This window comes from Panthera onca, chromosome A3 (assembly GCF_046562875.1).
Source record: "Panthera onca isolate mPanOnc1 chromosome A3, mPanOnc1 haplotype 2, whole genome shotgun sequence".
Classification (NCBI taxonomy): Eukaryota; Metazoa; Chordata; class Mammalia; order Carnivora; family Felidae; genus Panthera; species Panthera onca.
The window spans coordinates 111,130,301-111,200,949 of record NC_138341.1 but is presented as its reverse complement, the minus strand read 5'-3'; the positions used below and the strand labels follow the sequence as shown (position 1 = coordinate 111,200,949).

Below are 70,649 nucleotides of genomic sequence, written 5' to 3'. Positions count from 1 at the left end.
CAAGTTGCTTGTCATTTATACTCTGCCAGGAGCACAACCTGCCCGTCCCGGGCCTTAAGTCTCTCAGATCCAGGTTCTATAACCTCAAGAAAGAAAAAGTGCTCAGTACATGTACAGAGATTAAAAGGGTGAGGCCTGGGGTGCCTGGGTGGTTCAGTTGCTTAAGCGTCCGACTCTTGATTTTGGCTCAGGTCATGATCACACGATTCGTGAGAATGAACCCTGCGTTGGGCGCTACACTGACAATGCAGAGTCTGCTTGGGATTCTCTCTCCCCCTCTCTCTGCCCCTCCCCCCTGCTCACATACACACTCTCTCTCTCAGAATAAATAAATAAATAAGCATAAAGAAAGAGAGTGAGACCCATGCACCTGGGTGGCTCAATCAGTTAAGTGTCCGACTTCAGCTCAAGTCATGATCTCACAGTTCATGGGTCTGAGCCCTGCGTCGGGCTCCGTGCTGACAGCTCAGAGCCTGGAGCCTGCTTCGGATTCTGTGTCTCCCTCTCTGTCTCTGTCTCTGTCCCTCCCCCACTAGTGCTCTTTGTCTCTCTCTCTCTCTTAAAAATAAATAAACATTTTTTAAAAATTAAAAATAAAACAGGGTGAGACCATAGAGCAGGGGCCTTGAGAGGCAGTCAGGTGTCAGCCACACTTTGGCCTTTGACATGAAGTCCCCTCCCGTGGCACAATCACAGAACTATAGAGCTGAAAGAAACGTCCTCTCCTCCTTCTAGTACATGAGGAAGCAGGTCCGCAGAAGGGAAGTGACACCCACCCGAGGGCACACAGCGTTGTGGAAGCAGAGGCTGAGAAGGACCCAGGACCCACCTCCTAGAAGCTGGAGCAGCCAGTCTTATTTTTTCTAGGACCTTCCATGAAGGCTCCCTTGTGAGAGGGTGCTTAACGTGTGTGGTTCCCTTCCTTCACCCATTTGACACAGATGGGACTTGGGCTCACCAACACTACATTTTGAGTTCCCACCTCACCCTGAATGGAAAGCATGGGCTGACAAAGAATGTGGGGCGCCATGTTGGATCTCAATGGCCATGAGACCTCAGCTTCCGGGTTTCGCTTTGCGCATTTGTAGCGTGGTGGAGAGTAACCAGACACCAAGATCTCTCCCAGCTCTGATTTTCTGGGGTTGTTCTGAGGCCAGGCACCCCAGGGACTTGTTTAGCTTCCGTTGCAGAGTTAGTGGAATTCATAAGGAGTCTATATCTCTGCCAATTGCTTTTTGTTTTCTTTTTTATTTATTATTTTTTTTTTTGCCAATCGCTGCTTTTAAAGTCAACAAAGAAGGAAGAGCTTTGAGGAGGTGACAGGAGGTGAAGTCCTGAAATGGCCCTTCTATCCATAATGTGTGGGTGTGGCCATGAAGAAGGGGGCGGTCAGGGGCAGATGCTCCAGATTCTCATGTAGGATGCTGGTACCCAACAGGAGCAGAGTTCTTGGACTTGCTCAGTCTTCAAGGAAACCTCCCAGACCCCCAAGCTTGGTTCCAGGGCAGGGCCATCCACAGCACTGTCTCCGCACTGCTGTGGGCTGCCTCTCCACGGTGTCTTGTTTACCCCAGTGCCTGGCACGTGGTGGGTATTTACCTCGTCCCTAACGACTGATGAAATAGGCAGAGCATCTCTCTATGGAGACGAGAAGGCAGGACAGGAGTGAGGTTGTGGGATGCTTGCTTTGGCTTGTCATATTACTTGGGCAAGTCTCCTGCCTCCTTTTTTTACACTTACAGGGGTCTGATTTGATGACTCATTTCCAAACCGGTCTGTAACATCCTGGTTTCTTGGGTATTTTTTAGGAAAACAAACAGTCTCCTTGGGTAATTTGCGGCACGCTGTAGCTACCTCTTGGAGATTCGTGTGCTCAGAATAGAAGACTCCCACAGTCCTACAGTAAAGACATTTATTTAATTTTATTTAAATAAGCTTTCTCCACAGTACATCTGGCCTCCTCCTTCTCTCTGAGGAGCTGGAATTGTGAAACCAGCAGCCTTGGGAATCGTAAACTAAATGATTTTCCATCCCTTGTAAACTATAGCTCATCTAGAGAAGATGTCGCCCGGTATGGTGAAAAGACTGTGGGCTTTCGAGGCCGATAGCCCTGGGTTCGAATCTTGGCTCTGCCTTTTAGTGGCAGTGTGGCCTTCAACAAGTGACTTAATTTTCCAGACATAGATTTCCTCATTTGTAAAATGAGCCCGATAATAGCTTGTAGGCTGTTGAAAGTATCAAATGAGATAACAGATATCAAGTACCTAGTTTAGTGTTTGATAAACGATAAGCCTACAAGAAATACTAGTCCCTTTGCCCCGTTACTCCTGACACTCTTCTTTCACCTTCTTACCCCATGCCCCCCAAACCCAGAGCCAGCCACTAGTGGGGCAGAGAACGTAGCAGATGGGCACGCCGAGTCCAGGTCTTCGTCCTGTGACCCTGACCGTGTTCTCTCAGTTTCACGGAAGTACCGCACCCCAGCAGGGCTAAGACCAAGGGGCCGAGGGGGAGGTGGCAGAGAATCTTGCCCTTCTTCGCCAAACCAGTTGTCTGTGCTGGCCGACCAGATGCTGTCGGTAAAAAGAAAAAATGAAAGAAGGCTTTCAAACTGTTCCAGGATGAACACCCATGGTCATAAATGTGCTACTGGAAATAGCAAACTCTGCCCAAGCCCCAACTTGAAGGCAGAGCCTTGGCTCGTTTGCCTGGGCAAGAAACTGAAACCACAGTGGTGACCTGAGTAATGGCATGTGCAAAGGGCAGGGCTCGGGATGGCTTCTAGGAGGCTTGGCACTGGGACAGCGATTGCAGGACCTGCCCTTGGCACAAAGCCACCTCTTGACAGACACACGTCAAGCACCAGATTTGTACCAGACACGAGGCTTGAGTGTGGAGGAGGAAACCAGGAGTCTGCCAGGGAGGCAAGAATGGGCGACGGGGCTTGGCTCTGTGGAGACTGATTAAGCTGGTTGTAGCAAACGCATTGGAATCTCTTTGGACGGGTCTTGTTTTTGTGCCACTCTTTCTTCCTCCTTTCCTGCTGTTGGGCAGTGGAACCCGGGCCTTAGAGACATAAGTGGCTTCAAGTCTTAATTTCGTCTTTGCTAGTTTCATGACATTGGGCATGTTGCTGGACCCTTCTGGACATGAGTTTCCTCATGTGTAGGATAAGCAATCACCCCCACTTCCTAGGATAGTTGGGAAGACCAAATGAGCTCATCTAGATGCATCCTGAAGTGTGGCACATGTAACCCTGACATGGGGACAAACATTTTTCAATTCTAATAGTTCAGTGTTGATTTAAATATACATTAGAGGGGCGCCTGGGTGGCTCAGTCGGTTGGGCGTCCGACTTCGGCTCAGGTCACAATCTCGCGGTCCATGAGTTCGAGCCCCGTGTCGGGCTCTGGGCTGATGGCTCGGAGCCTGGAGCCTGCTTCCGATTCTGTGTCTCCCTCTCTCTCTGCCCCTCCCCCGTTCATGCTCTGTCTCTCTCTGTCTCAAAAATAAATTAAAAAACGTTAAAAAAAATGTTTAATAAAAAAAAATAAATATACATTAGAAAAGTAACAAACCAAGCCCTTTTATAGACGTTATTGATAGGCACAAGGCTAAAGTAAACATGTAAGTCAAAGAAAAAAAAGAAAAGAGAGTTGACCTAAAGAAAAATATTAAGTAAATAATGGTAGAGCTGGTGTGTGGATAAGGCAAGACCCATGAACATGCTATGTGAGTGGCTGAAGTATGGGAAACTCGGAGGAGTTAATACAGGAGCACTGAGGGTCATTTCCTCCTTTTTTGGGGGGGGGGGGACTGGAAGGGAAAGAGACTAGGAAAGGAAGGGAGGAATGAGGGGGGAGCAAACCTACTTACTCATCTACGTACTTAACTTATAATTCTACTTCAGCCCTACTCTCCTGGTTCCAAGTTTGCCTTTATGTACAGTTGTTTCCCTTACCTGTGTTTCCTCCCCGATCTGGCTCTTAGCTCTCCCACCTGGACATTTTTTTTTGCCTTAAGCCCTCAGATATCTTCAGGTATCCAAAGCTCTAACCACCTCTACTTAGTACTCATGTCTAACACACTCCAAAATGGCTCCCAGAGCTTTTCGAGAGATAAACTTTGTAACAGACATGAGAGAAACAGAGATAGAGAGACAGAGAGAGAGAGAGAGAAGAGTTACTTATGGAGGAGAGAACAACCGGGGAGGGGAAGGTTGTGGGGACAGTAGAGTCCAGTCAGGACTTTTGAGTCTTTGGGATGGTACTGAGTTGTCTTCCAGTTTCCTAAATGGGCATTTTTCTTTTCCTCTCTCTCAAGGAAGTGGAAATCCAGAAAGAGGAAGTGACTTGCCCAAGAAAACAGGTAAGATCCTTACACTAAAAGATTCCTGGTCCTGTTTCCTTGCTTTCTGCCAAACTGGGACATCTGGGCTTTACAGTCCTGGAAGAATCAAAATGCATCTTTAAAAGTAGGCTCTGCTATTAAAGACAAAACAAAAACAAAAGCCCCGAGACTAAATACTTCTCAAATCCATACTCTTGAAGGTCAAGGACCCAGTAGTTCCATGATGCAAATGAATGGGCACTGGTGGAAGAATCAGCCGCCTGGAGGAGATCTCTCATCACATGAAGCCAGTGGGGAGAAGAGGGCTCAAACGTCACAGACTCTACTGTTCCTACTGAAATTCAGTAGATTTTTGTAAATAAATGTTTTTCAATTTTCCATACGGCTTTAGAATGATTTCCAGGGACTTTAAATGGTCTATAATTTTCCACAGTGCAATGGTTGTCTCATGGTAGGAGTCGATTGAGTTTCCCATTCTGCCATTTACACACTCACTCCTCACAGTGTGACTTTTTCTCCTTGGTATTTACCTAAAGTAACCGAAAACTTACGTCCACCAAAACCTGCCCAGGGATGTTTATAGCAACTCTATGCATAGTTACCAAAACTTGGAAGCAACAAAGACGTCCTTCAACAAGTGAATGGATAAATAAATGGCGGTACTTCCAGACAAGGGAATATTATTCCACGCTAAAAAGAAATGAGCTGTCAAGCCATGAAAAGATATGGGAGAATTTTAAACACATATTAGCAAGTGAAAGAAGTCAGTCTAAAAAGTCTGCATACTGTACGATTCCAATTACATGGCATTCTGGAAGAGACAAAACAACGGAGACAGAAAAACGATCAGTGGTTGCCAGGGCTTGGGGAGAGGCAGTTGAGTAGATGGAGCACAGAGGACTTTCAGGGATGTGAAAAGACTGTATGATACCGTAATGGTGGATACGTGTTATTCTACATTTTTCCAAATGCATAGACTCTACAACACCAAGAGTGAGCCCTATGGGCTTTGGGTGATTATGACATGTTAGTATGGGTGCATCCATTGCAACAAATGTCCCCTTTGGTGGGGGATGTTGATAATGGGAGAGGCTGTGTGTTGCTGAGATGAACTTCCAGAAAAGCTCTCGAAAGGGGCCGTAATCCGCAGGCAGTGCTCTTTGCCCTTCCACCTCGTGGCCTCAAAGACAGGGGTCCTGCCTGGAGGTATAGAAGCAATTCGTGAGCCTGGGGCCAGATGCTGGCCACAATCTCAGGAGGGTGGGACAGATTGTTGCAAGAGTCTGAATCTTTAACTACGTTATACCAGCTCCAGACACCTGGCCCCAGACTTTTCATTTAGTAGGAAAAATAAAACCACGTGTTTGCTTAAGTCACCATTCCTCCTTTACCCACAGTCAATTGAATATGTATTCATTGAATACATAGTTATTGAATATGTATGTACATATTCCTAACTGAATATGTATCCAGGAAAAAAAAACAAACAAGCGATGAGTATACAGTAAAAAGTCAGCCTCTTCATTTCTTTAACTACCAGGTTCTTAGGTCCTTTCCCCAAAGAAAAACCACTGTTAGTATCTTCTTCTAGATCCTTCCAGATACTGTCTGCGGACATGCGCGAAAATGCAGATGTGATTGTGTACGTGTCTATTTTTTTCAGGGCTCTTCTGATGATAATTTAAGTCTAGATTCCTAAAAGCTAAGGGTGGGGGGGGGGGTGCCTGAAACATACAAAGATGATTTTGTTCAGAGATTCTCAGTGGTGGTCAGAGAATGAGTGGAGTTAGCCACGCTGGTTGACAATCGCTGTGTCTAATAAGAGGCGTTTTGATGAGTGTGTGGGCAGAAGAAGAGGTTGAGCACTTCTGATTTCGACCAAACTCCTCATTTTCCGTGGGCTCCAAGTGAGATAAGTGACAGAGCCAGGACTAGAACCTATATTTCCAGGCATCTAATTCCAGGCTTCTTTTTCACCCAAATGCAAGCATTGAGGACAGAGACTCCGAGCCTGAGGAAGTCCTCCTGGCTGCTTTGCTGCAGGGCAGAAGGTGAAGAGGGGCCAAGTATTTGGGTCCTGTTGGGACTGCCTCGACTGAATAATTCCATTTCCTGTCCCTCCGCACGCGTCGTATGAATATTGCCACATCTCTAACAGCAAGACTTATTTGGACTTTCCAGACCTTTACGTTCCAGAGAGGTGAACAAAGCCATTCTCAGAACTCCACTCCCACCTCCCCCTCCCCCACCCCCCAGCCTTCCGGTTATCCCAACTCTTCCGGGACCCGGAGATTTCTAGCATCATTTGCAAGCCATTCTGCCAGGGCAAAGTTATTAACCTCCTTGCTATGAAGGCCCATGTTATGCCAGGACAAGTCTTACAGCTTTCTTTACGGGTGCATGAAACTAAGATCTCAATCTACTGCACGGGATATCCCTCCTCGCCCTTGAGAATGAAAGAAGTTGAATAAATTTCATAAAGATCCCAACTGCCAATCAAATGCAACCAAGAGCCGAGACTCAAACTGAAATAATTCGCTCGTAAGCCATCTAGGGCTGAATCGATTTTTACTTAGCTATTCAATATGTACCAAGATCAAATCAGAATGGAAAGGGGACCCTCCACACTCATTCATGGCTGCCTCGTCTGAAAAGACGCACGCTCACTTGGTGACGAAGCCTGATGTTCGCGGGGGCTTGGCAGGCAGCTTATAAGGAAGAGTTGATCCAGTGAGGCCTTTCCGCAGCTGAGGATGCCTTTCCTCCAGTTTTTGTTTGTTCATGTGGACCTTGGAAGCCACGGCCCAAATGTTCTCTCTTCCATACATCCTTTCTTATCCCATTTTGGTTATTCGCCTGTGACAGAAGGCAAACCTACAGAACCTTGGTGCCTACTTCAGTCAAGTATATCCTGCTCTCACCTCCTCTGTTGAATTGTAGCTCTTTAAAGGCAGGGACTCTAGTTTATTTTAGTTTTACTTTTTAAAAAATGTTTATATATTTTCGAGAGAGAGAAAAAGAGAGCGTGAGTGGGGGAGGGGCCGAGAGAGAGGGAGACACAGAATCGGAAGCAGGCTCCGGGCTCGGAGCCGTCAGCACAGAGCCTGACGCGGGGCTCGAACTCATGGACCGCGAGATCGTGATCTGAGCCGAAGTCAGACGCTCAACCGACTGAGCCACCCAGGCGCCCCAGTATTTTATTAGTACTTTCTTAGAAAAATAAAAACTTCCTTTTCTTTTTTGTTACATTTTATATATATGTATCTATAAAAATATACATATATAAATAAATAATATATATTTTATATATGTGTATTATATACATAATATATGTATATATGTATATGTAATATGTATATATGTATGTATATGTATATATATGCATATGTAATATACATATATACACATATATATGCATATGTAATATACATATATACACATATATATGCATATGTAATATACATATATACACATATATATGCATATGTAATATACATATATACACATATATATGCATATGTAATATACATATATACACATATATATGTATATGTAATATACATATATACACATATATATGTATATGTAATATACATATATACACACATATATATGTGTGTATATATGTATATTATTACATATATATATTACATATATATGTATATATTACATATATATGTGTAATATACATATATATATACACATATATATATATGGACACCAGACAATACAGCAAAACAAAATCAGGAATACAAACACTTTGCATTGTATTGTACAGCATTCTAGGCTTTTAAAATTCCTACACTGGCGCGTGCTTGGGTGGCTCAGTCGGTTAAGTGTCCGACTTCGGCTCAGCTCATGATCTTGTGGTTTGCGGGTTCAAGCCAAGTGTGCTGACAGCTCAGAGCCTGGAAACTGCTTCGGTTGCTGTGTCTCCCTCTCTCTCTCTTTGCCCTTCCTCCACTTGTGTTCCCCCCCAATAAATAAATAAACATTAAAAAATAGTAATAAAATAAAATTCCTACATTTGTTATTAAGATGCACCAAGGGGCATTCTGTCTCTCTCTCTCTCTCTCAAAAATAAACATTAAAAAGCAATTTAAAAAAAAGATGCACCAAAATGGAATCATCCTATACATAGTTTTGAATCTACTTTTATATTTCTTTTTTTTCATTTATTTTTACTTTTTATTTTAGAGAGAGAGAGAGAGAGAGAGAGTGCACGAGTGGGGGAAAGAGGCAAAGGAAGAGAGAGACAGAATCTCAAGCAGGCTCCACGTCTAGCACAGAGCCCAGCGCAGGTCTCGATCCCACAACCCAGGTATCGTGACCTGAGCTGAAATAAAGGGTCAGAAGCTCAACTGACTGAGTCACCCAGGTGCCCCATCTACTTTTATATCTCAATAAATCGTTAACATCCGTGATTATCTGGTCACCTTTTTTTTTTTTTTTTTAATATTTTTTAATGTCTATTTATTTTTGAGAGAGACAGAGACAGAATGTGAGTGGGTTGGGGCAGAGAGAGAGGGAGAAGCAGGCTCCAGGCTCTGAGCTGTCAGCACAGAGCCCGTCACGGGACTCGAACTCACAGACTGCGAGATCATGACCTGAGCTGAAGTCGGATGTTTAACCGACTGAGCCACCCAGGCGCCCCAATCTGGTCACTTGTTTTAAATGATAATTTGAAATTTGGTTTTTTTATTGTAAAGATGTGTGATATGGTTTATAATATGATTTGTAAATATTGAGAGAATATGGAGTCGCATAAAGCGTCAAGATTTTCTTTCAATCACGACACAGAGACCACTGTTTACATTGTAGTATAGTGTTCAATATACTGAATGTACTAGATTTTTTCCTGTGACAGCAAGTATATGTATATGTATCACATTCTTTCTTTCTTATTTATTTATTTATTTATTTATTTATTTCTTCAGTTTCACGCCCAGCATGGAGCCCAACATGGACCTTGACCTCACGACCCCGAGCTGAAGACCTGACCCGAGATCAAGAGTCAGATGCTTAACTGACTGAGCCACCCAAGCGCCCCCGCATACGTTTCTTTAAATATGTTCATTCTTACACCCAGTTTTGGTTTTTACTGAACGTATCAATGGACATCTTTCGATGCCAAATACATAAACATCGACATCTTTCTAATATCGGCCTGTGTAGATCTGCCACGATTTAATAAACTTCCTACTATCGAGCACATTTTTCCCTAAACTACTTCCTCTTATTAACAGATGTTATCAATGATTTAAAAAAATTTTTTTTAATGTTTTATTATTTATTTTTGAGAGAGAGCGAGACAGAGTGCAAGCAAAGCAGGGGCAGAGAGAGAGGGAGACACAGAATCCGAAGCAGGCTCCAGGCTCTGAGCCATCAGCACAGAGCCCGATGCGGGGCTCGAACTCACGGACCGCGAGATCACGACCTGAGCCGGAGTCGGACGCTCAACCGACGGAGCCACCCAGGCGCCCCTCAATGATTGTTTCATAGGCGTTTGTCCTTGTACACTTTTACAGGTCTTGGTACGCATTACCCTCCCATAAAACGTGTTTGTTTTTCGATTTCCCAGAGTGTCAGAAGAGAGCCCCGTGTGCAACGGACATCATAAATGTTGGGCGGATAAATGAATGGATTCCAAAGGCGTTTGCCCCTCCCTCAAATCTTTTTTCTTTTCTTTTGAGACCTCAGAGAAAGATCAACGGAGGCCCCAGTCCCCTTGGGAAGGACCCAGAGTAGAGGAAGGGCGTGCATAACCACCTCAAGTCTCTTGGACACTGAGAGGGTGTGCCTTGTTCTGAGTTCGCCTGTAGGTGAGCCTCAGGGCTGGAGCCAGGGCCCGCTCCCTGTAGCTAGCCAACTCAGCCCAACCTGTGCCTCCCTCCCTACCACACTCCCCTGGACCACCCTGCACCCCTGCCCAAGGCTTTAGGCCTCTTCATAAGTCACATTTACATTCCACAGGCTCATGCTATGTCCTATGGCAAAAATTAAAGCAAAGCACAGCGTGTACAAGTTACTATAAAGCATTCAGCACAGGTGTGATACTGAACATATTTTTTTTTTCTTAATAAAACTTACTTATTTTGATGGAGGGAGAGAGAGAGAGAGAGAATGAGAACATGAACAAGGCAGGAGCACAGACAGAAGCAGAGAGAGAATCCCAAGCAGGCTCCCAACCATCAGCGTCGAGCCCGATGCGGGGCTCAAACTCATGAACCGGGAGATCATGACCTGAGCCGAACGTGATTTTTTTCTTTTTAAGTCTATTTATTTATTTTGAGAGAGGGGGAGAGAGACAGAGAACGCAAGTGGGGGAGAGTCAGAGAGAATCGCACCGTCCGCACGGAGCCCCGTGCAGGGCTCGAACTCACGGACGGTGAGATCACGACCCGAGTCGAAGTCAAAAGTAGGACGCTTGACCGACTGAGCCCCCCGGGCGCCCCTGAACCCCATTCATTATTAGCACCTAACACGAAGTGGAGAAGGAGTACTGAATTTGGAATCCCGGGTCTCAGATTTGAGTCTGGCTTCTCCCGAGACACAGCGCTCCTTCTGCGCATTCACTCGCTCGCCTGCAACATGGCGGCTGTACTGAGATGGGCCTCCTGGGAGCTGGGTTAGGATCAGATGAGGGGGTGAATACAAGAGCAAAAGGGGTGACCGTCGTACAAGTGTTTAAAGATGTTATTAACGTTTGCCCCTCCACTTGCTACGTTTCCCTCCTCTTGGCCTTCCTAAGATGGGTTTCTCCGCTGAAAGAAAGGAACAGACTGACATGGTGTGGAGGAAAGCGGGTCCAGGGGGCTAGAAAGGCCCCATTCTAGTCCCGGGGGATTTGAGCTTCAGTGTCGGGTAAGAGGAGGAAGTGAACAACACGACCCCTAAACACCCGTCTGGCTATGAGATGAGAGTCAGTCAGCTATTCTGTGACTTCAGGCCGGTGTTTTCTCAGAAGGCCTCCGTTTCCTCTTCTCGAAAATGACGGGGTCAGGCTGGGTGACCTCTCTGATCGTTTCCTTCTGGGATTTTACACAACCCCAGTGACCTGCCCTCTGACACCCTGTCCTCTGGTGTCCGGGCTCTTGTGCCACCCACCACTGGGCCTTCCGGGTGGTGGCCTCGGGGAGCCCACAGGTCATGGGCTGTGGCTTCTTCTCTCCTCGCTCTTTGGCTTTCACGCTGCTGCTCTCTCACTGACAGCCGAGTGACAGCTTGGCAGGGTAAACCACCCCTTCCATCAGGAAGTGTCAGTCCCAGGGCGAGCCAGGGCTGCCCACAGCTCTGCCTTCCCCATGCGTCAGGATTCAGCACCCTGATTCTGTTTCAGGGTGGAGCTCGGCCTCTCCAGCCCATTCCCACTGTCCTTGGGCCCTGAGTGCTCTAGATCAACTCCTTCTAGATCATCTCCTTCTAGATCATCTCCTTCTAGATAACTCCTTCTAGATCATCTCCTTCTAGATCAACTCCTTCTAGATCACCTCCTTCTAGATCAGCTCCTTCTAGGTCATCTCCTAGATCAACTCCTTCTAGGTCATCTCCTTCTAGATCAACTCCTTCTAGGTCATCTCCTTCTAGATCAACTCCTTCTAGATCATCTCCTTCTAGATGAACTCCTTCTAGATCATCTCCTTCTAGGTCATCTCCTTCTAGATCAACTCCTTCTAGGTCATCTCCTTCTAGATGAACTCCTAGGTCATCTCCTTCTAGATGAACTCCTTCTAGATCATCTCCTTCTAGATGAACTCCTTCTAGATCATCTCCTTCTAGATCAACTCCTTCTAGGTCATCTCCTTCTAGATCAGCTCCTTCTAGGTCATCTCCTAGATCAACTCCTTCTAGGTCATCTCCTTCTAGATCAACTCCTTCTAGGTCATCTTCTAGATCATCTCCTTCTAGGTCATCTCCTTCTAGATCAACTCCTTCTAGGTCATCTCCTTCTAGATCATCTCCTAGATCAACTCCTTCTAAGTCATCTCCTTCTAGGTCATCTCCTTCTAGATCAACTCCTTCTAGGTCATCTCCTTCTAGATGAACTCCTTCTAGGTCATCTCCTTCTAGATGAACTCCTTCTAGATCACCTCCTTCTAGATCAACTCCTTCTAGATCATCTCCTTCTAGATCAACTCCTTCTAGATTACCTCCTTCTAGATCAACTCCTTCTAGATCAACTCCTTCTAGGTCATCTCCTTCTAGATCAACTCCTTCTAGGTCATCTCCTTCTAGATCAACTCCTTCTACGTCATCTCCTTCTAGATGAACTCCTTCTAGATCATCTCCTTCTAGATGAGCTCCTTCTAGATCATCTCCTTCTAGATCAACTCCACAGACTTCCCGGGCAGGGTCCCATGCTGTCCCCCACTGAATTCCCTCCTGCCTGGAATGTCTCCCTATGATCTCCTTCAGGGCATGCCTGAAAGGCGTCCTCCTCAATAAATAACTCTTATCTCCGCCATCTTATAAATCATTGCTTCTGAACTCTTTCCATGAGCACTACACAACTTTTAGCTCTTATTGGGTTCCGTCTTTTTAAAAAAAAAAAATGCAGGGCGCCTGGGTGGCTCGGTCAGTTGGGTGTCCGACTTCGGCTCAGGTCATGATCTCGTGGTCCGTGGGTTCAAGCCCTGTGTCGGGCTCTGTACCGACAGCTCGATCCTGGAGCCTGCTTCGGATTCTGTGTCTCCCTCCCTGTCTGCGCCTTCCCCACTCGCTCTCTCTCTCTCTCTCTCTCTCAAAAAAATAAATAAATAAATAAACATTAAAAAAAAATGCTGTTCCTCCCAGTCTAACTCCTCCTGGGCTGGGGGTCTCTTAGCACCGATGACCCACTTCACGCGAGCAGGCATTGGACGAGAAGAGCACACCATGAGTTATAAGGACATTTACGCGTCCACTCTTCCTTCAAGATTTTAGTTTGTTTGGGCGGGAGGTGGCAAACTTGGGCAGAAACTTATGAAGGTCAAGGCTCTGAGATTCCTCTTGGGAATGGCCTCGCCCTCCTGTTCAGCCCGAGTTCCTGAGACCGTCATCCCTGGTACCAGAAACAGTCTCCTGATGACGGACGCAGGCTTCACTGAACCGGCTTCACTGACAGCCTCTGCTGTCGGACAAGCCTGGATTCGGATCCCGGTGCTACTGCTGGTGAGCCGTGTGACCCTGATACGTTACGTAGCTTTTCCCAGCCTCTGGTTTCTTATCTGTGCAGTGGAATAGGACTGTCTCCCCCACAGGCTTGTCACGAGGCTTGGAAGTTAACTTCTGTGGAACCCCTTAGCTCGGGGCTCAGGACACGGCGGCTGGTCACGGGGACTGGTATACTCCCCTCCTAAAGAGGCATCACCGAGGCATCTAGATTGTGTTTTGTTAGTGCCCACTGAACGGCACAGGCCAGGTTCGAGAGGCTCGGAGGTGGGGAAGTCGAGGCATCTTGTCATTTGCAGAGGGCTTTTAGTACGTCCTGTCACCATTCCTCCGACTGCTCTAAAGGGTGAGGGGGTGCAGGCCTCGTTACATTTTTCAAAGGAGAAACTTCAGGCTCCGGGAATTTAAGCCGTTCGCCCAAGGTCGGTGTGATTATAAAAATACACGCTCGTGATGAGGGAAAACGGGTCTCAGACTTTGACGTAGATTTGCTTGTTTCATTGCAAACCCTCTTTCCACAACACGCTGGCTGGGTCAGGAGGAGGGGAGGGGCTCGCTACGGGCCTTGGTAATGATGAGACCTGGAGACAGAAGGAACGGGGAAGGTGTTCCAAGCAAGGGTGTTTTAGTATCGAGGCAGGGACAGTCAGGTTGGATTCGAGGAAACATGATGAGATGTGCTTTCTTGAATAGGAGGAAACAATGGAATTAAGGTTGAACATACACTGGAGGGCCTTGAATGCCAGACTAAGGAAAGTGGGCTGTGTTCCCTGGAAAGCCATTGAAGCTTTCAGAGGAGGGGACCCACGTGATCTCACCAAGATGGGGAGGGGTCTCTCAATCATGACTCATGAGAAATGGTCGAAGGAATTGATGTCTAACCTGGAAAAGAGAAAACTCATGGCGTGGCAGCGGGGGCGGCGGGAGGGGAGGGGCGTAAAAATCCGTTTACCAGATTTGGAGGAGAACAGGGTCATTGCTGGGTGAAGGGAGAACAGACAGTTCACGTGGGCTCAATGAGGGATTGGAGGGGGACCGAAGCAGCAGGGTAGATGCTTTAGGGAGACCAATTCTCAGCTCAAAGGAGGGAGAACTTTCTGGTCCTTTCCCCCAGGTCCTTTCTGGTCTTGAACCCCAGTTTACTGACAGTTCATGGCACGCCCGTGGCCCCGGGGTGCGCTGGGGATGGGGCAGTGATGGATACGGACAGCTCCTGCCCTGTCCTGCCCTGCCTTCATGGAGCCCCTGTGAAGATACACCTTGAACAGAAGCGCCCCAGAAATGGATGTTACAGCCGGAGCTGTCTTGCGCGAGTTTAGGCTGCTTTGACAGGTGCAAGCCCCCCACCACCCCCGTCACGGGCATTTTCAAGAGAAATTTGTCAGGAAAGGGGATGCTTGTGCTCAGAGAAAGCCTGGGCCGCTGAACTCCCCATAAGACTCTGTGCCTCTCCGCAGGTTGCAAAATCTCCGGCAACCCTAAATCCCATAATTGGAGGGAGAGAGAGAGAGACAAAAAAAAAAAAGGGGGTAAATGATGAATTAACGTTGCCTTTTTTTACAAAGCCCAGACTTGCACGTTCATCTTAACCGAGGCCACGGTGCGGAGTGTGGCCGAGCAGGAATTTCATCCTGCGTGTCGCTGGGTGACTCCACCTACGAGCTGAAAGTCATTTAGCTAGAATTGTGACATAAACATGCAAATTATGGCCTGCCTGCAGGTCGGGGCTGTGTCTAGAACCGTGGTGCAATCCTCCAACACCTGACATTAAGCCGACTCCGGGCAGACTCTGGTAGCACCGGCAGGGCCCTGCCCCTGGTTAGCAGGCTGCAGGGGAGCGGGCTGGGGCGGCAGGGAGGGGAGGAAGGAAGCCAGCCTGATGTCTGCGCCACCCCACCCTGTCTACGGAGGAGCGTCGTATGTCATATCCACGATTGCATCGCGTTGAGCCTGGCTACAACCCTGGGAAGTGTGTAGGTAGGCCAACGAGGAAACTGAGGCTCAGAGAAGTCAAAGGATCCTACCAAGGTCACACGGTGGGCCAGCCACAGAGCCCGGCTTTCCGTCAGGGTCTTCTGGGTCTGACCTGGGCGTCTTTCTACCACACCCGGGTTAAGACTGATCAGCCACAGACCCTTCCAAGGGAAGACCAAGCGGCCAGGCACGGCTGTCCGTGCTTGGTGGGTCCCAGTGAAGAATCTGCACCACTCGGGACTGGGGGTTCTGTAAGGATAATCAGAATACTAATAACGTCGATACTAACGGATGGCATTGGGCTATGCCAGACAGACATGGGCTAAGTGCTTCATTTTCTGTTTGCTTTGATCTTGCTCTATTTCAACCTGTCAACTTCACTAACGAGGAGACCGAGGCTCGGAGAAGTGAGGTGACGTGGCAGAAACAGAATTTGGTTCCCTGTGTCTGTTACCTCTGGGTTCCTCTCCAAAGGCAGCACCGCCTCCCGGTCACCTCTGCAGGTGGCCTTGCTAGGTCACTGAAAGGGTTGGGGAAGAAAAATTTCCTCTGCCCCTCAACGCTCATTCTGGCTGGTCTATGAATGAAACCGATAGGAGACAGATTAGCAGGAGGAGATCGAATTTAATTACATACATGCGGGGAATCCACATAGACGTGAGCGATTCCCGAGACCGTCAGGCAAGGTGAGGTATGTGTGCCCTCTTGGACTAAGGGGAATGGGGTAGGGGTCTGGGGCCTCCGAGCGAAGGAAGGCAGTGCACCCCTGGAAGAACGGGAAGGGCCAAGGTTTGTTGGGTCACCGAGGAACAATGGGACAAAGGGAGGATTTGGATCAGACAGGCCTTGCTGGGCTCCTCCCTATCCACCAAGCCAAGTTCATGTCACACTGCCATTATCTACGGTGATGGCACCCTTCCTGGAGCAGGAGGGTGCCATTTACCATTTTACTAAAATGGTAAAAAACCATTTTAGGCCACTGGGGAGGCGGGAGGCCAACATTTCTCCCTGACCTTGATTGTTTTCAGCTTGAAAAAAATGCACGTGCCCAGAGTAGTGCATCTTAGGGCGACTCACGCTGAACCCCTACGGTTCCGGCCTCTGAAACTTCCCCGGAAGTTTCCCATATTAAAAGATGAGCCCGGGACTGTGGAGTGAGAAAAACGGGCTGGTAGCCGAGTGGCGAGGGAGCTGCAAAGGGAGGGAAGACACAGATTCTAAGGAGGACAAGCCGGGAAGAACAAGGGGAAACACGTGTGCCCGCAGCCCCTTAAAGCGGCTCCCAGTCCCAGGAGTGGGGCCGTCCATAGTGGGGCCAGGTGTGGCGACCTGGCCCAGGGGATGGGCGGTCTGCGCTCCACCTGTTGAAAAAGAGAAGCTGATAGAGGACACAGACTGAAAACGCGCCCATGGAGGAAACTGGGAGACAGGAAGTAGACCCGTAGAGACACGTGCTCTCCAGCCGGCTCTCCAGCTGGCTCTCCGATTCATAAATGCGGGAAAGTATGAACAAGGAGAGTTTGGTTTTGTCGTTGCTGTCGGCTCGCGGCGTGAATGTAGGGTGCTTTTTGTTTGCTTGCCGGCTGGTTTAGAGGGGGGATAAGCTGTCTGCTTCGTGATGCTGCTGGCTTCTGGCGCCTGGGAATTGGCCCTGGAAATCCTCACTTTAAGGTCAGCTGTAGGGCTTGTCGCCAATGGTCTTGAGAGCAATGAGCTGGTCTGCTTTGGTGTGGTTTGCATGAATCCAGGAGGGTTTGTTCTTTTATTTTGATCACGGTGTAGGTGGTTAGCTTTACCTCGTAAGGTCTTCCCCAGCGAGGTGACAGCTCATGTTTTCTTCTAAAGACCTTCTTCTAAAGGCCAGGAGACTGGGATGGTAGGGCTTGTCCAATATTCTGGACCTTTATAAGAGGCAAGGGCACTGCTTCTGGACATCGAAGCCCCGTTTCTTGACAGAGTTTTCCTACACTCCTTTTTCTGTCTAGACTGCTACTGTCCCCTTGCCCTGATGATCGAGGGTGATGCAGGGTATGGAATTTTAATGAGTACCCCCGAGTTTTTGCAAGTCAGTGGTTCATCTCTGCCGTAAAATGAGTTTCCCGGTCCGATTCAATCCATAAAGGGATGCCAAAATGAGAAAAAAAATCTCAGTTATTAATGTCCTTGCCACTGCTGTGGCATGGGCTCATCTAGTTGGATAGCATCAATCCATCCACCAAACATGCAGACAATAACCAGTGAGAACAGCCCGAGGCCAAGGGCAAATGTACAAAATCCATCTGAAGTACAGGAAAGGGCAGGGTGGGCCCAGGAGGACTTCCTGGGGGGGAGGGGAGGGCATCACTTCCTTCCAGAAATTTGGTGAGATTCACAAGGAGTACACAGGGAAACCATTTGCTCAGAAATGTTGTGGATACCAGGGCAATACCAATTGACTCTTAGTTCCTTCACGATCCCCTGTCTGCACATATGTCTCATTTGGTGCAAGAAAAGTACAAGCCAAAGGATTAAAAAAAAAAAAAAAAGGTAGGGGGCTCTAGGAGGTCCGTTTGGCCTGATAAATATATAATTCATCTGGTAATTGTTTGGCACTCTTTGTACACGACTGTCTTTTTCAGATGGTGGGGCCTCTGCCTGAGAGTTAATAACATCGGTCAAGGATAAAGGCAGGTTTAAAAGTTGGGTGGAGAGAGGTGTCTGAGAGATCCTCTTGTGGCCTTGAGACCATTTTGATACTCGTAAGGCAATCAAGGGGAAGAGAGTGGGCTCTCCGTGATCGGGGGATAGTAAGGTAGCTGGATTTCAAGTGTTAACAACCACGTAAGATGATGGAAGCGTTGGTCAAGAGCTTGTTCACAAGTGGTCTGTCGCTGTGTAGAGGGGTGCTGGGTCTTATGAACTTGGAAGAGAGCAGACACCGCATGGGGAACACGGAGGGGAATGTGGGAGCCTAACGTAAGAGCGTTGGCTTTGTCGATCCGAACGCTGCCGCTGCATGTAGACATGGGGCCGCACCTGATGCCACAAGGTCTAACTGGCATGAGCAACATACTACGAAATGTATCTGAGAGGCAAAAGATCGTCCTAAAATGCCTGCAGCAATTCCGTGATTTTTATGGCAGTATAGATAAAAAGGTTGGTTAAATTCGGTAAGCCAAGAGCTGGGGGTGCTGACAATGTTAATTTCAAGGCTTCAAAGGAGGTTAATGTCTCTGAGAGCCAGGGAACATGCTCTGAGGGAACATGTCTGGGAAAAGGGGACACAAGGTTAGCAAGGGTTGCAAAATTAGGGATGCATGGGTAGCCTTAGCCAGCTGCCTCTAAAACATTACTCTTTCGTTTGGGGAAGAATTTTGGACAAAATTGACTCAAGGCATTTTAGGGTGAGCTTTTAAATGCCCTGGGATCATCTCATGTCCTAAGCAGATAATAGTTGTTTGCCCCCATTGAAGTCGGAGCTGGACGCCCTCTGGCCTCATTCAGCTAGTGCCTTTAGGAGAATGAGGGTCTGTAAGAGCTTAGTTTGATTACAAAGCAAAAGATCCGTCAACATATTGAACCAGTGGTGGAGCCTCTGGTAAAGGTCACAGAAGCTAAGGCTGCTTTAAGTACGCGGAAGACGTTGAGGGAGACTCCCAGTGTTCCTGAAGTTCACGAGTCAGTACTAAATTGTCTCCCTCTGATTGTGAGTGCGGAAAGAAATTGTGAGTCGGGGTGCAATGAGATCGAAAGGAAAGCTGAGCAGCGATCAGTCACTATAAACCAGGCGGCCTCAGCATCAGCAGGAATCGAGGTAAGAATAATAGCCAGACTGGGGACTGAAGGGTGCAGAAGAAGTACAAAGGCTTACGGCCCTTCGATCTTGCACCAAAAGACAGATCTGATTCCAGTCTGCATCAGATGTACCTTCATTCTTTACGGGCAAGCCTGGAGTGTTACAGGGTCAAGGAGTAAAGAAAAGCACACCCTCCTGCAAGAGAAAGTCTAGCAGAGATTCAACTCCTCACTTGGCGTGGTCGGAGAGAGCATTCAGGCGTCCCCCGCTTTTCCAAAAATTCGCATCACACTACTTGGCTTTTACAAAAGACCCACACTGGTCCCTGTTTTCGCTAACTGCAAGAAATCCCAAGAGGATTTTTGTTTTTTTACGGGAAAAGGCAAAAAGCGTTTGTCTCGTAGTGAGCCCTTATAGAGAGAGGCTGCACACACCCCGAGCACGGTGAGGGGCCCCCCCACCGCCAAGCTCCTTCCCCGGGAACTACCCTCAGCATCTCAGCGTCAAAACACCAAGAGCTTCCAAGTATCTGTGAGCATCTGTGCTTTGTCTTGATGTATTTTGTGCATCGGTTAGCAAGATGTGTCTTGAGGTACCAGCAGAGCCTAAGAGAGGTTAATTTTGAATCTTGGCTGACGTGAGATTTCATAGCGGTGCTCTGCCTATGTATAGGGAGGGAAACCCGTACTGAGCTACTGCTAGAACCCGTTTATTCCTTCCCCAAATTAATGCCGTGCACACAGGCTCAGCACTCAATCCAACCCCATGTGCATGTGTAGCCCAGGAACGAACTGGGACATCTTAAAAAAAATTTTTTTTTTAATGTTTACTTATTTTTGAGAGAGAAAGAGACAGAATGTGAGCAGGGGAGGGGCAGAGAGAAAGGGAGACAGAATCGGGAGTAGGCTCCAGGCTCCGAGCTGTCAGCAGAGAGCCCCACGTGGGGCTCGAACTCACAAACCGTGAGATCATGACCTGAGCCGAAGTCGGATGCTTAACCGACTGAGGCACTCAGGTGCCCCTAACTGGAACATCTTTTAAAGACATCTTCTTCAAAGGTGCCTGGGTGGCTCAGTCACTTAAGTGTCTGACTCTTAATCTTGGCTCAGGTCTTAATCTCAGGGTGGTGAGTTCGAGCCCTGCATTGGGCTGCATGCCGGGTGTGGAACCTACTTTAAAAAAAAAAAATTAAATAAATAAAGACTTCCTCTTCAGAGGAATTAAAACCAAAATGAGTTTCTAGCAAGGGAAGTAAGAGATTTGGGGCTAGGCCTGAAGGAAGGGAGATAAAAATGCCCTTTTCATTGCATTTTATAGTGGCATTAAATCTATATAACATACTTCTACCTAAAAGACTTGCTAGTGAGCAGTTTGAAACTAGAAAGGTGTTGGGCACCTGGGTGGCTCAGTTAGTTAAGCATCTGACTTTGGATCAGGTCATGACCTCATGGTTCACGAGTTTGAGCCCTGCTTCGGGTGAGCCCTGCTTTTCTCTCTCTCTCTCTCTCTCTCTCTCTCTCTCTGTGCATTGTGGGATTTTCTTCCCCTCTCTCTCTCTCTCTCTCTCTCCCTGCCCCTTGCTCACTTGCGCCCTCTCTCTCTCAAAAAAGAAAAGAAAACTAAAGAAAAGACAAGAGAAGAGAAGGAAAAAAAAGAAAAAGATATTGGGGAGGGCTGGGACGTGTGCAGTGAAAGGCTGCCCAGACTCTCCGACAGCCTGAATGGGATCCGAGGGGACAGGTGGGGAAAATTCTTTGAGCCGATAGTGGAGAAAATCACACAGTGTCATTTAAGAAATGTTCCCCATCCTCTATTTTCGGCTTAATAGTGGGTTCTGGGGTGTGGCTAGGTTCAGCTGACCCGTCATTTGAGGGGGAACTGTCCCTCAAGAGGAGATAAATGAACTTTCTGATGGTGATGGGGTTTAGCGAAATTGCTTCTTAAACTTTTCTTTTTCTTTTTTCTTTTTTAAATGTTTATTTAGTTACTTTGAAAGCGAGAGCCGGGGGAGGGGCAGAGAGAGAGGGAGGGAGAGAGAATCCCAAGCAGGCTCTGTGCTGTCGGCCCAGACACGTGTCGAGCCTGACACGGGGCTCGATCTCACGAACCATGAGATCATGACCTGAGCCAAAATCACGAATCAGATGCTTCACCGACTGAGCCACCCAGGTGCCCCAAGCTTTCCTTTTTCTGAACCGCGGCACCATTTTTCTTTTAATGTTCTAGATTCTTACAATATCTGTAATTGCCTGGAGGCAAATAGGGAATGGGTTTTGCATTCTGTCAGAGTCACCCTCTTGCCTTTCCAAAGATTCAGATTCAAAGATTCTTGCAAAAGCAAGAATCGTTGCTTTAAAGTCTTTTTTTTTTCCTTGCCCCCTGGAAGCCGGCTCGGTTGGGCAAAAAGGAGGTCTTGGAACCCCAGTCTCTTCCACTTCTGGTTAGCGCACCTCCAGATGGCAGGGACCAGAGAGAGTACCCTCCCTGGGCTTAAAGTTAAGCTCTCAGTTGAGAACACAGAACAAGATGAAAGCAAAACCTAACCCAGTTTTTTATATATGCACATTCACAGCTTTAGCTAAGCCCTGGTTCTCTCTGAGCCACACTGATACCTCAGAGGGGTGGGGGACAGTGTGTTGTCCAGCGTGCCTGGTTGGACAGAAGTTTCCTTGAAGTCAGCAGGGGATCTAGTGTCCATCTGACCTATTCTGTGGCCAACTTATTCTAACCCGGGAGTCTCTGGGCAAGGGGGCTAGTGCTCTAACAGCTCTCAAGTGCCCCACCCATGCCCACCAATTTTGTGACTTTCGCTTCCAAGATGTCCCTTGGCAACAGCTTTTTTTTTTTAATTTAAATTTAAATTTTATTTTATATTTTATTTTATTTTATTTTATTTTAATTTTATTTTATTTTTGAAAGAGAGAGAGAGACAGAGACAGAGTGTGAGCAGGGGAAGGCCAGAGAGAGAGGGAGAGAGAGGGAGACACAGAATCCGAAGCAGGCTCCAGGCTCCGAGTTGTCAGCACAGAGCCCGACGCGGGGCTCGAACCCACGAACTGTGAGATCACAACCTGAGCTGAAGTCGGGCGCTTAACCGACTGAGCCACCCAGGCGCCCCTTAGCAACAGCTTTTACCTCGTGGGCATAGTGGCCCACAGCAAGCTTGTCTAAACAGACACTGGTCTGGGAAAACCGTGAACTCAGCGGTCTGTGAGGCCGGCTCCATCAGTAGGCTTATAGGACCTACGCTTGTGTTCGTACCCTTCTTATGACAAATGACACAGAAGACACAGAAAAACGGTGACTATCTCTGAGAGGAAATGGGTCAGTAAAACCCAAGAGCGCTCTATCAAATTTACCAGAGCCATTAAAACCGAGGAACGACTTCCCCATATGTTTTTTCCCTGCTCATCTCAATTTAGAGACAGAGAGAAAGGACTCCCCACTTTTGCTCCACCAGATGCCGCAGACAGAGATTCCGGGCTGCTGCCGTGGTAAGAATTCTTACCTCTGCCGGCTGTTTGTCCTAGGATCTCTCCTCTGTAGCATCTCCAGCCAGGACAGTCTACCCAGCTAGCCGCGCCAACTATTGAGAAGGAAAAGTCTTCCTCTACTCCTCAAGGTTCTTCTGGCTTGTCTAAGAATTAACTTGATATGTGGGGCGCCTGGGTGGCTCTGTCGGTTAAGCATCTGGCTTCGGCTCAGGTCATGATCTCACTGTCTGTGAGTTCGAGCCCCACGTTGGGCTCTCTGCTGACAGCTCGGAGCCTGGAACCTGCTTCGGATTCTGTGTCTCCCTCTCTCTCTGCCCCTCCCCCGTTCATGCTCTGTCTCTCTCTGTCTCAAAAATAAATAAACGTTAAAAAAAAAAGTTAAAGAAGAAAAAGAATTAACTTGATACGAGACAGATTAGCAGGAGGAGATCGAATTTAATTACATACATGCGGGGAATCCACATAAACGTGAGCGATTCCCGAGACCGTCAGGCAAGATGAGGTATGTGTGCCCTCTTGGACTAAGGGGAATGGGGTAGGGGTCTGGGGCCTCCGAGCAAAGGAAAGCAGTGCACCCCTGGAAGAATGGGAAGGGTCAAGGTTTGGTGAGCAGGTCGCTGCTGGGCCACCCAGGAACAACGGGACAAAGGGAGGATTTGGATCAGACAGGCCTTGCTGGGCTCCTCCCTATTCACCAAGCCAAGTTCATGTCATGCTGCCATTATCTGTGGTGATGGCTCCCTTCCTGGAGGAGGTCCTCTATAAAAAACCATTTTAGGCAACTGGGGAGGCGGGAGGTCAACGTTTCTTCCTGCGTGTTTTGGGCCTTGACTGCTGTCAGCTTGAAAAAAATCCACGTGCCCAAAGTAGCATCTTAGGGCATCAGACCCATTCAGCCGAAATGATGCACGAAGTTCTTAGGGTCTCGAGTCACAGCCAGTGGGGGCCAAGACCCCCACTCAAACCCCCTCGTCAGGGTCCAGCACTCTTTGTCATCCACCCCTCTGCTCTCTTCTTGGTCATTTGCCAGAGCCAAGGTGGGGGGGGTGTCACATTCTGCCTGTCATGGGTGTGATGGCACCTCGCTTGGCCAGCGGACCTCAAACAGGGTCTGGAGTTGTTCACATATGGGTGTGAATCTCCCGGTTTGCAGAGACTCAAGTTAACCCCGTTTCTCCCGGTTGTGAGATAGAAATCCTATGTCATAGGATTGCTATCAAGATGAGAAAAGGTAACAGATATGAGATGTTTGATCTGCCCACGGCGAGCACTAATTTGACGGCGGTTAATATTTCCATGTTTGGGGCCCCTGGGTGGCTCAGCCGGTTACGATCTGACTCCCGATTTCGACTCAGGTCGCGATCTCAAAGTTCGTGAGCTCGAGCCCTGAGTCGGGCTCTGCGCTGACAGCACGGATCCTGCTCGGGATTCTGTCTCCCTCTCTCTCTGCCCCTACCCGCCCCCCCCCCCCCCCCCCCGCCAAATAAACAAATAAACTTTCAACACTTCCGCGTTTATGGTGATTGATTGATTCACTTATCCAAAAATACGTGTGCCAAGCCCGACGCTAGGCTCTGAGAAGATGCGAGTAACACACAGCCCGTGTTTCCCAGAGCTCAGTCTAGGGATGGAGGCAGACGTAAACAGGTGATCTGGTGTGGTGACATGCATCGGTAAACGAGGTCCCAAAGTGCACACAGCGCAAAATGCCCGTGGGAGCTGAGAGGCTGGACAGAGGACGCTGATTTCTCCTTTCCAACCCACCTGTCTATTCCGTCTCAGCTTTCTCAAGGCCCAGCCTGCCCACCTTGTCCCTAGAGACTGAATCCTGTCTTTGTGGTGCTAGGTCTCCATTCCCCCTCCACCTCTGGGGGAGGCCTTGAATCGTCTCTGCTCTGTCATGAATCTTTGAAGCATTATGCTACATTTCTTTTTTTTTTTTTAGCGTTTATTTGGTTGTTTATTTATTCAGTTCGTTGTTTTTGAGAGAGAGAGAGCAAGCCGGAGGAGGGCAGACAGAGAGAGGGAGAGAGAGAATCGCAAGCAGGCTCCTCGCTCTCGGCGCAGGGCCCAAAGCCGAGCTCAAACCCACGAACTGTGAGGTCGTGACCTGAGCCCAACATCACGAGTTGGATGCTTCACGGACTGAGCCACCCCAGCGCTCCGGCATTATGATGTTTTTAAACTCCTTTGTCGATCACAGGAAACCTTGGTGCTTGTAAATACCCACAAGAGGGGTTTGGGGGAAAATACGTAAATGACAAACAAGCACACACAAGAGGTAGACTGTCTGAGTCCCCCCCACCCCCATGCCCCCCTCCACCTTTTTTAAACCGGTGTGGAGCCTGGGCCCCGAGACAGACCATGCAGGACCTACCCTCCCTCTTACAGAGAGCACGAGGCAGAAGTGGCATGACACCGTGTCACGACTACGCGTTCTGTGGCTGTCCCTGCTGCTTCTTTAGAAAGAGTTGACCTCCCGGAGGACTTCTTAGCACCAACTCTGGACAGGGTACCTGGAGAAAAGCATGACATCATTTCCTAAACCCTACAATCCAGGAAGTTTGTCTTCGGGAAAAAAAAAAAATCATAAAAGTGAACGCCTGGTGTTTCTTATCTCCCTTCTTCTCCCTAAGCTGGTCTTGCACAAGCAGGATGACCTTCCATTGGGTGACAAGTATGTCGTAAGTGAAACGTTTACATGCATGACAGGAATGACCTGGTGCCTCGCCCACCTCATTAGAATTCTAATTGGATGTGTAGGAGAGGCTGCTATAAATGGTAAGGAGATCCCCAGCTGTCTCCCCACACCTTCTGTCCGTCTGTCCGCGCCATTCCCAGAGAAGAGGCAGAGGAAGGCGAACATGACGGGTGAGTGCATGGCGTCTACTCTACAGGTCCTTGCTGGAAGCTTCTCCTGGACCAGCCTGAGAGGCCAGTGTTCAGCTCGGGACAGCTGCCCCAGGGGCTCTGAAGGCTAGATCTTAGTATTTAAGGAGGGCATTCAAAGGCGCCTCTTTCTCAGTGGCTGCCTAGTCCCTCCAGCTTGGTTCCAGGGGTAGAACATGCTTGGAATGTAGTCCAGAGTAATGGGCCGTGTATTCAACCCAGCTGGACCTCACATCCCTCGGACAGATGGACGAGTCTCGCCCCTTTCAAGCTGGCTGAGACCTGCTTCCCGTATTTCTCAGTGCGGTTTTCCCAGCTGTCAGTCATGTCGGCAAAGAAAAGCACATCTCAGAGCTCCAAGGGAGAGAGAGAGAGTGATGGCGTGTACGTTGATTTAAAAAAAAAAAAAAAAATCATTAGCGCGGCTGGAATGTTCCTAAGTAAACCACACATCCGGAAGCACCGCAGGCTCTTTTTTGAAAGGGACTTGATGAGCTGAAACTTCCCCCGGGCGGAAGGAGCAGGTGTACCACAGGCCATCCCTGCAAGCAGCACCGGGGAAGGAGGTGAAAAGGAGCTACAGGAAGTACAGGTTTTTTAGTTCTGCGGTCGCCGGTCGCCGGTGGAGGCTCTGGGCTCTTGTGAGCACCCCTGCCAGGCAGCGTGCTAATTATTGCCTGTCATGGGTGCTCAGCCTAGTGGGTTGCCAGAGACGCCAAACCCAAACAAGGCATGAGTCAAACCTGTAAAATATCGCGAGTGGGGGTTAGGACCTGGGGAAGCTTTGCCAAAGAAATCGCTCAGCACGATGCAAACGGCGAAGGCCGGTTACTTCGGAATCCCAAAGAGCAGGACGGGGGCGGGGGGGGGCTGCAAACACGAACCCCCCCCCCCGGCCCCCACGGTCCCCCGTTTCCTCCTGTGCACCTGCAGCATTGCTGGGTTGCCGAGAAGAGCTCTGGATCCCGCAGACGTTAGCACGAGGGGATGTCAGGGTCCCCTGGGCCGACTCCCTCCCTCTAGGCAGACTGTCGGGGCCGCACAGAAAGTTGGTAGCAGAAGCCAGACTGCCCTTTCCATTCTGTCCTATTACCAGAGCTGAGCTCCTAGATGAGCCGTGTGTGACCTCTGTGACGTGGAAAAGCGGTACCGAACTTGAACTCTCCTCCCCAGCTGCTTTTGTGTTCCTTAATGTCACCGAGCCTCAGGTTTCCATTTGCAAGAGGAAAGGCCTGGAGTAAATAGACTCCAGGCTCCTTCTAGTAGGAAATGCTGTGCCATGAGAGGAAAACCAGGGGCGGGGAGCATGGGCCCCAGGGCCTAGTGTACCCCCCCAATAGCTCTGCAGGCCCTGCAAGCCCCGTCCCCCCAAACCTGCCCGCCGTGAGGCTGCTCCACACGTGTGGGCCCAGCGTGTCAGTGCCTGTGACTCGTGGAGACGCTGAGCTCTAAGAGCTCAGCATCTAAATCGACCAGAGATGTCCTAAGGTCACAACAGAAGGTAGACAATAGCCGGTTGGGGGAAAAAAAAAATCAATTTTTTAAAAAGGCAGGGGAGAGACAGGTGAATTATCTTCACTCCCTTCGACGTGTCACATTGTCACACAGGCAGTTCCTAGCTCAGCGTTTAGCCCCCCAGCCAGGCGGTGCTCAGAAAATGTTTTCCGAATGAATGAATTTTACCTGTTGGACACCTCGGGAAAGGAGCCAAGGGGAGGTGCAGATGGGGACAAAGACAAATGAACTGTGGTCTCTGCCTTCCGTGAGCTCTCAGCCTGACAGCGCTTGGAAACACCAGTTGGTAGGCAAGTGACCCGCAAGGTGGACTGTCACGAGGCTGCATTGCGAATCGGACCCCCGTGCTGTGGGGGCCGAGGGGGGGAGGAGATTAACTCAACCAGGGATGGCGCCGGGGGAGCGAAGCAGACGGCATTTGGTCACAAGGAGTCGGGCACGGCGAGGAGTTTTGCGGGGTGAGGAGTGTTCTGGGCACAGGGAACAGGAAAAGAAATGTGGGTGGGCCGGCAGGCGTGACCCAGGGGACAAGCAGGGTCCCACGTGTGCAGGTTTGAGAGGACTCTGTGTCCCGTTCCTAACTTAAGGTTCTAGCTGGAATCTGCTGGGGCTCAGAGAGAGCAGTCTGGGCTGCGGTGGGGACCACGGTGGCAGAGGAAGGCGTGGCTGGCAGCGGTGGGGGGGGGGGGGTGTCTTGGGCCTGCTGCCCACTGGGGACATTGGGCTCACCTGCAGGGGAAGCCCTGTTCCCTCTCCCCCAGAGCCACTTGGGGGCCTGGGGTCATAGGCAGAGTACTCAGGGTACAAACCTGTGGGAGACCAGGACCGACCTTCTGGGGACGAAACCCTCCGTCCCCCTGGGGCCGTCAGCTTTCTTGCCAATTGCTTTACTGGGCAGACCACTACCTTCCAGGCCTCGTTCCCGATGTGCAAAGGACCCGTGCCATTCTGGGCTGTGGGTCTGCCACAAAGCATTTTTCCCCGGAGCTGGGACACCGGCGGCTCTTTCTGCTGTAGAAGCAGTCGGGCATTCCTGCTGGGGTCCTGCCTCCGTCTGTAGACCCGGAAGCGTCCAGGACTCTCCTCGCAGGGGCCCTCGCTTTGCGTTTCAGCCCCTGGGACCAGAGCAACATCTAGGCTCTCTCTGCAGGCCGAGCCGCCCTGTAAGGCTCCGGGGCTCAGGGTTGCAGCCCTCAGGCTCAGCTTGTGGAGGAGGACAGCTGCCCCCTGCCTGCCTCAGGCCCAGCGGCTTCCTCTCACCTGGGGTCGCCGCTGCTGTCCCCCTGCCCTCATCGGACCCAGACCTGCCAGCGGCTGTATCCCCTTCCAACGCAGGCTGCCCGTTTCCACTTTTGCTACCCAAGATTGTATGGGGAGGTCGAATCGCCAAAGGGTGACAGGCTCACATCCAGAGAGGGGCCCTGGGTTGCGTCTCAGCTCTGTCTCTGCTAGCTGAGTGACCTTAGGCAGCTGACTTAACCATGTGTCTCAGCTCTCTCCTCTCTGAAATGGGGCTCTTTTAGGGGCGCCTGGGTGGCTCAGTTGGTTAAACGTCTAACTCCAGCTCAGGTCATGATCTCGTGGTTCGTGGGTTCGAGCCCGCGTTGGGCTCTGTGCTGACAGCTCAGAGCCTGGAGCCCGCTTCAGATTCTGTGTCTCCCTCTCTCTCTGCCCCTCTCCCACTCGTGCTCAATCTCTCTCTCTCTCTCTCTCTCTCAAAAATAAACATTAAAAAAATTTTTTTTAATGGGGCTCTTTTAATATCCCCTTTCTAGATGCTCAGGCCGCATGGCTCATTATTACTTGGGAACTTCTTTTCCTGAGCCTAGTTCCTCCTTGCCTTGGGGTCTGAAGACAGACGCTATGAGATGAAGTCCCTTTTTTTAATGGAGGAGTTTTTCCAAGGAACCTCTCCCACTAAGACCCCCATCCCCGACCCCCTCACCAGCCCCTTCTCAAGTCCCCAGTTCTCGTCTTTGTGTCGTTTTTATTCACCTCATATAACTTCTCAGTCTGTCTCCACCCTGCTGGGCTGTGCTCCACGGATGGGGCAATCCCTCTCCCCAGGGCCCACATGCCGGCCTGGGGTGTGAGCTGAAGGCAGGAAATTCTTTTCCCTATCACCTCGGAGCGGAGGGAACAAGGCCCCAGGGTTTTTGGTAGGGGCTGAGGGATGGGTTCAGAAGGTGTCTGGCCTTCCCTGCTCTTAGCCTTAGCTTCCTCCCCCTGTAAAAAGGAGGCAGCGATTTCCCCCTCCTGCTTCCCAGAGCTGCCGTGTGGCTCCGGTGAGGCACTTGGTCGTGAGAGTCCTCTGATGGATGTCCAATGACGCACAGGCCTACGGGAGTGATTCTCAGTCCTGCTGGCGTGTTAGAATCACCAGCAGGGTTTAAAACAGCAAAAAACAACCAACAAAACCCACCAATGCTGACCCTAACCGTGAGATCCTAATTTAGTTGGTCTAGGAAGGGGCTCAGGCCAGTAAGACTCTCTAGGCTATTCTTATGTGCAGCCAGGCTGGAGACCCACGGGGCCAAGAGGTTCTCACCTGTCTTTGGAAGTGAAGGGGCCAAGGAATCCTTCTTCCTCCCCGTGCCCCTGACCATGTAATGTCAAGGCAGGGAGTAGGCCATGGGGGCCCCTCTCTCTGGCAGCTTCCTGGCACCGTGTCAAAGTTGGTGGCAGCTAGGAGTCACGTGTGGTCAGGCAGAACTTGGCTTCCAGTCTGGGCTTGGGTCCAGGAGCTGCCTGAGCATGTGCTACTTGGCAGATGACGTCAGCCAACTGGATTTTCAAATCTCTCATCCGTGAGATGGGCATAACGACATCGTAGGGGTTTTGTAACTATCGAAGGACGTAACGCAGGTAAAAAATGCACAGTGCCTGGTGCATCCGAGGCCCTCGATGGCAGCCCATGAGAAAGCTCAAGCCCTCTTCTATCCTGTGTTGCTATTGCCATTACGTGTGGGAAGGAGCCCAAGGGATTTGTCCCTCTGCCCTGCCCCCTGGGGCCCAGGCGTTAGTGAAGGGCACACGTTGGATCCCAATAATAACCCTACAAGGGAGGATGTTCAGGTGTCACTGTCCCTTCTACAGATGGAGATGTGGGGAGCTTGCCCAAGGCCCTCCAGACTGCCAGTGCAGGGCTCATGCCCCAGCACCCCAGGGAGCTTCACCAGCCCCTTGTTCAGCTGCCCGCAGAACCCCGTCTTCCCCACCAGCTGGGTGCCAAGGGACAGTACCCACCCCCCCACCCCATGCTGCACAGGGATTGAACTTGTCCGAACGTGGTGGGGGTGGGGGGGGACGAAGGGAAATGGGCCAGGCTCAAGAGACCTGAGATCTGAGAGGAAAGCCCTGTGTGCCCAGGGCCAGTGGGAGACTGGCCAGGAACTAGGGGGTGTTCCAGGTGCCTAGAGGGGAGTGACAGGGAGAAGAGGGAGAACTGGGAGTGGTTCACAGCCCCTCAGTGACCAGGATTTCAGACCTGGTTTCTGAGCCAAGCTCTGCTTCTAAACTACCCTATAAACCTCTGGGGGCCTCAGTGTTCTTCCTGTAAGACGGGAATATGGGATTACATCACTGTTTTTCAAGCTGCCTGTTGTCACTCATTAGAAGACTGTAAAATCAGTTTAGTGGATTATGACCAGCCATCCAAAAAAAAAAAAGGAAGAAGTAGAAGAGAAAATATCGGTACATTGTACATAGTAAAGGTTAGTATTGTTTTATGAAACTTAGTTGGAGACCCATGTATCTAAACACTCTAAAATTTCCTTTCTTTCTCTCTCTCTTTCTTTCTTTGTTTCTTTCTTCCTTCCTTCCTTCCTTTCTTCTCTTTCTTTCGTTTCTTTCTTCCTTCCTTTCTTTTCTTTCTTCTTTTCTTTCTTCCTTTCTTTTCTTTCTTTTCTTTCTTATTTCCTTCCTTCTTTTCTTTTCTTTCTTTCTTTCTTCCTTCCTTCCTTCCTTCCTTTCTTCTTTTCTTTTCTTCCTTCCTTTCTTTTCTTCCTCCCTTCCTTCCTTTTCTTTCTTTTCTTTCTTTCTTCCTTCCTTCCTTTCTTTCTTTTCTTTCTTCCTTCCTTTCTTTTCTTTCTTTCTTTTCTTCCTTCCTTCCTTCCTTTCTTTTCTTTTCTTTCTTTCTTCCTTCCTTTCTTTTCTTTCTTTCTTTTCTTTCTTTTCTCCCTTCCTTCTTTCCTTTTCTTTCTTTCTTTTCTTTCTTCCTTCCTTCATTCTTTCCTTTCTTCTCTTTTCTTTTCTTCCTTCCTTCCTTCCTTCCTTCCTTTCTTTCTTTATTCTTTCCTTTCTTTTCTTTCTTTCTTTTCTTCCTTCCTTTCTTTTCTTTCTTTCTTTCTTCCTTCCTTCCTTCTTTCTTTTCTTTCTTTCTTTCTTCCTTCCTTTTCCTTCATTCCTTCCTTCCTACCTTCCTTCCTTCCTTTGAGAGAGAGAGAGAGAGAGAGCGAGCATGAGTGAGTGGGGTAGGAGCAGAGAGAGAGAGAATCCCAACCAGGCTCCACTCAGCTCAGAGCCCGACTCAGGGCTCAAACTCATGAACTGTGAGATCATGACCTGCGCCAAAATCAAGAGGTGAACACTTAACCAACTGAGCCACCCAGGCACCCCATACTCTGGAAAATGTATTTCTTAATGTGGTCTCTAACGAAATGCTTGAAGACACTCAGCTAGACGGTTTTTAGTTTATCTATCAACCTAATTAGGTCTAGAAATCTGTAAGATAAAAATCTGTCTTGTCTAGAGACAGGACCTGGGCAGGTGGGGAAGACCTAACCACTTGAGTATCAATTATGTCATGTTGGATCACCTACCAGCAATTGCATGGTGTGCCCCCCCCCCAGGAATAGGAAGCAAGAACCCCAGCCACACAGCTGGCAACCTCTGTCTACTGCTGTCCTGTCTGCGGTGGGTGATTCAATTACAGAGACAGGCTGATAAAGATGGAGACAGCTGACTAGTAGCACAGTCTGGAATCTGTTCTGTGCTTCTCATGCTATCCCTGCCAAAGGTAGACCACAGAATAAGTGGGTGGGAGTTACATTTCGGGTGTATGCGATTAGGTTTGGTAATGAATAACACCGAGTTCCCAAGGAGCAATGGCTTAGAGACACAAGACAGGAGTTTACTTCTTCCTTCAACAATTGATCTTGATGTAGGCAGTTCTGGGTGCAGAAGGCAGGCGCACGGATCCCCGGGGGCCCGGGCTCTGGAGGTAAGCAGATTAAGGGCATTTGTCAACTATTTTTATTTGTTTTCATTTTTTTAGTTGATTTCTTTATTTTGAGAGAGAGAGAGCGAGCGAGCATGCAAGTGAGGAAGGGGCAGAGAGAGAGAGAGAGAAGGAGGGAGAGAGAGAGAGGATCCCAAGCAGGCTCCACACCACCAGTGCAGAGCCCAACGCTGGGCTCCAACTCACGAACTGTGAGATCCTGACCTGAGCCAGAATCAGACGTTTCACCGACTGAGCCACCCGGGGTTGCCCCTGCCAACTGCTTTTAAAAAGAGGTTTCCTCAAAGGAACTGAAAACAGGTATTCAAACAAATGCTTGCATATGAACGTTCATAGCAGCACTATCCAGAAGAGCCAAAAGGCAGAAAGAACCCAAATGTCCCTCAACTGATGAGCGGCTGAACGAAATATGGTATAGCCATATGCAGCCAGAGGCAGGAATGAACTCCCCCAAAATGCCATCACATGGCTGAACCTTGAAAACGTAATGCTAAGCGAAAGAAACCAACCCTAAAGACCACCTATCTGTGCGGTTCCTTTTATACGAAATGTCCAGAAGAGGCCAGTCCATGGGGAGCAGAAAGCAGGTTAGTGGTCGCCAAGGGGGAATGGGGATTGATGAGTGGTTCTGAAACCGGATAGTGGTGATGGTTTCACAACATGGTGAACGTACTAAGCGCCTCCGAAGCGTCCACTTTAAAACGGCTAAAGTGGTCAATTTCATGTTCTGTGAAGTTTAGCTCAATGAAAAAAAAAAAAAAAAAAAAAAGAGGTGTCCTGGCAGTTAACGTATAGAACTTCTGCCTATGGGTCATTGGCCAGAATTCATTCACGTGACTACTCTTCCCCATCCCCGCCCCCGTCTCTGGCTGCAGGGGGGCCCAGGAAATGTAGTGCCCAGTTATATGGGGGATTTAATTACCAAGAAAGAAGGGGCAAGGAAATATTGGGAGGGACACTTAGCAGTCTCTGCTCCATTGGGACTGCTGGTGTCAATGCTATTCTCAGGAGAAGGAACTGGAGTCGTGGCCCCAGGCCTGACACGAGAGGCGAGCAGAACTCAGGGAGGTGGCATGGGACCAGGAGAACACGGGAATGAGAATCCAGAGTGTCCCATTGTGGGCAAGCCACCTTCCGGGCCTCCCTGTGCTCGCATCCGGAATAAGGACGTGAGCACATGATCCGTCTCCAAGGTTCCTTTCCCTCTGATGTTTTTTTAAGAGTGTGTGTTAATGAGTCCACTGTCAGAGTCACATCACACAACTCTCCCTTCCTCCCTTTTGTTCTGTCCAGACTGGTGCAGAAAACTGCCCTGAGGCTCGTAAACCTGAGAAGAACCTTACATGGTTGTGTCCCTCCCCCGCTCCCTGCCCTTCCCCTCCCTTCCACTCTGGCAGAGGGGGCTGTGATTAGGGGGACATGAAGGGGTGGAGGGGGGAGGGAAATGAGGAAATCCACAGATAGGGTGACCAGATCCTCGATTTGGGGGCTGGCAGAGCCAGTCCTAGGGTTCAGAGGCAGGACAGTGACTGCAGGTGACGGCCAGTGGAAGGAGAAAGTTTCCAGAAACCACACCGGACACCGGAGGCTTCACGAGCAGGCACTCGAGCTGCCCTGTCCACTCCGGGCGGCAGGGACAGGCTGCTCCCGTTTTATGCAAACCCCCCCCCCCCCCCGCCCCCCGTGCAGAGCGAATGCTATTTGGGAACACATTTCCCTTCCCTGCCCTGCTCACTCTCTCTTCTTTGTCGGAATGAACATGCCCATGGGGAGGAAAATGCATGGTGAGGTCCACTCACCCCCTGGGTAACTTGGGAACTGAAGGTCCTGCACGGGTCCCCCTTCCAGGCAGGGACCCAGGGGCTGCCGGCAACAGGACGGTGCCAGTAAGACCTGAGTTCAGAACCTGGCTCTGCCAGTTGCTAGGCCTACGGACCCCAACTCAGAAGTTTATCCCCCTGAGCGTCAGTTTCCAATGCGTATGAGGATTTCACCCACGATGTCGGCCATGTGCTCTGTGTATTGTTAACAGCAGTTGGCGTATGCAGGAGACCGAGGCCACATGTGAGCCCCGCTCTCCTCACCTCCCCGCTCAGAGAGGCCCCGGTGCATCCCGCAGGCACCCTGCTGCGGAGTTTGGCTCCTTCGTGCCGGGGCTCACGCTTGGTGTTGGGAGATGCAGAGAAGGACACGGGGGTTTAAACCCTGAGCTGGTGGCAAGATCCCTCCCTGGACCCGCTGTCTTTGGCTCACACCAGCCCGGACAGCCTGCATTTCACTTGGGAGTGTCTTTGATGAGCCTGTACCCATCTCTCCAGCTGCTTGGGCCGGAGCCCCTGGCCCCAGGCCTGCCTCGGAGGCCCACCCTCTCCCGCCCCCCCTTCCTCTTGTGCGCAGCGCCTCTGCGCTAGCCAAATGACACTCCTGCTTGCCCTGCCTTCGGATTCCCTTCCCCACCTTCTGGAATCCCTTCACATCGAACAAAACTCTCTCCAAGACCTGGCACTTCCAACGAAGGCTTTTCTGATCTCTACGACCGGAAGTGGTTCTTTTCTGCCTGCCTCTCCTAGCCACCTTTTATCGGGGGAGAGTGGACTCACCCCCTTCCCATCATCCAGTCCCACTTGGGCTTGTCTTACCCACGGCTGAAGCTCTTGGAGGGTTAAAACTGCTTTTCATACATGTTTACACCCCCGGCGTCGTGCTTAATGTAATGTCCTGCAAATACTAGGTACTCTAGATGTGTTTGGTGATTGGATGCCCCCTGCACACCTTTCCTTATGGACAAAATTTTGAGCTGTCGTCATCATGGCCGTTGCGTGACTAGTTTTTTTATTTGTTCAGTTATTCCTTCATCCATTGGTTTATCTACTTGTCCTAACACCACCAAGTAAGGCGCCAGGCATCAGAACGGGAAGATCAAGAAGGCACATTCTAGGTGGCTCAGCTGGTCAAGCATCTGACTTCAGCACAGGTCACGATCTCACGGGTTCTTGGGTTCGAGCCCCGAGTCAGGCTCTGTGCCGACAGCTCGGAGCCGGGAGCCTGCTTCGGATCCTGGGTCTCCCTCTCTCTCTGCCTCTCCCCTGCTCACGAGCTCTCTCTCTCTCAACAATAAATAAACATTTAAAAAAAAAAAAAAAAGAAGACATATTCTGATGGAGAGAGACAGACACATATAAAAAAAAAATAGTTGTGCCCGGCACGTCTATGGGAATGCGTCACCACACTCCCATCATAAAGCCAGAAAAACGGTTTGGTTTGCAGAGGAATGGATCACAAAACATCTCAAATTCTTGCTTGAAGGAATAAACTTTCTCAGAAGGTTTATGCAGGTGACACTCCTTGTACATCATGGCGTGGGTCATAAACCCTCCTCAGTTTAGTTCCACAATCACATAAGAAGGGGTTTGGGGGCGCCTGGGTGGCTCAGTCGGTCGGGCATCCGACCTCGGTTCAGGTCATGATCTCGCGGTCCGTGGGTTCAAGCCCCACATCGGGCTCTGTGCTGACAGCTCAGAGCCTGGAGGCTGCTTCAGATTCTGTGTCCCCCCTCTATCTCTGCCCCTCCCCTGCTCATCCACTCTGTCTCGTTCTCTCTCTCAAAGATAAATAAACATTAAAAACAATTTTTTTTAAAAAAAGAAGGCGTCCGAGATGTTTGCCCTCAGCATCTTATCCAGAGAACTCCTGGAGCTTTGACTTGTTGCTATCTACCACTGTTTTTGGTGAGCATTTGAAAGTCCCCTCCGGACCAGTGATCGCCCCATCTCTAGGCCTAGAAGTGCTCCTTAGAGCACTAAGGAGTCCTGCTGTCCTCCTCAGCCAGCAGCAGAGACCCAGGCCGACATCCGGGTGCTGCACATCTAGGGAAAGCAAGAAATACACGGGTCAGTATTTGCTGGATGTGGCACTTGGTATCTGGGAAGGCGCGAAGGGGAAAAAAGCAAAGCGAGGCAAACCAGCGTGGCGGATTTGAGAGACAGCGCCCCCTCCCGGTCCTGCGTGAGCCCCCCCACCCCCAAAGCAATGACGCTCCCGCGACACAGAGTGTGATTATCCAGGGCTGGTTACCTGGTTCTCCTGGCTGGTCGGGTGAAGCTATGCTGAACGCATGGCCTATTCTTTCAGGGTCGAGTGACAGTTGATCGAGTGCAAGAGAGGATATTCTCAAGCCGTGTGGGTAGTGTGTGCAGAGAGGCTCAGCTGCCTGAAGGGACAGAACGGGGAGAAGGGTGTGAAGGGCTCACCTCTCTCCATCAAGGTCTTTGAATTTTAATGGGGTGCTTCCTAGAAGTTGGACTCTTCCCCAACCGGCCCCACCCAAAAGCTTGTCCTTGTGGTAACGTACGCCTTTCCCCACCCCACCTTCCCTCGCCTTCCAGGACCTTAGGTCCCCTCTTCTGTCTTCCAGCTTTAGAACCCCAGAGTATCAACTGGCAGGTGACCTCCAACCGGCAGGCACATCGCACAGACAGGTTCTCTGGCCAGCAGCTCACCGTGCGCAGAGGCCAACCCTTCAGCTTCTCTATGAACTTGAACCGAAGTCTTGACAGTGGAGACAGTCTGGGCTTCATAGCCTCCACAGGTACCTGCTCCCCGTTCCCACACACAGGCCTAGAACGGCCCTTGGGGCTGTGCTTCCAAGGGTTCGGTGGCGTCACACTGGGCCACTAGGCTCTGGGTCCTAACCCCGCTCTGCCATTGATACTTGGTGTGACCTTGGGCAAGCCTCTGCTGGTCTTTGAGCCCAAGAGTCCTATTCTTCAAATCAGGAGAGATTTGGCCTACCTGCTCTCTGTCGTCGCTTTCAGCGCTCTTCTGTGGTGCTTCGGGGGATGACGTCCCCCTCCAAAGCACCCCTGTGGTTAGGTTGGAATCTGATCGCTCCCCACTGTCTGGCCAGCTGTTTTCATTGCCCTCTGTCTTCTTCTACAGGGCCTTACCCCTCAGAGTCGGCCAGGACAAAGGCTGTGTTTCCGCTCTCCAGTGGGATAAGTCGTGGTGGCTGGAGCGCACAGCTCGTGTCCAACAAGGACAATGTTCTGACCATCTCCATCTCTAGTCCTGCCAATGCGCCCATCGGATGGTACACGCTGAGCACCCAGATCTCCTCCCAGGGCAATGACTTCGTTCAGAAACTTGGGACGTTCATACTGCTCTTTAACCCATGGGTGCAAGGTAGGCATCCAACCAGCCACACGCCTAGCCATCAGCTAAGCAACACCGATGGAAAGGAGATGGGGGGATGATTTTTATAGGCTCAAGTTTGAGTAGCAGGAGTGCGTGGGATAAGGAAATAGCATAGAAGCCAGAAGTCAGAAGTCACAGATTTTCATCCCAGCTCCGCCACCTAATCAGCTCTGTAAGTCTGGGCAGTGGCTCTATCCTTCTGAGCCTCAAATTCCTTACCATTACGTGGAAATCCTGCTGTCGCCTCCGGGGCTACTGTGGGGACCCCATGAGCTTTTACAAAGCGCGTCACGTGGTGTAACTATAAAAAAACAATGACCACAGTATAATTCTACAGCATGGAGGCCGCTTCTTGCCCGAAGGAGCAAGTATCTCCCTCCTAGGGTCTCATTTTCTGCCCTCCAGGTCATTTCAGGTTCTCTTACAAGTTTATAGTTCCCACAATATGAGTTGGAAACATTAGAGCTCACAGGCTTCGTTCCTCAGTGGAGGTTGGGGGACGGGCTGCAGGTGTGGCCTGCTCCAGCCACCAGGCCGGCCCTCAGGAATGGGAGAACGGGTCTCCATAGTCCTCTGTAGGAGTCTAGTGCCTGGGATCTGACTTTTGTATCAAACAGAGGATGGTGTCTTTATGAGCAACCACGCGGAGAGAGAGGAGTACGTTCAGGAAGATGCCGGCATCATCTATGTGGGGAGCACAAATCGAATGGGCATGGTCGGCTGGAACTTCGGGCAGGTAAAAGGGTCTTAAGAAGCTCTGTGGCAGTCCCAGCGGAGAGGCAGAAGTTCCCAAACCTGCCTACCTGCCTGCCCTTCTAGTCATACATGTACTCGTTCAGAAGACATTTATTGACCAGCCGCTGTGTGCCAGGCCCCAGCCGCACACTCGAGACACGGAAGGTGGAGAAAAGCACATTATCTGCCTCTCTGAGGGGGACACAGTCTAGGGGGGCAAAATGAATATACAGCTAAATCAATACATTGAGGAATTATTGGTGTCATGACAGACGAATGAGGATAAGACCTAGGAGAGACGCTCGGGTTAACCACACACCTTCTGTTAATCGTAATTCTGCGTAAGAATACGACGAAACTTCCCTAGTGTGAGCATTTGGCCTCTCAAAGCCGTAGCCTCTTGGTCCTTCGTTACTGTGACCCCCCCCACCCCCACCCCCCAATCTGAGTCCACAGAGTTCTCAGCTGTGCTCAGCCTAGTTAGATGTTGGCCCTTTGGGTCGAATTGCGTTGGAAGGAAGACAAAAGGGGGAAAAAATGTATAAGGGCATACAGTGCACCTAGGGGTGGAAGGCAGGCTGATTTTGACGGCATGGTCTGGAAAAACCTCTCTGAGGAAGGAACTTTTAATCAGAAACCTGAGAAAGGGAAGGGAGCCAGATAGATATCTTGGAGAAACACATCAGAGGCAAAAGAACAGCACACACAAAGCGCCTAAGGCAGGAGAGAGCATGGCCTTCTCTGTTTGAGAAGCAGTGACAACAAATAAGTCTTATTTGGGGAACACGGCTTCAAAATCTTTTAGTGAGATATTTTATCTTTATAACTAGTTCCCCGGAGTCTAAAGACTATGCTCAAAATCATAGTCAGGGCCAGATGGAAACTTTGGGATGAGCTTGGCCCGATCCCCTGTCGTACAGATGGGGAAATCGAGGCCCAGGCAGGCTAAGTGATTTGTTCCCCGGGCCATGACAGTGAGGGGGTCTCGTCCCCTCTCGGGACCTCAGCACGGGACCTCGTGCATGGCGAGGGCTCTGGACGAGTTTGCAGGTTAGAGGCTGGGCGAGGTGGCTGCTCCTAGAGAGCTCCGTGTCCCAGAGGCCACGGAGCGAAAGGGCCCGAGTCATTCCTGTGGTTCCCACCGGTATGTAGCTCCTGTACCCTTCAATAGTGAACACTGCTTGTCATTTGTCTCATCGTAACGGATGGTCCCATTTGGAACAGTTTGAAGAAGGCATCCTGGACATTTGCCTCTCAATCCTGGATCACAGCCTGAATTTCCGTCGGGACCCTGCTACCGATGTGGCCCGCAGAAGCGACCCCAAATACGTCGGCCGAGTGCTGAGTGCCATGGTGAGTGACAGGAGAACCATAATAACTCGTGGCTCCCATAGATCAAACCCAACTATGGGTTAGGCACCTGTGTCCTTTACACCTGTCATTGAAGACTCACAAAATCTAGTTGGTGGCTATAACCACCCCATTTGGCACATATGGAGGTGAGGCTCCTCTAAATTAAAGACACATGGTGAGTGAATGGCAGAGGCAGAAACTGGCTGGGCCCCAAGGCCCTTTCCGTTGTATCCTGAAGCCTTTCTCAGATGATAAGGGCACTTGCCCTTTTGCCGTCCCCCACGCTAAGTAGGGTGCACAACTGAAACTTTGCTCCATCACCGGACCCCCTAGGGGGGAAAAGGTGAGTTCCCAAGTGAGCCCAGGGTATCAACCCGCCTCTGCTGTGCTCCATCCCGTGCAGCAGAGTGCTCAAATGTCAGACTGGAAAGGCAGCAGGCCCACCCGCTCTTTATCAAGATGGAGAATCCCAAGTGGGAACCGAAGTGGGAACCCATGGGGGAACCGAAGTGACTTGCTCACAGCACACAGCCTGAGTCAAACCAGAACAAGTCTGCAAGCTGCCTGCCCACGGCCTCTGGCATTCACTCAGTTCTTCCACGTGGAAGACCTGTGCCCCCTCCCCAAACACACACACACACACACACACACAGGCTGGATCCTGGAGGACTCTCTCTCTCTCAGGTACTGGCTGTGTAGAGAAAGCCTCCATTAGAAAGGGTCCAAACATGGAGTCAATCTGCTCAAAAGTTACCAGTTAAAAAGCTGAAAGTTGGGGCGCCTGGGCGGCATCCGACTTCGGCTCAGGTCACGATCTCACGGTCCGTGAGTTCGAGCCCCATGTCGGGCGCGGTGCTCACAGCTCGGAGCCTGGAGCCTGCTTCAGATTCTGTGTCTCCCTCTCTCTCTCTCTCTCTCTCTCTCTTTCTCAAAAATAAACATTAAAAATTTTTTTTAAAAAAAGCTGAAAGCTAAAGAGCTCTTGAACGTTAATCCTCTGAAACTAATTGCCCAGAAGGTGTCCCCCTTTCTGGTTGTTGTTAATGGACGAGGCATTCCTGGTCTCTACTTTTGAGTTGGAGCCTGAGTTAATGAGCTCGTTACGTTGTTAGAAATTGGAACCATCTTCTGACTGCTTACTAACCAAAGGGCTTCCTGCAAGGGCATGGAGTCTAAAACGGAGCCTTGCAGGAAAGGAGAGGGGAGGCCCAGGGAGTATGGAGGCGGTGGGCTAGAACCAGGGAAGTGGGGCCTGGGCTGAGCTTTGAAAACCAAGTGGCCTGGGAGGGGTGGGATGGAGCTGAGGCCCAGGTTAAGGGAGGCTGAGCCTCACAGGCCCAGGAGAGGGTGGGTGAGGCCAGCCGGCTCTGGCAGCTGCTGACTCACTCTGACCCTGGGGACAAAGCACCGTATCTCAGTGCCAAGTTCCTGAGCTGCACCTCCCTGCCACTCTCTCCAGACCTCCTGGTCGGGCTGGGCTTTGAGCTAATTATGGCCTGTGCAGTGCTTTGAGATGCTCTGTTTTCAGCTGGAGATGACCCTGCTGATTACCACTCCGGTGGCTGTGGCGGGGGTACCTGTGACTCAGGAGATGGGCTGGGCCGTGCAATCTTCCATCTTGGAGGAGGCCCGTCTTGCCTGATTCCACGATTATAGCCCAGGCCTTCCCGGAAGCTGGGCAGAAGAGCACATCCCTCATACGGAGGGGCTACGGGAGGCTGGGTGAAGATCCTTCTGGGTCCAGACTATCTGTTCTCACCGGTCTTGCCACTCACGGAGCCCCACAAAGAGAGGGAGCAGGCCTCGCAGCCTCGATGGTTGGGTTAAATGCCTGTCAAAGTTTCCTAAACTTCGAACACTTGGGCCGCTGGAAGTCATTTGTTTCTAACTTTCCCTGTAGGGGAAGGAAGGTGAAGAACCAAGGCCCAGAGAGGTTGAATGGCCTGCCCCTAGTCACCCAGCTGACAAGTGGCAAAGTTGGCCTTATAACTTGGTTTCTCCTTTCTTTCTCTTTTTTGTGTCATGGAAAAGCCCAGACCTTCGCAAAAGTAGAGGAAAGAGTAAACTGAACTCCCGTGGACCCACCCCCAGCTTCAGTAGTTACTTTACCCAAGGCCAGTCTTGTGTCACTCTGACCCCCTCCTTTACAGATTGTTTGAGGACATCATTTCATTCGTAAAGACTTCAATATGTGTCTCTAAAAGACAATGGAACTCCGGTCTCTTGATTCCTAATCGGGTGCCCTGTTCACATTGCATCTTGCTTGTTACTTCCCCAAGAATCACGTCTTAAGTTGAATGAATGAATGAATGAATGAATGAAGTGAATGAATGAAAAGCAATATTCCATCTTTATGCGTTCCAAGAAGAAGTTGGCTGCTTCATAGACTTCCAAGTCAGACATCAACGACAGTCCCTGAGTTCTGGCAGGCTGGGGTACTGACTCTGCCTTGCCACTGAAAAGCCGTGGAGCCTCAGTTGGCCATGTGAGTCCACTCACAGGATTGATAGATGGGTCGTGGGCCATCGATCATGGCCCAAAGCACTTTTAAATTGCTAAACTGTTCCGTGCCCCTAGAGGATCGCTATTACAATGATCATCCCCAAATCAGCCAGAAAGACACAGAGAAACCACTTGACCATCTCCCCGGTTTCCTTCCTCATCTCGCCGCCTTGTCCCCTGAACTCTACGCTGATTCATGTGGGGTTTTTCCTGCCCAGGTCAACGGCAATGATGACAACGGTGTGATCTCTGGGAATTGGAGCGGCAGCTACACGGGTGGCCGGGACCCACGGAACTGGAATGGCAGCGTGGAGATCCTCAAGGAGTGGAAAAGGTCTGGCTTCAGGCCAGTCCGATATGGCCAGTGCTGGGTCTTTGCTGGGACCCTCAACACAGGTACTCTGCGTCGGTGGGCCGCAGTAGGGGGCCCCAGGAGGGTCATGTCCACAGCAGCCTGGGTCCTCATATGGCCCCCTTGACTTGCAGTGCTGCGGTCTTTTGGGATTCCCTCCCGGGTGGTCACGAACTTCAACTCGGCTCATGACACAGACCAAAACCTCAGTGTGGACGTGTACTATGATGCCTATGGGAGACCCATGGACAAGGGCAGTGATAGCGTGTGGTGAGTAGTTGACCCTTTCTGAGCACCACCCCTGAGCAGCTTCTGGGACCCAGTTCCCAACAGGAGCTGGGAGGCAAGTTAACGCATCGACACAAGCTTTAGAATGGAAACGTGGGCGGTGCTGATTAGACGTCTAGGGAGATCCAAAACACCCCTTCCCAGGGTCCTGGGAAGTCTGGCGGTCCACCCCCCTGCCTTCAGATGAAGGCTCTGATACCAGTGAAAGCCAATGGCTCACGGGCTGTGCGCAATCGCCCTGAATTTACAGGGCCCATTAGACCCTCTGTACTTGAGAACTGTAAATGCTGAAACTATTGATTTTCCGTTGATAAATATAAATTTACCTTATTTCAGGCGACTCGTATGACTTAGGGGCTTTCTTAAAGGAAAGCAACACATTTTCTCTTACGCATGTGTACTTTTCGTGTACCTGGATCGATACGATACAAAGCTAGTTTATTCTGGATTCCAGCTGAACATAAGAAGCTTGGTATGTAATTGAACATATACATTTCTAACCGTATATATGGCATGTGCACGTGTATCTATACATACACATACACATGTAATGTATAATAGATGGCCCCCGGAGGCAAGCTATATAAAACTTATAGACATAGACCTATGACTTCATACGGCAATATATATACATGCAATAAATATTATTACAGCTATCTGAGATTGTGCAGTAAGCCAAGTTATTACCAAATGGCAACTGAAAATAATTATGTCTATATCTGTACATACACGTAGATATCTCTGTGCCGATATATGCAAAGAACTACAGGCCTATGTCGATAATCTACTGTTTTAATCCATTTCAAAGGCTATCCCCCCCCCACACACACAATCCCTCACATGCATGCATATGGCTAGATAACCTGATGCCATCTATTTCCAGACGTTCAATTCTGAGACAGTCTTATAAAATATTCCCTGTTACTTAATATTCTCAGAAGAGGGAGGTCCAGCTTTTCTGAAATGCTCTTAGTGTAACCGATTGAATGAGTCAAAGGGGACTAAATACTAATGGGAAAAGTTGTTCAGACAAATCAACAACAACCCCCACACCAACGATGGAACTGGGTAATATCAATATCCCCTCGCCTCGGAAGGAGAGTAAGGCTTATGTAGCTCACCCAAGGTCACGTGGATTCCAGGGAGTAATGAGGGAGAGAAAGCTCATTTCAGGATGTCCTTTCTTGATCTGTGCACGTACAACTTCCTCTCTAATGGCATTGCTGCTTTAGCAAGATTTTGTTTTCCAGCTTCTCGTAAGTGGGTAAATTTTCTTCTCCCTGGTCTCTTCTCCCTGGTTTTCTTCTCCTTTTTGTTGTTGTGTCCAAAATCCCACCGCAACCTGTTTTCATCGCTGGGGCAATGTCATTCCTGGCCTTGGTTTCCTTCACAAGAGTTGATGCTCGGCCCAATACCATTTGGGAGGGGAGGTCCCATTGGGCACAACACTTCTGTGATTGTCCTACATGCTAGGAACCTCAGAGGGACCAGAGAGCTCGAGACTCGGTCCCTCTGCTGCTGTCAGAAGACAGGGAAGGGGCAAGCCATTAGTCAAGACCATTTAGCGACACAGGATGGTGTGTGGTATGCCAGGGAAACACATCAGACGGCAAGCACCGTGGGAGCTCGGGAAAGGAGGCCTCAAGGAAGGCTTCCTGAGAACAGAAATGTGGGGCCTTTAAGCTGAATTTGGAATTAGGATCCAGCTCTCGTGGTTATTGGTTCACACTACCACACCACATTAGCTTTATAATTCATTCCAGATGCGACCATCTTAGGACAAGCATGGGCCCCTGGAGGCATTCCAGGGTGTCTCTGCTGTCTTTTTTTTTGGGGGGGGGGCCTTGTTGGAGGGTATCAGGCCCCAAAAGCTCTGATTCTTGCTGGGGGTCTCCTCATCCCTCACCCCTCACCCTCTCACCCCCCACCAGCTTCTTCTGAAGTTTCCTCAGAGAGCAGTGGAAACCAGGGGTCCCTCCCCACCCCACTCCCTACCGGTTGCAGGTGGGGACTGGTTGATAGAAGGACAGGGAGGCCTGAGTCTTGGTTCCAGCCCCGCTAGCATCTTGCCCGAGGACTTTCAGTAAGCTACGTCATCTTTCTGGTTCCACGCTTATCCATCAGTGACATACGAGGGTTGGCTCCCTTAAGACTCTCACCGGCTTTCGTTGTTTCGATTCCCTGCAACTCCGGCTCACCCCACTTTTTGTCTCCCTTCCCAAGGGACCCGTGCTGTCCCTTCTGTGCAGATGCCACCCGGGGGGGGGGGGGGTGGCGGGGAGGGAGAGAAACCACAAGTCGTCCTCCGCCTGGAGGGACTTCGCTAACCTCTTAGTAGAAGGATAGTCAGGGTTTGGACAGAAAAACCTTGATCCGAATCTCTGTGGGTTGCAAATGTTGAAAGCCTGGAGAACCTTGCTCAGATCTGCCTCAGGTAATAAATAGAAGGTAGGGATCAAGTGAGGTGAAATGGCCAATAGTGCCTGATAATGACAGCAGCGACGAATAGCCTGTTGAGCAATCGCTGCTTACCGGACACTTCTCTCGGGGCCCACACGGGGTCTTCAGGAACAATGAGGTAGGGCGGTATCGTCATCACCCCCCGTTCTGTAATCAAGGAAACTGAGACACAGAGTCACCCCCCCCCCCCCCCCCAGGGCACATAACCAGCAAACGGTGGAGGTGGGATTCGGAACCCAGGCAACTTGGTACCAGAGACATGCCAGAGAACATTGTTATTATTCCTGATTAATGTTACCTTGAGCAATCGAACCCTGCTGACTCTGAGATTTTCCCTGTTTGGCTGGATGCCAAGCAGGGCTGCGGTGAGGTTGGGTGCCGTCCAACCCGTGCAGATGGAGGGGCCTGGTTCTTTGATTCACACTTCGGTGGCAGATGGCTCTTCTCTGGGAGACTGAACGCTCTCTCTCGGGCCACCTGGGTGACTCAGTCAGCTAAGTGTCTGACTCTCGATCTCGGCTCAGGTCAGGATCTCGCGGTTCGGTTGGTGAGATCGAGCCCTGAGTCCGGCTCCGCGCTGATAACCAGGGGCCTGCTTGAGATTCTTTCCCTCTCTCTCTGCCCCTCTCCCGCTGGTGCACTGTCTCTCTCTCTCTCTCTCTGTCTCAAAATTAAAAAATAAACATCTTTTAAAAAGACTAAACGCTATCTCATGGGCTCAGTGAGGGGAAATGGCTTGCCCGAAGTCCAACTGTGAATTCGGGTCCAAGTGAGGGGTGGAACACAGATCCCTGTCAACGGGACTCTCCCGAGTCAGAGAACCTTAGGAGACTGGAAGGATCTTGGGGAGGGACCTGCTGATTCCGTACATGAGAAAACAAAGGCCCGGAGAGAAGTAAGAGAGACATTCAGCCTCTCTAAATTAAAGTGTATGACTTTACATAGGTTCCTTAACTTTTTTGTGCCTCAGTTTCCCATCTGCAAAACGAAGGGCTAGGCCGGGGGACTTCAGCAATTTCTTCCAGATCTTTCTTCAAATCACATTAACTGCATCCAGTGGGGTAGGTTTTCTTCCAATCCATGCTGCTCATGCCAGTGGTTCGGCTTAAGAGGGACAGGGTTCTGGAGTATTCGCTTCTCGAGAATCAGGCTCCTCTGGGGGTGGGGGCAGGGAGCTTAGTTTGAGATGCTTCTTTCATTCGGTTCCTTTCCGAGCCACTGTAGAGGAGGCCTGTGGGGCCTTGTTCTGTCACTGAACGCTAAGCAAAAGATTTGGAACAAGTATGGCCAAGGTTATCGTTCCCTTGACATCTCTGGCCTGTTTTCCTTATTCGCCTGACTCGATTCCCCAATTTCTGGAGTCACAGACCTGACTCCACTTGCAGACTTTATATAGCTCTGAGATAGAAGGCACGTGGGGCCCGCCCTGCCCGGTCACAGGGAGGTAGAGTTGCCCAGTTCTGGGGCAGAGCTGTTGGCAACCACACCTCAGCCTGTTAGCTGGCTCGTGATGCAATCTCTCCATGGCTACCGGCCTCCACGAACACACGGCCGCCCCAACACGCCTCGCTCACACTTGCGGCGAGGAAACCAAGGCTCCCAGAATGGCCCGGGCCCCGGAAAACACGATGACGTGCGTCCCCCGTGCCAGGCCCTGCCCGGGGCCCAGGGCCCCAAGAGGAGCGAGACGCAGGCACTGGGCCAGAGGAGCTCGCGGCTGCGTAAGGAGACTGGCAGGTGTGGAGGAGAAAAGCCCAGATAACCGCATCCTGAGCGAGATTCAGAGACAGCCCAGAATGCGGCTGGCACTGGCTCCCCGCATCAGGAAAAGACTTTTTGGAGGAGGTTGTGTCTGGACTGCTTTGAGGACAAATGGGAGTCTACCAGGGGAAGGGAGAGGGCTTTGGGGGTTCCTTTCTAGATGGGGTCTCCTGACCCCATGAATTCAGCAGAAGGCAGATGCCGTCTCTAAGGCAATGGTTTATAAACTTCCAAGATTATATTAGAACCAACTTAGGTGGGGGGGTGGGGGTAGATAGGGGAATTCGCATCTTTTAGTAAACGCCTCAGGTAGTTCTAACACCTGCAGTGTGTCCTTTTCTTGAGCCCCCCCCCCCCGCCCCGAAACCCCTCGAGAGACAGGCACATGCATCCCAAATAATCGTGCATAAAGTCCTGGCTTCCAAATGTGGGAGGGACCAGGATGTAATCTGTTATCTGCTCTTAAATTCCCGCCCTGCAAATAAATATTAAAATCCAGCAACTTATCAATTTTTGATACAAACCCGCCCTTCCCCTAGGGTTCTCTGCCAGGAAGTAGACGAACGCGAAACTTGGTGTTCCTACTGCTTTCCCATCCCTGTCCCATCCCTTGATCACCTCACACCCCCTGCTTTCTCCCGGGCGAACTCTCACTGATCTTGGAGGCCCGTTCCAAAAGACTTATGGATCTTCCTAGCAATCCTTTCTATGATGACCCTTTTCCCCCCCAGTTACAGGCAGTTTCAGAATAAAGAAATGCAAGGCATCTGTAGTCCCATTGTTCACATACTTTGAGTAGTTGATCGTTTTCCAGCCCATCTTTCCTCCATCAGTTGTTTATGGAATTGGGATTATACATTTTACGAGGCAGGGTGCAAGACAGAGCGTATCACAGATGCATCCTCCTTTTTTTCCACACCTGGAAACGAACCTCGCTGTTTTGTTTGTTTTCTATTTTATTTGTTTACATTTATTTACTTCTGATAGGAAGAGGGACACAGAGCACTAGTAGGGGAGGGGCAGAGAGAGAGGGAGACACAGAATCCGAAGCAGGCTCCAGGCGCTGAGCTGTCAGCACAGAGCCCGACGCGGGGCTCGAGCTCACGAACTGTGAGATCATGACCTGAGCCGAAGTCGGATGCTCAACCGCCGGAGCCACCCAGGCGCCCCCTGTTTGTTTGTTTTAAAGTCCTGGGCTTTCGCCCAAACATTACATGATGAGCATTTTCCCTGTCTTTAAATAATCTCCAAAATAAGGTTTTGAGTGTGTCAAATTCCACTGTATGGTTGAACCATTATTTCTTTTCCTACCTTTGCTATTACTATAATCCCTATTCCCTAGGTTACCTATCTATTTCCCTGTTATAAATAACACACTAATGGACGTTCTCAGATATAAATCTTGAGCACAATCTGTGATTAGTCCCATAAGAAAGATTCCTAGACATGGCATGTCCTGGATTAAAGGGAAGGAACATTTTTAATGCTTCTGACATCTACTACTGTGGCCTTCCAGAAAGATTGTGATGACCTATGGTCACTGCAGTCGTGAATAAGAGCGTTGTTTTTCTTCACTCGAATCTTTGCTTCGTATTATTCTTACTCATCTGTTTATTCACCTCTTATGGCCTTATCCCCTTCTGCCTTGTGTTGGAGCTGACTTTTTATATCTCCCCTCGTTCCTTGCAGGACTAGCACGGTCATGTGGCACCCCATAAGTACTGACGGGGTGCTTCTAACTCCTTCGGTAGCTGCCTAGCATACACAGATTTCCGTCTGGCCCCACAGGAAGCCTCTTCCAAACATGCAACATGAAAACAAATTTTTCCTGATTATAAAATAATAACAAAGAAGTACATAAGTAATGCGCAAAATTACTTCCCAAAGAAAAACACTAATAACATTTTGAGATGGATTCTCCCAGACCCTTTGTCCTGTCCACACATTAGATGGATGTGTGGTGGTTTTCATGACCCAAATAGGATCAAGTTAAACTATTTTATAATTTTTTATATCTTTCTATGTCAATCAATAAAAATTTAAATTTGTTTATGTTTTATTTTATGTTTGAGAGAGAGAGAGAGAGCTGGGGAGAAGCAGAGAGAGAGGGAGACGCAGAATCCAAAGCAGGGTCGAGGCTCTGAGCTGTCAGCACAGAGCCTGATGCAGGGCTCGAACCCACGGACCATGAGATCGTGACCTGAGCTGAAGTCAGGCACTTAACCGACTGAGCCACTCAGGTGCCCCTTTTTCTTTTTGGCTTTCTTTCTTGGCTTTCTTTTCTTTCTTTTCTTTCTTGGCTTTTCTTTTCTTCTCTTCTCTTCTCTTTTCTCTTTCTTTTCTTTTTGTTGCATTTTCTTTTCTTAAAATTTTTTTTTAAATTTTTTTTTTTTTTTTCAACGTTTTGTATTTATTTTTGGGACAGAGAGAGACAGAGCATGAACGGGGGAGGGGCAGAGAGAGAGGGAGACACAGAATCGGAAACAGGCTCCAGGCTCCGAGCCATCAGCCCAGAGCCTGACGCGGGGCTCGAACTCACGGACCGCGAGATCGTGACCTGGCTGAAGTCGGACGCTTAACCGACTGCGCCACCCAGGCGCCCCTAAAATTTTTTAATAAGTAAAAATTTAGAGAGACAGATAGGATCGTGTGGTGGTTAAAAATCAGGGACCATGCACCATTTCTTACTTGATATATTTTAGACGTCTTTCCACGTAAATGCTAGCTTGGTTTTGCTCATTCTTTTGGACGGTTTTCTGATATTCTGGTGCATGGCTGTGCCGCAACTTCTCTGGCAATTTCCCTCCTGACGAATTTCTCCTCCATTGTTTTTGCTATTGCAAACAATGCCACGGTGAGCGCCTTTCCACGTGTCCCTATGTGAGCCCGTGTGACTTATTTTATAGAAGAAATGCCTAGAAGTGGAATTACCAGCTCAGTGGGTATGTAGATTTTTAAAGGTTTTTCGTACCCATTACCCAATGGCCCTCCATACATGTCACCCCAATTTAAACTCCCACCAGTGAGCTCTGACAGTGCCTGTGTTCCTACATCTGGAAACAGGCATCACACAACCACATGCATCATCCTGGGCCTTTGTCTTTTTCCTTGCATGGGTGTGATGGTATCTCTTTGTCACTTTAATTTTCTTTCCATGGTCATGGGATTAAATGTATGCTAGGGTAATCATATGTTCAGTGATCGTTTGTATTTCTTTTTTTTTTTTTTTAATATGTTTACTTGACAGTTTTTATTTTTTTTTTTAATTTTTAAGTTTTTATTTTTTTATTTTTGAGAGAGAGCACATGAGCAAGGGAAGGTCGGGGGTGGGGGAGGGGACAGAGGATCTGAAGCGGGCTCTGCGAGGACAGCAGAGAGCCCGATGTGGGGCTCAAACTCACGAACTGAGATCATGTCCTGAACTGAAACCGAGTTGGACGCTTAACCAACTGAGCCACCCAGGTGCCCTAATCGTTTGTATTTCTTACCAAAATTGCCTGCTCATTGTCCTTTCTTGGTGTGTTTGACCCGTCCTCTTGTGTTTTTCTTACTGATTTATAAGTACTTTGTAATATTAATTATAGTAAATCTCTGTCTATGTATATGTTACGTATTTTTTCCCTATTTTATTGATCTTTTTTCAACCACTTTTCTCTTTCTTCTTCAGCTTGGACAATTTCCACTGGTCTATCTTCAAGTTTACAGAACTTTTCCTCTGTCCTCTCAATTCCACAAATAAGCTCACCCATTGAATGGTTTAATTTAAGATATTCGTCTTTTTTCCGTTGAGAATTTCCATTTGGTTCTTTTTTTTTTTTTCTTTCAAATAGTTTCTCTTGCTCGGCTAAAAGTTCTCTTTTCACTTGTTATTGCCATATTTCCCCGTATTTCACTGAGCCTCGTTCCGAGAGCTGCTTTAAAGTCCTTGTCCAATAATTCCCACATCTATATTGGTTTAAGGTTACTCTCTGTTGTTGCCTTTTCCCTTGAAGAATGGGTCATGTTTTTCTGGTTCTTCCTATGTTGAGTCATCTGGGACTGTAACCCCGGGCATTGAGATGTCTGGATTCTGTTATTTTATTTCAGCAGCCTGCCTGGGCTGGGTCCAAACTGCAAACCTCATCTCACCCTATGGGAGGAAACAACTCGAATCTCAGCTCACTTCTTTTATCTTTAGCCGACTGCTTGCTGTCTGCTGTATACATGCATGGGTCAGAGTCGCCCAGAGGCTTGGGCAGAGTTTATATACAAATCTGGGATTTTCTTTCTCTGACTCCTTCCCTCCAGGGCTTCCCCCTCACTGTCTAGTGGCCCTGGTTGACCCAGGCTGTTTCTTGGCTCCTCAGGTCAGAAACATGTGGGCTACCCGTTGAAGTTTTTACTGCCCCGCCCCTCGCCCCAGATGTGGTCTGACTTAGGGCAAAGTCACCAAAAGTCCAATTTGCCCCACGCTGGCTCCTTCCTCCAAGTTCAGACTCCTTTCCAAAATCCTTCTGTTTTGTTCACGCTCAGGTAGTTGTCTAGTTTTTTTGGTTTTTATTTTCTTTTTGTTTTTTGGGGGGGGGGGCTTGTTTTGTTTTGCTTTCCTTTTCCGAGTTTATTGTTACCTGCGGAAGGGACCACGTACAAGGAGCTTCCTCTTCCATACGGGAAATGGAACTACACTTTGCTTGCTTGGCTGGTATATGCAAGTTTAATATCTTTGCCTAGTCAAATGTATCGATCTTTTTCCTTTATGGTTTCTGAGTGGGCACTCGGCTTCAAACTCTCTCCACCTCACGAGTATAAAACGCTGTGTTTCCAAGTCGAATGGAAGTTGGATTCGTGTCCGATGTGCAGTTTCTTCTAGTTGGATCAAAGCTGCCAAAGCCAAGGCTAATGTAGTTGCAGTGGGCGTAGAGAGGACAGGAGAGGGCAGAACCACCAGGTGGGATGACGGAGACATCGGCTAATTGGCTATCCCTGGAGACGCGACGGAGCCCCGCAGATTGGGAGACGAGGTGACGCGGTTGATGAAGAACATCTTTGCGCTGGCGTGTGTCATTCTTCAGCCAGACCTCAGCCCAGAAGCACGTGGCTCTTAGCCAGACCTGTCACTCTTGCTGCAGCCCCATTTATTTTCAGCTGGCGTGAGATACAGACGTGTTTCCCAGCAGGACACGCAGGAAAAAAAGCTGTGTGGGTTTCCCTGCTTGGATGCTCGCTCCCACCTGGGGCCATTCTGCTCCTCAGAAAGGCAGTAGAGCATCGTGGTCGAGGACCCAGGTTTGGGGGTTAGGGGTGCCTGGATCCAAACTGTGACCGTACCGTTGGAAGCTGCTTAACTTCCCTGAGCCTCAGTTTCTCCTTCTTATGAGATCGGCATGAAGGCGCTGTTTCCTAGTGCTGTGAGGACTTAGGTGCTCGGTGAGGTTTAGCACAGTAGCTGGCACAGGGGAAACTCGCTCGGTGACTAAGGGGCGCCGCACTGTCAGGCAGAGGTGTGGTATTTTGCTGCCTCCTGCTTCGTGGCCTTTGGCCAGCTCTGCAATCTGTGGTTCTGTCCGCAGGAATTTCCACGTCTGGAACGAAGGCTGGTTTGTGCGGACTGACCTGGGCCCCTCGTACAGTGGATGGCAGGTCCTGGACGCCACCCCCCAGGAGAGGAGCCAAGGTAACCCTCCAGCAGCCCTGCTTACCGCCCCCTCCTCTGGGTTTCACCCTATGTCCCGGCCTCTCAATTCTGTGCAGCAGTGGACGCGGCTCAGGAAAGCCACCCGAGGGCTCGATGGAAGGAAAGGAAGGCTCGATGTCAGGAAGGCTCGATGGAACGAAGACAAAATATTTTCAGCATAGATTTCCCATCCTAATTTTCCTTGGCTCAGGCTGCTACTTGGACGAGTGGCTTCGCCCACGCGACTGTTGTCACTGCTGTGGAGGCCCTGGCACGTGCCAGGCGACAAGGGGAAGATGCCACGCTCTGCCAACAGGGATTTCCCCACACTGCCTCGAGGAGCCTGTCCCTCCCAGCACAGAAACCTTCCGGTCCCCTGTTGCCCAGGGGTTTCGCCCAGAGTCCCCCGCTCAGCTGGAGACCTCCGTGATCAGGGCCCCCAGCACCTCTGTCCCCTCCACGGTGCCCCTCTGCCAAGCCAAGCTCTCCTCATGCAGGCTGGCCCCCTCTCTGTCCCGGTGCCCAGGGCTTCGGCTCCCACTTCCGGCCTCTCCCTTTGCGGCTTGGGCCCCAGACTCTCCAGGAAGTCTTCTTCTTCCCGCTTGTGACCCGCGGGCCGTGTGTCGCGGGCTACGTTCATGTTGAATGTCACATGAAACTGTATCCTGTGTATCCACATCTACACCTGTCTCTACCTGTCTGATCCACCTCGGCCAAGTGCGGGAGGCGCGAGGGGACAGGCAGGGCTTGGGAGCTCAGAGGAGCAAGACCCCTGCAGGCTGGGTTTAGGGTATTCTTCTGGGAATAGGGGATGAGGATTTGGGAAGGTAGAAAAGGGCACAAGACGGCAAGATTTTCCTCTTTAGGAGACAGCCCCCCGGGGCGGCCAGCGGGTTGCGGGACTGGCCAGTCTTCCGGAGAAGTGCCGTCTGAGCGGGGTGTCACCACGGCAGATAACAGCACCCCCGGGAGGGCCCGTGCCCAGGGCCAAAGGAGTGGGGCAGGCAGCCGGGGCCAAAGGAGTCTCAGGGGGTAGAGGCAGAGAAGCTGCGTCGCCGTGGGCGGCCTCCCCGGGGTGAGCTCTCGCCCGCCTGGCCTGGCTTTGGCACGCATCCAATCTCTACGCCTGGGCCACCAGGGGTGTTCCAGTGCGGCCCCGCTTCGGTGACCGCCGTGCGAGAGGGTGACGTGAACCTGGACTTCGACATGCCCTTCGTCTTCGCGGAGGTGAACGCCGACCGCATCACCTGGATCCACGACGTCCGCAACAACACCCAGAAGCAGAATTCCACGGACACCCGCAGCATCGGCAGGTACATCAGCACCAAGGCGGTGGGCAGCAACTCTCGCATGGACATCACGGAGAAGTACAAGTATCCAGAAGGTAAGAAGGGGGCACGGCCCCTGGGGGCTGCGCCGCCCAGGGCTGGGCGGTGGGAAGACGGCTTTGAGGGCGGAGGAGGGAGAGAATTCCTCCTCCTCCTCCTGTGCTCTCAGCCCGTTCGGCCTGAATGGGAGGACTGCTCCCTGGCGCCTAACGCCCAGTTCCTCCGACTGTTTCCAGTGGGGACGGAACCATCACAGGCAGACGCGGCGCCCGTGGAATGTTGCCGCGGGGCCTGGCAGCTGGCAGTGCGGCTCCTCTCCGGCCGGGACCCTTTCCCACAACTGGGGTGACAGCCCTGCGATGGGACATCACGGGGAGAAACACGACTCCCGTGGGAGGCTGCCCGGGGGCTTTAGGAGAAATTGCTAGCCTAAAAGAAACACAGGCAGGAAACACTCTCCGGACTCCGAAATGGGCAAAGCCCCCGAGGATGTGGGTCCCTGCCTCGGTGCTTCCCTAAAGGGACCCAGAGCACGCCCTGGAGTGAAGCCCAAAACTCTCACAAATGCTGGCTGTTGATGTCGGCTGCAGCTCACAAAAGAGGAAAGCTGAGCACGGGAGACGGGGTCTGATTCCAAGTCTGGTGGTGGAGGGCAGGGAACCTGCCCGGGTAGTGGTATTTATGGGCATTTGGAAGCATAGGCCTAGGGTAATGAGATCGGTAGCCTCAGTTTGGTCCCCAAGGTGCCTCTGCAGGCCATCCCCAGGGCTGGGACCAGACAGCCCTTCTCTCAGTCAATAAACATGGACTGAGACCCAGCTGGTGCCCACTGCGTGATCGGCTCCGGGGAGGCAATGAGCGACACAGCGGACGGGGGCCCTGCCCTCCCTGAGCTCACAGGCCAGGGGGAAGGGAGATGTCGAAGAATTTTCAACACTGTCATGATGTAGAAACAAGGGTAGGGGCCGGGGGGCAGGAGGTCAGTTCCCGTCATACACCTATAACCAGGAGACCTCACGCAGGAGTCTTAGGATCTCCGATCCCTGGCTCCCTCCCCGGTAACATGAGAACAGCAATGCCTGTCTTCAGTAGGATTTAAATGAGCTTGTGCAGGGGCGCCTGGGTGGCTCCGTCGGTTGAGCGCCCGACTTCGGCTCAGGTCACGATCTCGCGGTTTGTGAGTCCGAGCCCCGCGTCGGGCTCTGTGCTGACGGCTCAGAGCCTGGAGCCTGCTTCGGATTCTGTGTCTCCTCCTCTCTCTGCCCCTCCCCTGCTCATGCTCTGTCTCTCTGTCTCCCAATAATAAATAAACGTTAAAAAAATAAATAAATGAGTAAATGAGCTTGTGCACAGGAAGGGCCAAGAGCAGTGCCTGGCACAGTGAGGATGTATTAAATAGTGGTGATTTTTATCAACTTGGACTTCTGTCGCTGCACTGAAATGATGACCTCCCAAGGTGCCTTTTGAAGTGTACTGCTTCCTTGGACATATATCCTGTGGATTTCCTTACCTTGCTGTCACCCCTTGATTCTGCTTACTGAGGGGCTCTGCCTGTCCCAGCCAAACCTCCTCACCAATGGAGAAGGGCTGGGCCGTGGCCAGGTTGGGGTGAGTCCATGCAGGACAGTGCCCCAGCCTCTGCGTGACAGCAGAGCTGATGACTGTTGTCCCCGGTTCTCCTTACCTAATGATGCCCGCCGGCCTGTCTCCGAGGGCCCCGGGGAGGAAAAGCTCATAAAATGGGTTGCTAAGCATTTGCACAACGTCAACACCAAGGGAGAAGACAGTAGCAGGAAGCTGAGTCTTGAGTAAGCTCAGCAGGTGACCTATATAGGTATCTGGGCTCTGCGCCTCGTTGTGCAAACACGCCTGCTTTGAGGTCCTGGGGACAGAAGGCTCAGCTCCCTGCACAGACACCAGCCCTGGGTGTGGACTTACAACTCTGCTAGAAGATGGGAAGGCACCAGAAAGAACCCAGCCCACCAGGAGCTTTCAGCTTGGGTAATCTGGCTGCCTGTCTCCTTTTCAGTAGGATGTTCGGGGGGAACCTTGGACTATGGGTATAGACACGTGGGGACTGGCCCTCTTCTCTGCTTCTAACCCCATGATTAGACCAGTTGCTTGGATCGGTCGTGTCTTCTCTTAAGGCCTTCCTTTTAACACGATGGCCTTGGATGGGTTGGCCTCTGAGGTCTCAGCCAGTTGTTACATGTCACTTACGGGAAAGGCCTCGCTAAGTTGTAAAGTGCTTACGATAAGTCATCTGGTGTCTTAAAAATGTCACAAGTTGGTTGGGGAAGACGGGGGCCATTAAGTATGGTCTGCAGATACAAACATGGGAATCCTTCCTTGTGTATGTCTGCCCACATTCCTGGAGGGTCAGTGCACCTTCTCCTTGATCTTGGGTCTATCTTCAGGTCAAGGCAGGGAGCCTTATGTGAACTGTGTGGCCACCATTGGCCCAGAGGCGTGGAGGTGGCTACTCACCTTAATGCCCAAGAGCCACGACCTTGAGGGTCACCATGGCCATTCTCCAGGGGACATCTCTACCGTCACATTTAGCAGTGTTCACAATCTGAGTCGGAGTCAGAAAATCCATCCTTGGGGTTTTAAAACCTGAACTCTCTCGACAATTTAAACCAGTCATAATGCGGGACCAAATCAACCACAGGAAGTTCTTTTTTGACACGGACAGAAGTGCCACTCTTTGACCCCAAAGTACCTCTAGAAACAAAGCAGAATAACACGGTGAAGTGGTTTGGAAAAAAAAAAAAATTTTTTTTAATGAAGCCAATTCTAAATCATAACCTTTTTTCCCCACTTTTTGCTTATGAACTCACTCTAACCTTTTTTTACTCCGTTTTTGTTACTTTTTCTGTTTTAAAAGCTCCTTTCTTCATTTTGAGTGAGAGAGCGCGAGAGCGAGCATGAGAGGGGAAGGGGCAGAGAGAGAGGATCCCAAGCAGGCTCTGTGCTGTCCTTGCAGAGCCTGGCGTGTGGCTCGAACTCACGAGCCTTGAGATCATGACCTGAGCCAAAATCAAGAGTCGGACGCTTAACCAACTGAGCCACACGAATGTCCCCATCACTTATTTTTAAAGTACCTGCTTGTTCTCGCCAGGGACCTTTTATCCAAACATAAATAAATAAAACAAAGAAAAGGGGCACGAAATCTACACTGATTAAGCTGAGCAAAATATCAAGCCAGATGGTAACTTGGTGCAGGTGTCGCTAAAGCTTTCCCCACTGAATGGGAAAGTGCCACAGACTGGTGGGTCTGTGAGCCTCGCGTTAAGGAGGATGAAATGGAGGCCCCGAGAGTGTGGCCACTTGCTTCGATGAGAATCGTGGCTCAGTGGGCAAAGCCAACTAGTCCCAGGCTGCCTTTCCAGGTAGAGCGCTGTCCTTTGTCCAGGCTCCACCCCCTCCCTGAGATGTTTCCCTCTTTTCCAACCACACAGGTTCCAGCCAGGAGAGACAAGTGTTTGAGAAGGCTTTGGGGAAACTTAAACCCCGCATGGCTTTTGGTGCGACGTCTGCGAGACACTTGGAAAGAGGGGGGAGGGAGCCCAGCATCTCTGGGAAGTTCAAGGTCACCGGCATCCTGGAGGTGGGCAAAGAAGTCAACATGGCCCTGATACTCAAAAACCTGACGAGCGACATGAAGACGGTGACCGTGAACATGACGGCCTGGACCATCGTCTACAACGGCACACTGGTACACGAAGTGTGGAAGGACTCTGTCACAATATCCCTGGATCCCGAAGAAGGTAACTCGCCCTGTGGTTTGTGGGGACGCCATGCATCCAAGGCGGCTCATGTTCTTTTGGGGTTGGAGGGTTCCTGTTGGAACGGATTCAGCTGACTAAGAGAGGAGCAGCCCATGGTTGCTGTGGTTAAGCCTTGGGTTTTGAAGTTTTGAAAGCTGTCACAGTGAGAACAGTGCAGGTCAGGGCGGTGCCAACCCAGATCCTTCTACACCCCTGGGGGGAGGAAGGAAGGAGGCTCTGGCAGTTAATAGCCACACCGCGACGTCCCTTGCAGGTACACGCACTTCGCTCAGCGTGCAGAGAGCTTCTTCACATCCTCTCTCATTTGATCTTCTGAAACGGGCAGATTTCAGTATCCCCTTTCCCAGAGGCAGAAACTGAGGCTTGGAGACATTGTGACCTTGCTTTAAGAGCTTACGCGTCACAGCTAGCGGCAGTACGGGGGTCTCAGCCCTGGGCGTCCTGATGCTAAATCCAGGCCCACCCCCCATTTTCTAGATTATATGTCTGCCTACCCCTCCCACACGCCTCACCCCCAGCCCCACCCCAGCGCACCCCACCCCCACCCCACAACGAACCACTTTTCAGATTTGCCCCCGGACGGGTCGCAATACAGAGCAGGGTCTCAAACCCTTGTCCAATGTTCCTTCCCACACCGCAGCCACGGGGGAAGCTTCCCGATTTCCCTCGGCAGTGATGGGTGTTCTTGGAGGCCAGAGAATCTGGGAGGAGCAGAAACTCCCCGGTCCTGGGTAGCGCAGATGGGAAAGGAGCGAGGCGGGGCAGAAAAAGGCCCGGCGCTCTGAGAGGATTAGAAGGCAGGCGTGCCCACGTTGGCAAAATCCGCCAAGCTGTTATGAAAAGTTGGGACTTACAAAGCAGATTAACAAGGGTGGGGTGGCTATTTGCTTCCCATAATAAAAACTGATTAATTATACAGCCCGTCTTGAAAGAAGAGCTCTGTCTATAGGGACACTGAGAGGTGTTACACCTGTCAGGAGGCTGCAGCCCTAGCAACCTGTCTTCTGGCAGAATTTCAGCAGAAATCTTCCCCCCTCCAGAAGCAACCGCCAGGCTGCTGTCTCCCTTCAAGGCTCTAGGGGAGAGCTATTTTTGTGGACCAAAAAGAATTCACATGAGAGAAAGGGTTGAAACAACCACAACTCTACACATCCATCTGTACAGTCGAGGCAGGCCTCGTACATTCCTCCAGTGCGAACAGCCGAGGCAGCTTTCCTCTCAAAGGGCATAGGGGTGCCGGGGCACCCCGGGCCACCCAGTGTGACCCCTGGGAGAGAGGCGGGAATGGCCTGGACCACAGAGGAGGGAGAGGGGCCCTGAGACTTGGGAAAAGCCAGGTGAATGGACAGAAGCTGGGGGAGGCATTTCTAGCCGAAGGAACCTTGTGGTTTGGCCACCATGTGTCTGTGTGGTCAAAGGAACAATGACAATCACTAAGGGCTCTTTCAAGGGGGAGGTGAGTTGGGCTCAGGGATGCAGGGCCAGACGGACGCATCGGAACGTGATTTCTTTTCTTTTCTGTTTAATTTATCGTCAAGTTAGCTAACGTGCAGGGTATGCAGTGTGCCCTTGGCTTTGGGAGTGGATTCCCATGATTCATCACTTCCATACAACACCCAGTGCCCATCCCAACAAGCGCCCTCCTCAATGCCCATCCCCCATTTCCCCCCCCCCCCACCAACCCTCACTTTGCTCTCTGTGTTTGAGAGTCTCTTATGGTTTGCCTTCCTCTCTGTTTTTACCTCATTTTTCCTATCCTTTCCCCCTTATGATCATCTGTTCGTTTCTGAGCCAGCAAGGAGCTTTTTGAAGTGGCATGGGAGAGGAGGAACATGATTTTGGAGGGGGTGGGTGGGGGGAGCGCTTCCAAAGCCGCGTCCACCTGGTGTGTGGGCGGGGGGGACTCAGAAGCAGGAGAGACCAGCGGTGGCGAGGTGGCTTGGGGACCTGTCGCAATAGAATCCCAGGCTATTCGATTTCTTCAGCCGATCCCTGGCTTCCCTTCCTAGTTAAGATTTTGTTGTCATCGCCATTGTCGTCATTGTTAGGCAATCGGCTAACATTTGTATTCTTCCCTGCCCTCTGACATGTTCCAGGAAGGGAAGTGTCTCCAGCCCATCCAACCCATCCTCCTGGGAAGCTGCCCAGCCAGCCAGAGTCCTGGTCCCTCTGCAGCCTCGGCTCTAGAGGCTGCACAGAACAGGGGCCTGTTTCCCACCGGGCCCAGCAGGGAGGACTCAGTCAAGACCCGGGCTGCAGACATTCCCTGCCGGCTCCCGAAGCCTTGGCTTGGTATCATCAGCTCTGAAGTTTCCAGAAGTCCACCCCACTCTCTCTCACTCTGCCCTCCCCGGCTTCTCCTTCCAGAAATAAAGCATCCCGTGAAGATTACATACGCTCAGTACGAGAAGTACCTAAAGGCAGACAACATGATCCGGACCACAGCCGTGTGCCAGGTCTCCGACGAGGCAGAGGTGGTGGTAGAAAGGGACATCATCCTGGACAACCCCAGCCTGACCCTGGAGGTAAGGGGGGCGGTGAATGGGCGCCTCCCCAGCCAGCCCAGCCCTACCAATACCCCCAAACCGCAAAGCAGCTCCTTCCCCGCTGAGGGGGTCAGGGACCTAGGTCCAGCCTCCGCCAAGTGGATGGCCCAGCGTTCCCGCTCAGACCGGAATCCTTGTTTCTGGTAATAAACAAACACATTTGCCCCTGGGCTTCTTCGGATCAGGTTCCAGATGCACTGGGGGCATCAGCTGAGAAGCCGCTGGAGGGGTTCCTCAGCTCTGAGCACCTGCTGTGTTCCGGGCGGGGCCAGGCTCGAGAATCACAGAGACTCACAAGGGGTGGGTCTAGCCCACAGCCTAGCCGCTGGCCACGTTTGCAGAGCATCGTCTAGACTGTGCTTCAGAGTGGGCAGTGGTCCCCCACCTCAGAATGGCAGCCCCTGTCCTGGCCAGGGAGTTTAGGGGAAAACAGAGAGGGGCAGCCGTTCAGCCCTTGGGCCTGACCTTGTACCCAGGCCCCACCATTTCCCAGCAGCCACCCTGAGTTAAGTCCCTTGATCTCTGTGGCTCCGTTGTTCTAACTCTGTCATCGCGATAATAAAATACCTCCCTTGCAGGGGCCATTTCCCCAGAGAAGCGTTTCCTGACGCGCCCCCTCCCTGCCCCGCCAAATAAGGCTCGGTCTCCAGTTATAGGTCCCTGAGAGCCCTCTGTGCTCTTACTTTATGGCATCTGTTCTAGTTGAAGTTATACCTGTATTTGTGCACTTTGACCTTGGCTCCGTTCTCCTACCCGTCTGTAAACTCCACCCGGGGAGGCGCTGCCCCTGCTCTGGGCCCATCACTGGCTCCCCTGCTGCCACATCTTAGAAGCTAATCAGATTTTGTAAAATAGTCATAAGCAGAGCAGGGCACTTGGCTTCCGGCTTGCCTTCTTCCCCACCCGTGCGTCCTCGTCATCAGCCGGTGCTTGTCCCCTGTGTGCCAAAGCCTCTCCTGCTTCCCAAGGCATTTCCAAGAACCGCGCATCCTCTCCGTGGACGTGATGGACAGCTGAAGCTGGGAGGGGACGCTGGGTAGCAGCTGGTTCAGTTATGAAAACATTGTGTTAAAATGATCAGTGTTTAAGTGAAGGTAATTTTCCCCCCATTATACTCCTTTATCCAGTATCATCAAATATTCTTATAGCTTTATCTTTTTTTTTAAATTTTTTAATGTATTTATTTTTTTCATTTTTAAAGCTCATTTATTTTTGAGAGACAGAGAGGCAGAGCATGAGCAGGGGAGAGGCAGAGAGAGAAAGAGAGAGAAACAGAATCAGAAGCAGGCTCCAGGCTCTGGGCCGTCAGCACAGAGCCCAACGCAGGGCTCGAACTTAAGAACCGTGAGATCATGACCTGAGCCAAAGTCAGACACTCAACCACCGGAGCCACCCAGGCGCCCCTGTAGCTTTATCTTTTCTCTTTTATTCAACACTGTTGTGCAACACTGTTGCTTTTGGATTTCCATATCGAGTGGCCTTTGTCTTTGAAGAGACTATAATATCTTTAGAAAGGAGATCAGAATACAAATAGGCTGGAAATGTGCCACCAAGAACTCTCTTACTTAATCTTTCAAAAGGGCATCTGATCTCTCTTCTTTCGGACATCTCTGTGCGAATTTGCTCCTAACACAATCTCGCCTTGACATCAGCCTGCAGAGCACCACGCATTCTTACCTTGATTTGAAAGAATCCGTGCACAGATCACTCAGAGCAGGGTGCGGATTTTTAAACCCGTGAGGGTAATCTGTATGAAAAGGTAACCATTCGGATGAAGTCCCGTTCTCTAACCCAGCACGGATTCGCAGCAAGCATTGAGGACGTTATACTGTGGAATCAGACCATGAAATCTGAACTTTGTCCCAAAGGATGATGTCCCTCACGTTGGCCCGTGAACCACTGATAATCAGATTCAGATTTCTGGTGGCTCTTATCCTCCCTTTTGGGTGCACATACAGATTTGGGTCAGCAGGACAGGGTGGTAAGCAGCAATAAGGCAAGAAGAACAAATAACACGAAAACCAAATATCAGTGTGAACACTACGTCAGTGTTTACGTATCCATGAGCTCATCTGGCTCCTTCTTTGGAAGGCAGGGAGGGACAGAAGCACAGCTCTCTCTTCGACAGCAAACAAATAGTCCAGGTTGCTTTCCTGATGGGAACCCGAGGCTTCTCTGGCCAAGGACAGTGCGGGGCGGGAGCCCCGTCCAGACCACACATGACACGCAGGGAAAACTTTGGCTCCAGAAGTTTCAAAGGACATCGATAGACCGGGGTGTCATCAGAGAATGGCCTGAATTGAGGGGCCCAATGCCATGTCCTGTGGAGAGGAGCATGAGGCTCTGAGTGGGGGTCTGAGTGGGCTCAGGCCTCCCAGGGAGAGGGCTTCCAGGCTGGAAGGGAAGAAAAAGACCGGTGAGTGGGAGCCTCAAAGAAAATACTGCTTTTATCTTTTCTTTTTTTTTTTTTTTTTTAATTTTTTTAATGTTTATTTTTTTTTTGAGAGTGAGAGAGAGACAGAGTGTGAGTGGGGGAGGGGCACAGAGAGAGAGGGAGACACAGAATCCAAGGCAGCCTCCAGGCTCTGAGCTGGAGCTCAGCACAGAGCCCCTCGCGGGGCTCGAACTCACGCACAAGTGGGGGAGGGGCAGAGAGAGCGGGAGAGGGAATCCCAAGCAGGCTCCATACCGTCAGCGCGGAATCCCACGTGGGGCTTGAACTCACGAACTGTGAGATCGAGACCAGAGCTGAAACCAAGACTGGGGGAGGCTTAACCGACCGAGTCACCCAGGCGCCCCAGGAAAGTTCTAAGTTCAGAATGAAACAGTCCCCCGCCCTCTGAGCAGCCCACGTGGAACGGGCCCTCCTGGGAAGCAGGGCTGCCCTTCCCAGCACGACCAGGAAGAGGGGCAGAGAAGACAAAGTGCTCTCAGTCACTACAACGTGCCGCCTCTCCCTCCGAGCCTGGGGTCCCGTCGGAAGCACGGGGCCTGGCAGCGGTCCCCCAGGGAGCCCCTGCAGGGGTGGCTGCCCGTCACTGAGCTGTCCACCCAGCCTGCGTGGGCTCTCACCAAGTGGCAGGTGAGGCTACCAGCCCATGTCCTGACTCCGGCAACCCTTCTCCTCATAGGTGCTGGACCAGGCCCGGGTGCAGCAGCCCGTGAACGTCCAGATGCTCTTCTCCAACCCGCTGGATGAGCCCGTGAAGGACTGCGTGCTGATGGTGGAGGGCAGCGGGCTGCTGCTGGGAAGCCTCAGGATTGAGTGAGTCCCGGGCCTGAGGGGCCAGTGTGGGGCGGTGGGAGGGGGTCGGAGGCAGCCTCCCCGCAGCCCCTGGGAGAGTCCGCATGCGGGCACCCACGTTTGCATCTGGTTTGGGGGTTGACCAGACTTGAACTCCCAGGAAGTCCAGATCACCGGCGCTGGGAGCCAGTCCTCAGGGCTTTCCGTATGTGGGAGATCATGGGGCTCCCTCCCTCCCCAGCTGAGGGGCCCCAAGCTAGCAGGGGGTGGGGCATGACTCAGGGAGGGAGCCAGAGGGAGCCCCACCAGCGCAGGACTTGAGGCTGCAGGGGGCCCCTCTAGCCCGAGGTCCGCGAACCTCGCCATCAACCCTGACGGTGCGCTTCCCCACCAGCGTGCCGACCCTGCGCCCTAAGGAGCGGTCCCGGGTGCGTTTTGAGATCCTGCCCACCCGGAGTGGCACCAAGCAGCTGCTCGCTGACTTCTCCTGCAACAAATTCCCTGCGATCAAGGCCATGCTGTCCATCGACGTGGCCGAATGAAGGGCGCGAGGGGGCCCCATACAAACTTGGGTAACACGGGGCAGGCGGCGCTCGCCTGTGGAGTGAGCCCTCCCGCCCATGGGAAATCCACGATGTCCAGCCTGGGAAATCCACGACGTCCCCCGAGCCAGCCCGGACAGGACCCCCAGCCTCCGGCACATGCACACCCCCGCCCCCCCCCCCCCACCTTTCCCGGGCTGGGCTGGCTACCTCCCGCCCTGAGACGCATTCACTTTTGCACGTTCCCATGAGCCCCGTGGCCCTGCTCGGCCCTCAAGGCCGGCAATGCTGCAGGACAGAGTGGCATCTGACCCAGCGACTCTCTGAATGGCTGTGGGGGAGGAGACGGTGCGGACGGTTTGCTGATCCCAAGCCTATGCAGTTGGGACATTCCCGCTCCTCCCTCCGGCCACCGCGGGAGGCACTGTCCCGCACTCACACTGTCGTGGCACTCACATCTTTACACTCAAAATAAAAGTTAAAAAGAACACAATCAGCACGGGCTGTACTAGACTGCTGCTTTGCCTAAGGTGGTGGAGGAGGAAGGGGGGCAGTGGCCATGTTCTTTTGCAGAAGGGATGACCCAAGGACATCTTGTTCCCCACATGCCAGTGTCCAAAGGGAGTGTGAGCTTGTGTGGGACAGATCACTGTTTATTCACTGTTCAGTGAATAAACTTTCTAATAGGATGTCCAAAAATAGACGAGGTTGCCGGGAGAGGGAGCCCCTTGTCCCAGGCAGGCTTTGCGTGCTCTCTGTGTGGCTGCTGGGCCGAGTGGGAAGGGACCTCAAAGTCCTCCCTGGAACCCTTTTGCAGAGGAGACTCCCGGAGAGGCCCAGCCTCTGCTCGCACCGGGCTCTTCCCTCCTCAAAGCCGCACCTCTCCTCCTGCAGCCAGGAAGCCACAGCACTGCTAACTCAGCCAGAACCTTCTCTGCCTTCGAGCACGCTTTGGTGGTTCCTCGGTCTCCCTGCCCCTCGAAATGACCCCAAGCAGAGCCCATAGCTTCCCGGTCCCTTGTGCTGACAGATTCCGTTTTGGCAATCGTACCGTGCTCTCTTGAGTCGGCCAGTCCGGGCTAAACAGAAGCTTCTGCCTCAACGTCCAGCTCAAAGCGTCTGCCTTCTGCTCGGCTCAGGCCCGACCTGCTCCTCCTTCCTTCCCCCTTCCCCTCGTATGGCTTGATCCACTGATGTGAAGGCAGGCTTTCGCCACTACGTGTTCCATGATGGGGGCAACATGGCCCTTAATTTCAGTCCCCAGAGATTCACCCCACTACTTCTAACCGCACTGGAAGGTCCTGTGCTTTTTCCTGAGCCCACTTGCCCTTAGTGGGGTCCCCTGGCCCATGGGACGCTTGCAACTTCCTTGATCCACCAAAAGGGCTGGCCGGCCCCAGCTGCCTCTTTCCTCCTCCTGCCACTCAAGCCGCTCCGGGCTCAGCTTCTCACCTCCACGGTTTCCTGGAGGCAGCCGCCACCAGCACTTGTGCCCAACTCTGCTCCCAACATCAAGGAACCATCACCAGACCCCGGCTCCCGTGTCTAAACGCAGCAGAGGCTTCCCCTGCGGAGTGAGGGGCTTGTCTCTCTTCCCGAAAGTTCTGCCACCCTCTCCAAGCATTCTGGGGGCCTTGGCCCTGCACTAGGCCTGAAGACGGGGTGTTCCGTTCCTCCTCGGAAATTCTGCAGCAGTCCCCAGTGAGGTAGGAGAGGGTGAAATCAACAGACACCTACTCCGGTCTCTGAGAGAAAGAAGGAAATCCATATCTTGCCATCCCTGGGAGGCCTGCCCCAGACCTTACTTTCCACAAACAGCCATCTTATCAGCAAGCATTTCCGGAGGGACCCAGCTTTCTGCTGGGCATGGGGTCAAGAGAGATTAAAAATCAACCACAGCATGATCCCTATCCCTGGGTTTCTCCTAGAGTGACACTCCTAAGGTGTGACATTAAAAATGCATCTGGATGGGGCACCTGGGTGGCTCAGTCCGTTAAGCGGCCGACTTTGGCTCAGGTTATGATCTCTCGGTCCGTGAGTTCAAGCCCCGCGTCGGGCTCTGTGCTGACAGCTCAGAGCCTGGAGCCTGTTTCAGATTCTGTGTCTCCCTCTCTCTGACCCTCCCCCATTCATGCTCAGTCTCTCTCTGTCTCAAAAATAAATAAACGTTAAAAAAAAAAAAAATGCATCTGGAGGGGCGCCTGGGTGGCTCAGTCGGTTAAGCGCTGACTTCAGCTCAGGTCATGATCTCATGGTTCATGAGTTCGAGCCCCACGTCGGGCTCTGTGCTGACAGCTCAGAGCCTGGAGCCTGCTTTGGATTCTGTGTCTCCCTCTCTCTCTGCCCCTCCCCTGCTCATGCTCTGTCTCTCTCTCTGCCAAAAATAAACATTAAAAAAAATTTTTTTAAAACAGGGAGGGGGACAAAACAGAAGAGACTCATAAATTTGGAGAACAAACTGAGGGTTTCGGGAGGGGTTGTAGGAGGGCGGATGGGCTACATGGGTAAGGGGCACTCAGGCATCTACTCCAGAAATCGTTGTTGCACTAGATGCTAACTAATTTGGATGTACATTTAAAAAAATAAAAAATAAAATAAAATAAAAACAAAAAAAAAGAAAAAAAATATAAGTTTTTATTTACCTTCACCTATTCCTTCTCCAGTGCTTTTCCTTTCTTTATGTAGAGCTGAGTGCTTGAACTAGATCATTTTTTCCTCTCTCCAACGAGCTGCTTTTAACATTTCTTGCAAGGTAACAAATTCCCTCATTTCTGTTTGTCTGAGAAAGTCGCTATTTCTCCTCACTTTTGAAGGATAATTTCACAGTTCTAGGTTGATGGATTTTTTTTTTTCTCTTGACACTTTAAATATTTAGCTCCACTCTCTTCTTGTTTGCACGTTTTCTGAGAAATCAGACATAATTTTTATGTTTGCTCCCATATAGAGAAGGTGGATTTTTTTTTTGGTTTTTTTTTTTGTTGTTGTTGTTGTTGTTTTTCTGCCCCACTTCTGGCTTCTTTCAGGATTTTTTTCTCTCTCTTTGATTTTCTGCAGTTTGAGAATGATATATGTAGATGTAGGGTTTTGGGGGGGGGTTGTTTGTTTTTGTTTTTGTTTTTTGTGGGTTTTTTGTTTTTTGTTTTTTGTGGGGTTTTTTTTTTTTTTGCATTTATCCTATCTGGTGTTCTCCGTGCTTCCTAGCTCATAGTTTGGGGTCTGACATTAATTTGGGGGAAATTCTCAGTCATTATTGTTTCAAATATCTCTTCTATTCCATTGTCTCTTTCTTTTCCTTCTGGTGTTCTCACTACATGGATGTTACATCATATATAGTTGTCCCCGAGTTCTGGCGTATTCTGTTCTTCTTTTTTTCTTTTTTCTTTTTTTTTTTCCAGCCCTTCTTTCTCTTTGCTTTTCTCTTTGCTTTTCAGTTTTGGAGGTTTCTATTGAGAGATAGCAAGCTTAGAAGTTGTCTCCTCAGCAGTGTCCAGTCTACTAATAAGCCCATCAGAGACATTTTTTTAAAGTTTATTTTAGCTATTTTTTGAGAGAAAGAGAGAGAGAGAGAGGAGGGGGAGCGAGCAGGAGAGGGGCAGAGAGAGAGGGAGACAGAATCCAAAGCAGGCTCCAGGCTCTGAGCTGTCAGCACAGAGCCTGATGTGGGGCTTGAACCCACAAACCGTGAGATCATGATCAAAGCCGAAGTCAGATGCTTAACTGACTGAGCCACCCAGGGGCCCCCCATCAAAGACATTCTTAATTTCTGTTACAGTGTTTCTGATCTCTTGCATTTCTCTTTTTATTTTTCCTTAGGATTTCCAGCTCTCTGCTTACATTGTTCGTCCGTTCCTACATGCTGTCTACTTTATCCATTAGTGCTCTGAGCATATTAACAGTTGTCTTAAATTCTTGGTCTGATCATGCCAACATCCCTGCTATATCTAAGTCTGGTTTTGATGCTTGGGCTGTCTCTTTAAACTGTGCTTTTGCCTTTTAGTATGCCTTGTAAATTTGTTTCTTGAGAGCAAGACATGATGCACCGGGTAAGATGAACTACTGTAAATAAGCTTTAGTGATGTGGTCATCAGGTGTGGGAGGAGGGGAAGCATTCTATAGTTCTATGGTCAGGTCTGGTTTGTAGTGTGTCTGTGCCTCTGACCTGTGAAATTTACATAGGCTTCTCAGTCCCTGCCCCTTCTCCATAGGGGGTTGGGACTGAAAGGCGGGGATGTGCGGGAGTTGTGTATTTCCCTTCTCCCACATGGAAGGCTAGAAGGGGCTGAAATTGGGTATTTCCCTTCCTCGGGGTCAGTTAGGCATTGACAGAAGCCCAGCTCTGGTTAGTTTCTCCTGGGGGCCGACCTTGCTAAGAAGAACAGAATGTTCTGGCATATTTCAAAATAGTTTCTTTTCCTTTCCCTTCCTGAAGCCTGAGGAGATTTTTCTCTGATCTTCACTGTGAGAGTCTGGTAGCTTCCTGGGGGGTAAAGCTCACAGAGGTGTTAAGTGCCCTCTAGGATGGGGCCCCTCGGGGATTTTAACTCTTAGACTTGTCCACACCGAGCCTCTAGCCTTTCATCAATAACCATTCAGGTTTTCCTACCCCGGCACTGGCCTCTACAGAAGATGCTATTCGTGGGTTTCTGCTCCTGTAAATTATGATTCTCTATTCGCCTGTCAGTGTCTCCAATTTCGGGGAGTGGTTTGCACCGTGAAAAATTGGTTTGTTCAGCTTTTTACTCATTAGGATGGAGTGGCGACTTTGAAGCTTCGTTTGTGCCAGACCAGAAGCTGGAAGCCGGAAGCCTGTTCTAAGCGTCTCATAGGTATTTGTTGATCTACTCCTTCCAATAATCCTTTGAGGAAAGGGCTAATAATATTGCCGTCACTTTACAGATCTGAGAACCGAGACTTAGCCAGTGAATTGGGTCACGGGAGAGTTAGCAAAGGCAGCGCTGGTACCCAGGAAGGCCGGCTCCAGTGCCTCGCCTCGGTGTTATGCACAAATTCTAAAAAGGTATCCAGTGATGAATTCTATCACAGGTTTGCAAAGAGACAGGGGCTAAAGGATGCAGAAACTTAAGGAAGTGGATCTGTGCAGTGGCACCCAGCCCCAGAGAGCCACTCTTGGATGCCTCCTCCCAGCCTCCTCTCCTGCGACTGCTTGGCTCCTGGCTCTCGCATTCCCAACCTAAGGAGGTGCCATAAGCAAGGGACCTTAGAGTCCTTCTTCCCAGAAGCAGCCTCCTCATCTGCCCTGCTTCTGGCTCTCAACCGCTCCTCCTCCCAATCTTGATCATACGTGCCTCAGAAGCCAGCCTCAGACAACTGGATTCAGCCAGCATCTCCCGGAGCCTGCCCAGTAGGAGAGGTTCCCTCATTATGTTGTTTTCCCCACTGGCAACCTTCAAAAAGGGGGCAGTTGTACCAACGGGGAAGCAGAGGCTTAGAGCAAGCGCTCTCCATTCTTCGCTCTCATTCTAGCCTTCACATGCCTTTATGATCACCTACAATATTTTATGGCAACCGTTTATCTGTCAATGGTTGCCGATCTACAGGGTGCAAGCATTGGCAAACATGCATAAACACGATTTATTGATATCACATTAGAATATATGATACATTCGGTGACATTGCATGATAAATTCAACGTGTTTGAATTATTGCACGGCACAATTTGTTGTGCTGTGCAAAACTGCGACAAAATTGGAGTGTTAACACAGCGATTCCATTAATCCTGCACGCTGCCTTGGATGATCTATGTCTCTGATTTCCATCGAATAAGCCCACACTTTTAGCATGCCTCGGAAAGTGTATTCGAGGGGGTTCAATCTGGAACAAAATAAAATAATATTACTTATGTATTTTGAGTTTATGGCCACTCCATAGTAAATTAGCTTTCTCTCTTGTGAAATAAAAAATTTAAAATATACACACACATTTATTAAAATATTTTTATGCAAATATGTTCGCAATATAAAAATTGCTTAAATACAAGAGCATGCGAGAGTGAAATGATAGACGGTTCCCTTTCCCCACTTCTCTTCCACTTTTTCCCCCAGAGGACACCCGAGTTTTGAGATTGGAGTGTGCGTCCTTCCTGATTTTTCTGAGTCCTTGAGGGATGAATGGGGTGCCTCCCACTGTTCCACTGTGGGAATTGCAGGCTTTTCTAAAAGCATCTGATGGCCAATGCTTCAGACTGAAGGCCTAGCCTTCTATTTAAACTTGAAATGCCCTTGGGGGCTGGGGGCACCACTCTACAGAGTGATTTTGGTATTTTTGTGTATGACACCAGCAGTCTGACTCACCTGATCGTGGAAGTTGTGACCTCCCAGGGTCACCAAGCCATTAAAAATTCCATGGCCAAGATCTCACTGAATCACAGATGATTCATGGGCCCCAACCGTGAGCGGGTTCCAGGGATTCAGCACGGATGATCTGTGCTTTCTGGAAGTTTGTCATCGCGGGGAGGCAGAGGTACAGGGGTGGGTGTGGGGAGATAGGTAATAATA

General features: G+C 50.5%; 1 protein-coding gene across 1 annotated transcript; it reads left to right on the top strand.

Moving 5' to 3' along the window:
- Window positions 1-25,481: 25,481 nt before the first annotated feature.
- Window positions 25,482-64,621, top strand: TGM3 (transglutaminase 3). The gene is made up of 13 exons (XM_060613988.3): window positions 25,482-25,614; window positions 36,801-36,974; window positions 37,325-37,567; window positions 38,197-38,315; window positions 39,539-39,667; window positions 42,388-42,565; window positions 42,656-42,791; window positions 52,580-52,683; window positions 53,822-54,067; window positions 57,473-57,781; window positions 60,170-60,327; window positions 63,480-63,613; window positions 63,987-64,621. The coding sequence occupies exons 1-13, from the start codon at window positions 25,608-25,610 to the stop codon at window positions 64,132-64,134; spliced, it is 2,085 nt and encodes a 694-aa protein (XP_060469971.1). The 5' UTR covers window positions 25,482-25,607; the 3' UTR covers window positions 64,135-64,621.
- Window positions 64,622-70,649: the final 6,028 nt, after the last annotated feature.

Coding starts and splice junctions, on each gene's coding strand:
- TGM3 (XM_060613988.3), top strand. Junction 57,782..60,169: donor ATCCCTGGATCCCGAAGAAG/GTAACTCGCCCT, acceptor TTCTCCTTCCAG/AAATAAAGCATCCCGTGAAG. Junction 60,328..63,479: donor ACCCCAGCCTGACCCTGGAG/GTAAGGGGGGCG, acceptor TTCTCCTCATAG/GTGCTGGACCAGGCCCGGGT.